Source organism: Taudactylus pleione, unplaced genomic scaffold (assembly GCF_031769625.1).
Source record: "Taudactylus pleione unplaced genomic scaffold, aTauple2 ptg000523l, whole genome shotgun sequence".
Classification (NCBI taxonomy): domain Eukaryota; kingdom Metazoa; phylum Chordata; class Amphibia; order Anura; family Myobatrachidae; genus Taudactylus; species Taudactylus pleione.
This window is the reverse complement of record NW_028284925.1, coordinates 289607-361695: the sequence shown is the minus strand read 5'-3', so window position 1 is coordinate 361695 and position 72089 is coordinate 289607. Positions and strand designations below refer to the sequence as shown.

At 48.3% G+C, this 72089-nt stretch overlaps 1 protein-coding gene across 1 annotated transcript; it reads left to right on the top strand.

Moving 5' to 3' along the window:
- The first annotated feature begins 40898 nt into the window (after positions 1 to 40898).
- Positions 40899 to 60677, top strand: LOC148501240 (cystatin-B-like). The gene is made up of 3 exons (XM_088450745.1): positions 40899 to 41089; positions 46795 to 46896; positions 59773 to 60677. Exons 1-3 carry the CDS (start codon positions 40949 to 40951, stop codon positions 59911 to 59913), a joined length of 384 nt encoding a protein of 127 aa, XP_088306871.1. The 5' UTR covers positions 40899 to 40948; the 3' UTR covers positions 59914 to 60677.
- The last annotated feature ends 11412 nt before the right edge of the window (positions 60678 to 72089 follow it).

Here is a 72089-nt window from a genome sequence, read left to right as displayed (position 1 = left end):
TACGGGGAGGGTCCCGGAGGCACCTTCTACCGGAAATGATAGTGACATTTAGCCCATAGGTTACAGCAGCTGGTGCCATCTTCTGAGCACACATACAGCAGCCATGTTTATGGAGGGAGCGTTGCAAACATCACTCGCCCGGGATAGGAATAATTACGGGGCCAAACTTTGTAATATATTAGCGTAAGGACAGGGAAAGGAACATTTAACACACGAGTCATGAAACGATGTGTACCACTAGTGTTCAGGGATTGGTTTAAGGGAAGGCTGAATAGCCTGCAGCCTGGGGACCCCCACAATCACCATAGCAACACTGTCAGTGGGAGAGAGGAAATATATAGATGTGCAATAAATCTGCGCTACCTATTTCCACATGTAAACCAGTAACCCAGTAGGTAAATCAATACACTAAGGCCCTCATTCAGAGCCGTTCGCTCTGAGCAGAGCGCACGCTCTGAATGAGGGCCGCCCTCCATGAAAATGGAGCGTCCTCCTGGACGCTCGTATAGCTGTGGGTCACCACCCACAGGCTATACGAGCGTGCAGTTTGATGGCCGCGATGGTCTTGACCATCGCGACCATCGAAACTGCGAGCCGGAGCCTGCGGTTGAGGTTTTCAACCGCAAGCTCCGGAGTGATTTTGGCTCTATCACTATAATGTCCTTCAGCGTGGACATTATAGTGATTTTTTATGGCCATCAAGTGTTAATGGGCTCTGTTAAAGAGACTGGTCTCTGTATAACAAACTTACTGCGCGTTTAAACCGCAAAATTGCATCAATGTCAGCGCATGCCCAGTGGTCGAGTTTCAATCACAATGGAATGTGTGCCGCATGTAGCGGGTCATGATTCACACACAGTGAAACACTGACTGTGTAATAATAATATTAAAAATAAAAAGTGTAACCTTGACTGTTTAATAATAATTTAAAAAAATAAGTTTAACCTTCCAGGTATCGAACCCTGAACCGGGTTGTACAGACGTCTGCAATGTAGAAGTTCGATTTTTTACCTCTACGCTACAGACACATGAGTACTTCATCGTATGGTACTGTAGATGTCACATAAAGTACTGTAGAGGGCAGATGCAATTCTTACTAGGAGAGACTTGTGAGCAAGGGGTTAGGTGATCCGTCTTGCTTACACTTCTCTCCTTATGTTCGAGACCTTGATAATTTAATTTATTTTTTTAATGTTCACTATAGTACTGTAGTTCCGTATTGTTATCCAACCCTTACAAAAATCAATATATTATACTGTATGTACTGTAGATGTGCCCAGCTACAGTACTGTAGTTTGTTGCTCCATACGGTACGCCATATACCGCATTGCTAGTTGCGCGCTACACTGTGGCGTATTGAGTCTCATAGCACTGCGCATGCCCAGTTGTCTGTATTATACTAAGTACAATACGGTAGACATTGTAGTGATTCCATGACTCTAGGAACTACAGTACAGTAGATGCAGTAGTCTAGGGGGGCTAATGCCTAACCCTACTGCATCTACCATTTTCTTGGCCCGCTGGTTCGAGATCTTTAAAATATATACTGTACACGGTAATTTTATTTTGTTTTAAATCTTCACTAATACATTATCCAGAAATTCTGGTATTTCTATGCCACAGTACTTTATGACAAAAAAGTGTAACCTTGACTATGTAATAATAATAAAAAATAAAAAGTGTAACCTTTCAAGTTTCAAATCCGCAAAAGGGTTGTACAGGCAGCGTAATGTATTGGTTTGATTATTTACCATTACACTACAGCCGCCTGCAATACCAAGGCTGCACCTGGCTTGAGTATTTCCTACAATACTGTACGTCATCGTATCTCAGGCGCATGCCGGATCTACAGTATACCCATGTAGCGCTCTTTTTATTTTTTATTTTTTTTTAAGTCTTCGCTACTTTTGTTCAGTATTGTTATCCAACCCTTACTAAACTCAGTACATTTTATACAGTATATTAGGTAAATTTACTAAGATGGGAGTTCTATTAAGAAGGGATGTTGCCCATAGCAACCAGATTCCAGGTATTATCTTCTAGAAGGTGCTACTGTAGATAAATGAGAAGTAGAATCTGATTGGTTGCTATGGGCAACATACAGTACAGTAACTTCTTAAATAGAACTCCCATCTTAGTAAATTTACCCCTACATGTTTAACTTTTTCCCCCCTAATTTTTTTTCTTCCGCCCCCAAAATGAAAGTGAATTTTTGGTGTGTTTTTTTTTTTTTTTAAAGTTACGCAGTTTACAGTACCTTTAGGGGATTGTCTTAAGGCTGCACGTTGAAGGATTCCCGCAACGTTGCACCCCAGTTCACCAAATTTTTTCTGCCTGCTATTCATACAGTAGGCAAAACTTTTTCACATACTGTCTTACTGTACATTGCATTGACTTCCCGCCTACGGTAGGCGGAAAAGCTTTCAATTTGAATACAGCGATAATTTTACGCCTGGCGAAATGACGTAATCTGCGGAACTTTTTTTAGCCAATCACGTCTTTTTGCTCCAATGGGTGAAAAAGTGCCAATCAATGTTCTCCCAACTGTCATCTCACAGGCTGTGTTTGAAAAATGACAGTTGGGAGCTGATTGACTGACACCTTATAACTTTTTTATCACTTTTCACTCTGTCTCCTAACACTGCTTAGTACAGTAAATACACCCCTTGGAGTGAAAATACCAGACCGGCTAAAAAAAGTAAATAGACCACCCCTAAATTGAAAACGTCCCTCAGTGTATACAGTACTGTATGTCTACTGTACTGTATTCTACTGTAAGTGCCGGGCAGCTGTGAAATCACTGTGATGGGCAACAGGGATACTGTACAGTATATGACTGTGGATGGCAACCCCCATCGGCCGGCGCGCCCCTGGTGAGTGAAATCCTGGCCAATAGGACGATACACCCCTGCATCTGTGTGTTATTTTCTTTTTGTACCTTTTTAATGACAGATGCACGTGTTGGGTCTCAGGCGCACTGAAAGACTGAATTACATACAGTACAAACACCAATTGTATAAATTAATGACAATTTTTATTTAACCTACAGTAACATGCTGTACAGAGGGGGGGAACTTCTTTAGCTTTCCACCCCCGTAGTCCTCTACTGTCACACGCTTCTTTCTTCTACCGCTGGCATGTCCTGGAATTCCAAGCTGGACACAGACATGACTACTGTACAGAACCTAGGAGGAAAGAGATGACGTGAGAACAGTCCTTCCTCAATGCCGACCGATACGCCCTACTGGACCGAGGACTACAGTACACAAAAAGATTAGGCTTTTAAGTTAAAATCATCACTGGCACTTTTGGCCTCAGATCCACAGTTTCACCTATACCAGGTGCAGACTCTACCTTGCATCGGAGTGCAAGGTCCACTGTACGCCCTGAAGAAAGGAGGCAGAGATGAACAGACAGTAAAAGACAGACACACAGGTTCTCACCGGAGATGCTCTTGTTCTTCATCCTGCTCGATCCCACACACCCTGTACTGTAGGAGAGAGAATCCGCTGTGCAGGGCCCTTCCCTGCTCTAACAGTGTCACACTAATCCACTTCTCCACATTAATATACTGTATATGCCCTAACTAACCAGCCTAACAAATTTATTAATAACTAATTTGTATTATAATTAAGCCTGGTGGTGAAATACTGTAAGCAGTGCCCCTAGGCCCACAGCCCATATAACGATAAAAAAAAAAAAAATACATGAAACAAGACAGTATTTGGGTGCCCCAGATGGAGGTGAACACCAGCTGTCATTTTGAGGTCAAAAGTTAAAATAACTCCAAAACCCCCCTACTGTAGCAGCAGGTGGCCCTGGGTTTCCCAAAGAACAAACTGGCAGGGAGATAGAAGTATCAGAAGATTCGTCTGAATGCGATAACAGAGCACTAACATTAGCAAAAATGCTTTTCTCACCTGATCCTGATGTCGAAGGGACCGCCGCTCCAACCATACAGTAGATGTACAGTAGAAGCCTGTCTCTCAATGCACGGTGCACCCACTACTGTACAGTACTGTATGTCTGCAACTATGGATGTGGATGTTGAAGCAGCCACTACTACTGTACTGTATATGAACCAAAGGAACCTGAAAACTTGAAACATCTGCATTACAAACGGCAACATCAAGTGCAGTAGCAGAAACTGGCAGCTGCAGCACAATCTGTGACGATGCCAATGTGTGCCTAGGAACAGGGGGTAATGTACAGTAAAAGTAGGTGTAAGGAAAAGAGCAAAAGTATAAAGTACAGTACATAAGGTACAGTAAGGGAAAGGTATTGTAAATAAATAGCTTATAAAATAAATTTGGAGAATACTGTATACTGTATAATGTAGGGACAGAAAGCACAACCACAATACTGTACATACAGTATGGACACAGTGTACAGTACTTAGCAGTCCGGATCACAAACTGAAAAGAGGAAGTTAAACCCCTCCTCTACATTACTAATTATATACAGTACAGTATAAGCTACATGGCAGTTGCTTGACCATTTCTTTCGATGACAACTGGTAAGACTCTATGGAGATGATCAATATAATTGTTACACTGGGCACGTGTCAATACTGTTCTCCAAAACTTCATTATCCCATCCAAAAGTTCCTGTTTAGTTGTTGGTTTCACATCAGACCTGATGAACCTCTTCAACTGGGCCCAGACCAATTCAATGGGATTCATGTCCGGTGACCTTCAGGAAAGTAAAAAAAATCAAATATTCAGTCACAGTACTGTACTTTAGTAAAAAGTGTACTAGAATAATTACTGCTCGGTATGTACATACTTTTCTGTACAATAAACAGTTAATACAGTACTATAGGACAATGCTCACTCTGGTGGTGTGCGTTCCCAATTTATCCCTCTCTCTTCCATGAATTTTGCTGAAGCCGAATGTTTTGGATCATTATCCTGGAATAATCGATGTCCTGATGGAAAGCATTTTCTCACAAATGGCACCATACAGCAATCTACTATTTTTTCTTGGAAGAAGGTCTTATCCATGATGTCTAAAGAGATGAGAAATTATTGTCAGTTACAAGTGTACACTGTACAGGACTGTAAATAAATTTTACAACAAACATTACTGTACTGCACCTTCAAAAATATAGATCGGTCCTGCACCCCAACAAGATATACCTCCCATACATGGACCTTTAAAGGGATGCTTTGGACGTGGTTTAAGTGAGAGATGTGCACGGTGTCGGAAGGACAGTCTTGAGAACCTCTCGAGAGAAACCGAAGTTTCATCTGTGAAAATTACGTCATTAAAATTCTCTCCACTGTCTATCCACCGTCGTGCTTGTTCAACTCTCTTTACTTTATTAACATCCCTTATCATGGGATTTATCCTGTGAAATAAAAACAAGTTTTAGTTTACTGTCATGTAAAATCAGTGCATTATTAATATATATATATATATATATATATTTTATGTACAGTACCTTGTAGGGCCAAAAGTCCATCCCAGTTCCTTATGCATCCGTTTGATGCTGGAACAGGAGATGTCCAGGTCACATTCTGCTTTTAGAATACGTTGGATTTGTAAAGCTGTATGCTCATCATCTTCACAAGTCAATTTGTGCACAATCTTTTTGACGCTCCTACGGTAGAACACATACAGAGCATATACTGTAGCAATTATTGGACAGTTAGTGTTGAAATTGGAACACAATACAGTAGCAATCTAGCAACATACAGTATAATAAAAAAAGGTTGCTGTAAAGTACCTACCATGTGCATTTAGAAGGAAATCTATATCTGGTCCGCGTTCTCTCAAATGCATGATAGCGCACAGTCTGTAAACTAACAAGAACACCACACTCTTTCAGCCAGGCCTGGATCTGTCGTGTTGTTTTGTGTTCTTTTTTCATGCTTGCAATTATCTTGCTGATGGCTTTGCTGATTTTTGCCATGTTTGACGACAAAATCTGTGGAGAGAACAAGAGAAATACGGTACAGTACTGTTACTGAGTATACAGACTGAGTACAGTATACAGTACATAATTTAATGTTCAGTATCTTAAAAAACACAGGGGTATTACATTCTTACTGTAGATCAGCCGTAACATGTGTACACCGGTATATACTGTACAGTATAACCAGCTAGTAAATTTCATTTTGCAGGCTGTGTTCAATAAATGATAGTTTTGAGCTAATTAGTGATATATATTTCCCAATTTAATCTCACATCAAGCTTTCATACAGTACATACAGTATGCCCCTTAATTTGCAAATATTTATCTACCGTATGAAGGAGACAAACGGGACAAGAAACACAGCAATATTGCGACTGAAACTAAGATGGCCGCCGAGCAAAACAAGATGGCGGTGGGGACAGAACGGTCACTCACGGGAGACTATATGGGACAATGAGCGACTAGGAATCGATCAATGGTATACGGTGTGTTTAATTGAAGCTCGATACGCAAATAAGCGACTACGGGGACGGAGCATACCGAGGCAGCAGGACGTTAAACACAGCAATATTGCGACTGAAACTAAAATGGCCACCGAGCAAAACAAGATGGCGGCGGGGACAGGACGGTCACACACGGGAAACTATGAGGGGCAGCGGGAGGCTAATAAACGATCGGTTTGTGTGATAGTTACTCCATACACAAATAAATGTCTACGGGGATGGGTGAAGGATGGAGCATACCGAGGCAGCGGGACGTTAAACACAGCAATATTGCGACTGAAACTAAAATGGCCGCCGAGCAAAACAAGATGGCGGCGGGGACAGGACGGTCACTCATGGGAGACTATGAGGGGCAGCGGGAGGCTAGGAAATGATCGGTATGTGTGATAGTTACTCGATACACAAATCAGCGTCTACGGGGATGGGTGAAGGACGGAGCATACCGAGGCAGCGGGACGTTAAACACAGCAATATTGCGACTGAAACTAAAATGGCCACCGAGCAAAACAAGATGGCGGAGGGGACAGGACAGTCACACACAGGAGACTATGAGGGGCAGCGGGAGGCTAGGGAACAATCGTTGTGTGTGTGATAGTTACTCCATACACAAATAAACATCTACGGGGATGGGTGAAGGACGGAGCATACCTAGGCAGCGGGACGTTAAACACAGCAATATTGCGACTGAAACTAAAATGGCCGCCGAGCAAAACAAGATTGCGGCGGGGACAGGACGGTCACTCACGGGAGACTATGAGGGACAGCGGGAGGCTAGGAAACGATCGGTGTGTGTTATAGTTACTCGATACACAAATCAGCGTCTACGGGGATGGGTGAAGGACGGAGCATACCGAGGCAGTGGGATGTTAAACACAGCAATATTGCAACTGAAACTAAAATGGCCGCCGAGCAAAAGAAGATGGCAGCGGGGAGAGTACGGTCACTCACGGGAGACTATATGGGACAATGAGCGACTAGGAACCGATCAATGGTATACGGTGTGTTTAATTGAAGCTCGATATGCAAAAAGCGACTACGGGGACGGAGCCTACCGAGGCAGCAGGACGTTAAACACAGCAATATTGTGACTGAAACTAAAATGGCCACCGAGCAAAAGAAGATGGAGGCGGGGACAGGATGGTCACTCACGGGAGACTATGAGGGGCAGCGGGAGGCTAGGAAACGATCGGTGTGTGATAGTCACATGGTGGGTGGAGGAGGCTGAATGATGTGCATGTCACATGGTGGGGTGGTGGCTGAATGATGTGCATGTCACATGGTGGGCAGGAGGAGGCTGAATGATGTGTATGTCACATGGTGGGTGGAGGAGGCAGAATGATATGGATGTCACATGGTGGGGTGGAGGAGGCAGAATGATGTGCATGTCACATGGTGGGTGGAGGAGGCAGAATGATGTGCATGTCACATGGTGGGGGGAGGAGGCTGAATGATGTGTATGTCACATGGTGCGGGGAGGAGGCAGAATGATGTGTATGTCACATGGTGGGGGGAGGAGGCAGAATGATATGCATGTCACATGGTGGGGTGGAGGAGGCAGAATGATGTGCATGTCACATGGTGGGTGGAGGCTGAATGATGTGCATGTCACATGGTGGGAGGCAGAATGATGTGCATGTCACATGGTGGGGGGAGGAGACTGAATGATGTGTATGTCACATGGTGGGGGGAGGAGGCTGAATGATGTGCATGTCACATGGTGGGAGGCAGAATGATGTGCATGTCACATGGTGGGGGAGGAGGCAGAATGATGTGTATGTCACATGGTGGGGTGGAGGAGGATGAATGATGTGTGTGACACATGGTGGGGGGAGGAGGCTGAATGATGTGCATGTCACATGGTGGGGGGAGGAGGCTGAATGATGTGCATGTCACATGGTGGGGTGGAGGAGGCTGAATGATGTGCATGTCACATGGTGGGCAGGAGGAGGCTGAATGATGTGCATGTCACATGGTGTGGTGGAGGAGGATGAATGATGTGCATGTCACATGGTGGGGGGAGGAGGCAGAATGATGTGCATGTCACATGGTGGGGTGGAGGAGGCTGAATGATGTGTATGTCACATGGTGGGGTGGAAGAGGATGAATGATGTGTATGTCATATGGTGGGGGGGAGGAGGATGAATGATGTGCATGTCACATGGTGGGGGGAGGAGGCAGAATGATGTGCATGTCACATGGTGGGGGGAGGAGGCTGAATGATGTGCATGTCACATGGTGGGGTGGAGGCAGAATGATGTGCATGTCACATGGTGGGCAGGAGGAGGCTGAATGATGTGTATGTCACATGGTGGGGGGAGAAGACTGAATGATGTGTATGTCACATGGTGGGGGGAGGAGGCTGACTGATGTGCATGTCACATGGTGGGGTGGAGGAGGCTGAATGATGTGTATGTCACATGGTGGGGTGGAGGAGGCAGAATGATGTGCGTGTCACATGATGGGTGGAGGAGGCAGAATGATGTGTGTGTCACATGGTGGGTGGAGGAGGCTGAATGATGTGCGTGTCACATGGTGGGTGGAGGAGGCAGAATGATGTGCGTGTCACATGGTGGGGGGAGGAGGCAGAATGATGTGCATGTCACATGGTGGGTGGAGGAGGCTGAATGATGTGCGTGTCACATGGTGGGTGGAGGAGGCAGAATGATGTGCATGTCACATGGTGGGGGGAGGAGGCTGAATGATGTGCATGTCACATGGTGGGGTGGAGGAGGCAGAATGATGTGCATGTCACATGGTGGCCAGGAGGAGGCTGAATGATGTGTATGTCACATGGTGGGGGGAGAAGACTGAATGATGTGTATGTCACATGGTGGGGGGAGGAGGCTGACTGATGTGCGTGTCACATGGTGGGGGGAGGAGGCAGAATGATGTGTATGTCACATGGTGGGGGGGAGGAGGCAGAATGATGTGTATGTCACATGGTGGGTTTAGGAGGCTGAATGATGTGTGTGTCACATGGTGGGTGGAGGAGGCAGAATGATGTGTATGTCACATGGTGGGTGGAGGAGGCTGAATGATGTGCATGTCACATGGTGGGGGGAGGAGGCAGAATGATGTGTATGTCACATGGTGGGTGGAGGAGGCTGAATGATGTGTATGTCGCATGGTGGGGGGAGGAGGCAGAATGATGTGCATGTCGCATGGTGGGGGGGAGGAGGCTGAATGATGTGTATGTCACATGGTGGGGGGAGGAGGCTGAATGATATGCATGTCACATGGTGGGGGGAGGAGGCAGAATGATGTGCATGTCACATGGTGAGTGGAGGAGGCAGAATGATGTGCATGTCACATGGTGGGTGGAGGAGGCAGAATGATGTGCATGTCACATGGTGGGGTGGAGGCTGAATGATGTGCATGTCACATGGTGGGGGGAGGAGGCAGAATGATGTGCATGTCACATGGTGGGAGGAGGAGGCTGAATGATGTGCATGTCACATGGTGGGGGGAGGAGGCAGAATGATGTGCATGTCACATGGTGGGGGGAGGAGGCAGAATGATGTGCATGTCACATGGTGGGGGAGGAGGCAGAATGATGTGCATGTCACATGGTGGGGGGAGGAGGCAGAATGATGTGCATGTCACATGGTGGGGGAGGAGGCAGAATGATGTGCATGTCACATGGTGGGTGGAGGAGGCAGAATGATGTGCATGTCATGTAAAAATGACAAAATATAAAAATACAGAGGTAAAGGCAGAGAGAACCAGGAACAAATACATTATTTATATACAGTCATTTATATAGTACACACATATTCCGCAGCGCTGTACAGAGAGTATGTTTAATGAATGTACATTATAACCTGTTGCGTGTTATATGGTCCTGATTCAGAGGCGCTCGCAATTTGTGAGCCCTTGCTCTGAATCAGGGCAGGCCATCTTTCTTTTGTTTTGGCCTCCAGGCCGCTCGCTAAGCTGTGGATGAACATCCACAGCTTTATCGGGCGGCCTGGTGATGATCGCGATTATCGTGACCATCGGGTTTGTGATGAGACCCTTGTGGTAGGGTCTTGTCCACCGCAAGCCCCAGTGAATTTCCTGCTCTAATAGAGCCAGAAGTTCACTACTGACATCACTGGTAATGTCAGTAGGGCCACCCACAAACGGCAGGCGTTCCTTCAGGAATGCCTCCGTTTGTCCAGCCACCCCCCCAGCACGCCTACGAAACGGGGCGAGCTGTCAATCACAATCGACAACCGCCCCGTCTTGTAGTGAGTCCGCAGCTAAATTTCACTCGCTACGCGGCTCGTGTACGCGCAGTGCGCACGCACTGCCCGGCCATCAACCCACTTGCAAGCGCTATGCGCTCGCGAGCGGGTCTGAATCAGGCCCTATGTGAATAACAGTTGTGTAAAACGTGTTACATGTATCTCACATATATATTGTTCTTCTTGTGAATCTGGAGTTGCGTCCTATAAGGCAGGAGATGGGTCTGGAGCGACCGGTACGCATATTTTTGATTTAGACAAGAAATCGCAGTGATATATTCGTTAAATAAGCCCCATATCATAGAGCCTGTGTATTGGTTGGCGGTTAGTCACGGTTTGGTGTTTCCTACAAGGTGTATCTTTAGCGCACGATAATATATTCTCACACAATGACACTATTGTGCACTTTTTATTGTATACAATCCATGGGACAAGAAAGCAGCGTACACACTATGCGACTGTGTACCCCGCCAAAGGGACGACGATATGGAACATTACATCGCGCCGTCCATACACATTGCATAGAGTGGTGTAAGGCAGGGCGATGTGTCGTTCCATGCAGCATGGCGTCATTCATCGCAACGTCCGCTAGGCAGCATAGCGGAGGGAGCGGTGCCATGGCCGACTCGTGGGCATTCGTGATCAGGCGTACACACTATGCGATCCGCACAATATATCCAAGTCAGAACGATATATACTGTAAAGATGGAATGCATAGTGTGTACACAGCTTGGGACGAGTAAGAGGAGACCAACCTTTAGACACAGATAAGCCATTTATATATCTAAGGCCCTCATTCAGAGCCGGACGCTCTGAGCAGACCGCACGCTCTGAATGAGGGCCGCCCTCCATAATTATGGAGCGTCCTCCTGGATGCTCGTATAGCTGTGGGTCACCACCCACAGCCTATACGAGCGTGCAGTTTGATGGCCGCGATGGTCTTGACCATCGTGACCATCGCCACTGCGAGCCGGAGCCTGCGGTTGAGTTTTTCAACCGCAAGGCCCGGAGTGATTTTGGCTCTAGCAGAGCCAAAATCACTCCCACTGACATCACTAGTGATGTCAGTGGGCCGGCTTCTGACGGTAGGCGTTCCCTTGGGAACGCCCCCGTCAGGGAGGCACGCCCCCGGCACGCCCACCAAAGGGGGCGTGCTGTCAATCAACATCGACAGCACGCCCCCTTTGATCAGACACAAGCGAAGGAAAGTCCTTCGCTCGTCGCGTCTGGCGCATGCGCACGACGGAGCTCCCGCCGTCGTGCGCATGCGCAGTGCACAACATCAACCCACTTGCGAGCGGACAGCCGCTTGCGAGTGGGTCTGAATCAGGCCCTAAGTCTGGATGTTTGGTTGGACTTTCCCAAGTATATAGATTCACTACACCAGATGGCGCTATTCTCTCTCATTTCCTAGATCACAGGTTCTCAAACTCAGTCCTCAGGATTCCACACAGTGCATGTTTTGCAGGTCTCCTCACATAATTACTAGTGAAATAGTCAGCTGCACCTGTAGACCTGCTGGGTGACCTGCAAAAAGTGAACTGTGTGGGGTCCTGAGGACAGAGTTTGAGAACCACTGTCCTAGATAATCTCATTGAGAACAAGTCATCTTGGAGAATAAGCAGCTTCCTGTAACAAGGGGGAGTGTATAGATAAAAGACGTTGGGTGTATATGTGTATATATATATATATATATATATATATATATATATTAGGGGTGAGCGGGTCCGGATTTCTGATATCCGAACCCCCCCGAGCCCCCCCAATCCGAGTCCGATCCGAGTCAGGCTCGACTTTTCCCGCCTGACTCGGATCTGAAATCGAGGCAAAACGTCATCATCCCGCCTTCCGAGTCTCGCGGGTTTTGGATCCTATATAAGGTACCCGCATCGGCGCCATTTTCTCACTCGGCTGTGGACAGTGAAGAGGGAGGGTGGGAGTTAGGGCTGTGTAGTGTAGTGTAGTGCTGCTGTTGTCCACTACTTCAAAGTCCATAGGGGCTGGCTGTGTTGTGCTGCTGTTGTTAATAGGGGCTGTGTCCACTACTTCAAAGTCCATAGGGGCTGGCTGGACTGTGTTGTGCAGTCAGTTCTCCATAGTGTCCACTCCAAAGTCCTGTGCAGTGTCCCAGTCCTAAAGGGGTGCTGTAGTGTTGTCCAGGGGGTGCACTGTCCATCAGGGGTGCTCCCCCCAAGTGCTAAAAAAATAATATATTTTCTGTGTTTGTGAATTGTGTGCGCAGTAGCCGCACGTGCATCAACAAAGTAGTGACAAGCGTGCGCCTGTGTCATAAGTAAAGGGCCGGCTGGCTTGACCGTTAAAGGGTGCTGTAACCCCCAAAGTACACTCCAGTCCAAACCAAAAAAAAAATTATTTTCTGTGTTTGTGAATTGTGTGCGCAGTAGCCGCACGTGCATCAACAAAGTAGTGCCAAGCGTGCGCCTGTGTCATAAGTAAAGGGCCGGCTGGCTTGACCGTTAAAGGGTGCTGTAACCCCCAAAGTACACTCCAGTCCAAACCAAAAAAAAATTTATTTTCTGTGTTTGTGAATTGTGTGCGCAGTAGCCGCACGTGCATCAACAAAGTAGTGCCAAGCGTGCGCCTGTGTCATAAGTAAAGGGCCGGCTGGCTTGACCGTTAAGGGTGCTGTAACCCCAGAAAGTACACTCCAGTCCAAACCAAAAAAAAAATTATTTTCTGTGTTTGTGAATTGTGTGCGCAGTAGCCGCACGTGCATTAACCAAGTAGTGCCAAGCGTGCGCCTGTGTCATAAGTAAAGGGTCGGCTGGCTTGACCGTTAAAGGGTGCTGTAACCCCCAAAGTACACTCCAGTCCAAACCAAAAAAAAAATTATTTTCTGTGTTTGTGAATTGTGTGCGCAGTAGCCGCACGTGCATCAACAAAGTAGTGCCAAGCGTGCGCCTGTGTCATAAGTAAAGGGCCGGCTGGCTTGACCGTTAAGGGTGCTGTAACCACCGAAAGTACACTCCAGTCCAAACCAAAAAAAAAATTATTTTCTGTGTTTGTGAATTGTGTGCGCAGTAGCCGCACGTGCATCAACAAAGTAGTGCCAAGCGTGCGCCTGTGTCATAAGTAAAGGGCCGGCTGGCTTGACCGTTAAGGTTCCTGTAACCCCCGAAAGTACACTCCAGTCCAAACCAAAAAAAAAATTATTTTCTGTGTTTGTGAATTGTGTGCGCAGTAGCCGCACGTGCATCAACAAAGTAGTGCCAAGCGTGCGCCTGTGTCATAAGTAAAGGGCCGGCTGGCTTGACCGTTAAGGGTGCTGTAAACCCCGAAAGTACACTCCAGTCCAAACCAAAAAAAAATTATTTTCTGTGTTTGTGAATTGTGTGCGCAGTAGCCGCACGTGCATCAACAAAGTAGTGCCAAGCGTGCGCCTGTGTCATAAGTAAAGGGCCGGCTGGCTTGACCGTTAAGGGTGCTGTAACCCCCGAAAGTACACTCCAGTCCAAACCAAAAAAAAAAATATTTTCTGTGTTTGTGAATTGTGTGCGCAGTAGCCGCACGTGCATCAACAAAGTAGTGCCAAGCGTGCGCCTGTGTCATAAGTAAAGGGCCGGCTGGCTTGACCGTTAAAGGGTGCTGTAACCCCCAAAGTACACTCCAGTCCAAGCCAAAAAAAAAAATATTTTCTGTGTTTGTGAATTGTGTGCGCAGTAGCCGCACGTGCATCAACAAAGTAGTGCCAAGCGTGCGCCTGTGTCATAAGTAAAGGGCCGGCTGGCTTGACCGTTAAAGGGTGCTGTAACCCCCGAAAGTACACTCCAGTCCAAACCAAAAAAAAAATTATTTTCTGTGTTTGTGAATTGTGTGCGCAGTAGCCGCACGTGCATCAACAAAGTAGTGCCAAGCGTGCGCCTGTGTCATAAGTAAAGGGCCGGCTGGCTTGACCGTTAAGGGTGCTGTAAACCCCGAAAGTACACTCCAGTCCAAACCAAAAAAAAAATAATTTTCTGTGTTTAGCCGCACGTATATATCAAATTGATATAACATAAATGGAGGACCAAACTTTCTCCGATAAAAATAAAATAGAGAAAGATCAAGAACCACTTCCTCCTAGTGCTGAAGCTGCTGCCACTAGTCATGACATAGACAATAACATGCCATCAACGTCGTCTGCCAAGGCCGATGCCCAATGTCATAGTAGAGGGCACATACAATCCCAAATGGCAAAGTTCAGGAAAATGACCTTGAAAAAGACATTTAAATCAGCTGAAGAGAAACGTAAACTTGCCAATATGCCATTTACGACACGGAGTGGCAAGGAACAGCTAAGGTCGATCCCTAGTATGTTCATGACTAGTGGTTCAGCTTCACATGACGATGGAAGCCCTCCTCCCACTAAAAAAATCAAAAGAGTTAAGCTGGCAAAAGCACAGCGAAGAACTGTGCTTTCTAAGAAGATATCACAAATCCCCAAGGAGAGTCCAAGTGTGGTGGTGGTTGCGATGCCTGACCTTCCCAGCACTGGACGGGAAGAGGTGGCTCTTTCCACCATTTGCACGCCCCCTGCAAGTGCTGAAAGGAGCACCCACAGTCCACTTGCTGATATGCAAATTGAAGATGTCACTGTTGAAGTACAACAGGATGAGGATACTGGTTTAGCTGGCGCTGAGGAGGAAGTTGGCGAGGAGGATTCTGATGGTGATGTGGTTTGTTTAAATCAGGCTCCGGGGGAGACAGTTGTTGTCCGTGGGATGAAAAAGCCCATCACGGTCATGCCTGGGCAGAAGACCAAACATTCCACCTCTTTGGTCTGGCAATATTTCTATCCAAATCCGGACAACAACTGTCTTGCCATATGTACCATATGTAAAGGTGAAATAAGTAGGGGTAGGGACGTCAACCACCTAGGAACATCCTCCCTTATACGGCACCTGCAGCGCGTTCATAAAAAGTTACTGTCAAGTTCAGAAACTTTGGCTAAGACCGTAAGCAGTCCAGGGACACCTAAATCCCGTTGTCCTGTTGTATCCAAGCGCCTGCAAACCACACCGTCAACTCCCTCCTCGTCAATTTCCTCCTTAGTCAGGATCGGAAGTAGTCCTGCAGGCCATGTCACTGGCATGACTGACTCTCCTATCCGGGATTCCTCCGGAGGATCCTGCATTGCTACGCCTACTGCTGCCGCTGCTGCTGTTGCTGCTGCTGGGAGTCGTTCATCATCCCAGAGAGGAAGTAGGAACACCACTACTTTTACTAAACAATTGACCCTCCAACAGTCCTTAGCAAGGAGGATGAAGTACGACAGCAGTCATCCTGAAGCAAAACGTATAACTGAGGCCTTGACTGCTATGTTGGTGTTAGACGTGCGTCCGGTATCCGCCATTAGTGCAGTGGGATTTAGACAATTGATGGAGGTAGTGTGTCCCTGGTTCCAAATCCCGTCTAGATTCCACTTCACTAGGCAGGCGATACCGAGACTGTACAGAAACGTCAGAAAAAGTGTCCTCAGTGTCCTGAAAAATGCCGTTGTACACAATGTCCACTTAACCACGGACATGTGGACAAGTGGAACAGGGCAGACTAAGGACTATATGACTGTGACAGCCCACTGGGTAGATGTATCACCTTACGCAGCAACAGCAGCAGCGTCACCAGTAGCAGCATCTCAGAAACGCCAGCTCGTTACAAGGCAGGCTACGCTGTGTATCACCGGTTTCAGTAAGAGGCACACCGCCGACAACCTCTTAGAGAAACTGAGGGAAATCATCGCCCAGTGGCTTACCCCACTTAGACTCTCCTGGGGATTTGTGATATCTGACAACGCCACCAATATTGTGCGGGCATTACATCTGGGCAAATTCCAGCACGTCCCATGTTTTGCTCACACAATAAACTTGGTGGTGCAGAATTTTCTGAAAAGCGACAGGGGCGTGCAGAAGACGCTTTGGGTGGCCCGAAAAATTTCTGGCCACTTTCGCCATTCAGCGACTGCGTGCCGAAGACTGGAGCGCCAGCAAACACTCTTGAACCTGCCCCGCCATCACCTGAAGCAAGAGTTTGTGACGCGGTGGAACTCAACCCTCTATATGCTTCAGAGGATGGAGGAGCAGCAAAAGGCCATTCAAGCCTATACATCCACCTATGACATAGGCAAAGGAGGGGGTATGCACCTGACTCAAGCTCAGTGGAGAATGATTTCCGTGTTGTGCAAGGTTCTCCAGCCCTTCGAACTTGCCACACGTGAAGTCAGTTCAGACACTGCCAGCTTGAGTCAGGTCATTCCCCTCATCAGGCTTTTGCAGAAGCAGCTGGAGAAAGTGAAGGAGGAGCTAAGACGGAGCGATTCCGCTCAGCATGTGGGACTTGTGGATGAAGCCCTTCATTCGCTTTGCCAGGATTCCAGGGTGGTCAATCTGTTGAAATCAGACCACTACATTTTGGCCACCGTGCTCGATCCTAGGTTTAAAGCCTATGTGGTGTCTCTCTTTCCGGCCGACACAAGCCTGCAGAGGTGCAAAGACCTGCTGGTGAACACACTGTCAGCTGAAGCGGAACGTGACACGTCAACGGCTCCTTCTTCATTTTCTCCCGCAACTGGGGCTGCCAGGAAAAAACTTAGGTATCCTAAGCAACCCGCTGGCGGTGATGCAGGGCAGGCAGGACCAAGTTTGAACATCTGGTCCGGACTGAAGGACCTGCAACAATTTCTGACATGTCTACTGTCACTGCATATGATACTGTCACCATTGACAGAATGGTGGAGGATTACATCGGTGACAGCATCCAAGTAGGCATGTCAGACAGTCCATACCTGTACTGGCAGGAAAAAGAGGCAATTTGGAGGCCCCTGTACAAACTGGCTCTATTTTACCTGAGTTGCCCCCCCTCCAGTGTGTACTCCGAAAGAGTGTTTAGTGCAGCCGGGAACCTTGTCAGCGAAAAAGGCGTAGGAGGTTGCTTCCACAGAATGTGGAGAAGATGATGTTCATCAAAATGAATTATCAGCTCTTCCAGGGAGACCAGCCTCCAGAAGGTACAGAGGGACCTGTGGTGGTGGATTCAAGTGGGGACGAGTTAATACTTTGTGAGGATGAGGATGTACACACTGAAGAGGGTGAGGAATCGGTGGATGAGGAGGATGAGGATGACATCTTGCCTCCGTAGAGCCAGTTTGTGCAGGGACACATTAATTGCCAGCTTGTTTTGTGGGGGCCCAAACGAACCAATAATTTCAGCCACAGTTGTGTGGCAGACCCTGGCGCTGAAATGATTGATTTCTTAAAGTGTGCATGTCCTGTTTATACAACATAAGGGTGGGTGGGAGGGCCCAAGGACAATTCCATCTTGCACCTCTTTTTTTTCTTTGCATTATGTACAGTTTGGGGCCTAGTTTTTCTAACTGCCATCCTGTCTGCCACTGCAGTGTCACTCCTAGATGGGTCACGTGTTTGTGCCGCCCACTCGTGTCGCTTAGCATAGTCATCCAGCTACCTCGGTGCAACCTTTTGGACATAAAAACACTATTGTGAGGTGTGAGGTGTTCAGAATAGACTGGAAATGAGTGGAAATTAAGGTTATTGAGGTTAATAATAGCATAGGAGCAGAAAAACCTACAAATTCTGTGATTTTAGCTGTTTTTATGCTTTTTTTCAAAAAAATACAGATCCAAAACACAAAACCCAGAACCCAAAACACGGAAGGGTGGTTTTGGCAAAACCAATCCAGATCCAAAACACGAAGAAAGATCCAGATCCAAAACCAAAACACAAAAAGTGGCCGGTGCACACCCCTAATATATATATATATATATATATATATATATATATATATATATATATATTAGGGATGTGCAGGCTCGGATAGGTTCGAGTTTGCACGTGGAGTTCGGATTTTTCCCTCCAAAAAAACGGAACTCAGAACGAGGCAAAACGTCATCTTACATGGACGAACATCATCATTCCTGGACAAAAGACCAGGAATGATGATGTTCGTCCATGTAAGATGACGTTTTGCCTCGTTCTGAGTTCCGTTTTTTTGGAGGGAAAAATCCGAACTCCACGTGCAAACTCGAACCTATCCGAGCCTGCACATCCCTAATATATATATATATACACAGTCAGGTGCATAAATATTGGGACATTGACAGAATTTTCATATTTTGGCCTCTATTCACCACCACAATGGCTTTGAAATGAAACAAACAAGATGTGCTTTAACTGCAGACTTTCAGATTTAATTTGAGGGTAATTACATCCAAATCAGGTGAACGGTGTAGGAATTACAATGGCTTCTATATGTGCCTCCCACTTTTTAAGGGGCCAAAAGTAATGGGACAAACTAACAATCCTAAATCTAACTTTCACTTTTTAATACTTTGTTGCAAATCCTTTGCAGGCAATTACAGCCTGAAGTCTGGAACACATAGACATCACCAGATGCTGGGTTTCATCCCTGGTGATGCTCTGCCAGGCCTCTACTGCAAATGTCTTCTGTTCCTGCTTGTTCTTGGGGCATTTTCCCTTAAGTTTTGTCTTCATCGAGTGAAATGCATGCTCAATCAGATTCAGGTCAGGGGATTGACTTGGCCATTGCATAACATTCCACTTTATAACCTTAAAAAACTCTTTGGTTGCTTTTGCAGTATGCTTCGGGTCATTGTCCATCTGCACTGTGAAGCGCCGTCCAATGAGTTCTGAAGCATTTGACTGAATACGAGCAAATAATATTGCCCGAAACACTTCAGAATTCATTATGCTGCTTTTGTCAGCAGTCACATCATCAATACAAGAGAACCAGTTCCATTGGCAGCCATACATGCCCATGCTATGACACTACCACCACCATGCTTCACTGATGAGGTGGTATGTTTTGGATCATGAGCAGTTCCTTTCCTTCTCCATACTCTTCTCTTCCCATCACTCTGGTACAAGTTGATCTTTGTCTCATCTGTCCATAGGATGTTGTTCCAGAACTGTAATGGCTTTTTTAGATGTTGTTTGGCAAACTCTAATCTGGTCTTCCTGTTTTTGTGGGTCACCGATGGTTTACATCTTGTGGTGAACCCTCTATATTCACTCTTGTGAAGTCTTCTCTTGATTGTTGACTTTGATACATACCTCCTGGAGAGTGTTCTTGATTTGGGCAACTGTTGTGAAGGGGTTTTTCTTCACCAGGGAAATAATTCTTCTGTCATCCACCACAGTTGTTTTCCGTGGTCTTCCGGGTCTTTTGGTGTTGCTGAGCTTTCCGGTGCGTTCTTTCTTTTTAAGAATGTTCCAAACAGTTGATTTGGCCACACCTAATGCTTTTGCTATCTCTCTGATGGGTTTGTTTTGATTTTTCAGCCTAATGATGGCTTCACTGATAGTGACAGCTCTTTGGATCTCATATTGAGAGTAGACAGCAACTGATTCCAAATGCAAATGTCACACCTAGAATCAACTCCAGACCTTTTACCTGCTTCATTGATAATGAAATAATGAGGGAATAGCCCACACCTGTCCATGAAATAGCTTTTGAGTTGATGCTCCCATTACTTTTGGCCCCTTAAAAAGTGGGAGGCACATATAGAAACCGTTGTAATTCCTACACCGTTCACCTGATTTGGATGTAATTACCCTCAAATTAAATCTGAAAGTCTGCATTTAAAGCACATCTTGTTTGTTTCAAAGCCATTGTGTTGGTGAATATTTATTTATTACCAGTTATTTATATAGCGCACACATATTCCGCAGCGCTTTACAGAGATCATTTGGCCATTCACATCAGTCTCTGCCCCAGTGGAGCTTACAATCTATATTCCCTATCACATGCTCACACACATACACACTATGGTCAATTTTGTAGGGAGCCAATTAACCTACCAGTATATTTTTGGAGTGTGGGAGGAAACCGGAGTACCTGGAGGAAACCCACGCAAGCACAGGGAGAATATACAAACTCCACACAGGTAGGGCCATGGTGGGATTCGAACCCATGACCTCAGTGCTGTGAGGCAGTAACACTAATCATTACACTGTCTGTGCTGGCCAAAATATGAAAATTCTGTCAATGTCCCAATATTTATGCACCTGACTGTGTATATATATATATATATATATATATATATATATATTAGGGGTGTGCACCGGCCACTTTTCGTGTTTTGTGTTTTGGATCTGGATCTTTCTTCGTGTTTTGGATCTGGATTGGTTTTGCCAAAACCACCCTTCCGTGTTTTGGGTTCTGGGTTTTGTGTTTTGGATCTGTATTTTTTTTTTTTTTTAAAAAGCATAAAAACAGCTAAAATCACAGAATGTGTTGGTTTTTCTGCTCCTATGCTATTATTAACCTCAATAACCTTAATTTCCACTCATTTCCAGTCTATTCTGAACACCTCACAATAGTGTTTTTATGTCCAAAAGGTTGCACCGAGGTAGCTGGATGACTATGCTAAGCGACACGAGTGGGCGGCACAAACACGTGACCCATCTAGGAGTGACACTGCAGTGGCAGACAGGATGGCAGTTAGAAAAACTAGGCCCCAAACTGTACATAATGCAAAGAAAAAAAAGAGGTGCAAGATGGAATTGTCCTTGGGCCCTCCCACCCACCCTTATGTTGTTTAAACAGGACATGCACAATTTAACAAAGCAATCATTTCAGCGCCAGGGTCTGCCACACAACTGTGGCTGAAATGATTGGTTCGTTTGGGCCCCCACAAAACAAGCTGGCAATTAATCTGTCCCTGCACAAACTGGCTCTACGGAGGCAAGATGTCGTCCTCATCCTCCTCATCCACCGATTCCTCACCCTCTTCAGTGTTGTGTACATCCTCATCCTCACAGAGTATTAACTCGTCTCCACTGGAATCCACCACCACAGGTCCCTCTGTACGTTCTGGAGGCTGGTCTCCCTGGAAGAGTTGATAGTTCATTTTTATGAACATCATCTTCTCCACATTTTGTGGAAGCAACCTCCTACGCCCTTCGCTGACAAGGTTCCCGGCTGCACTAAACACTCTTTCGGAGTACACACTGGAGGGGGGGCAACTCAGGTAAAATAGAGCCAGTTTGTACAGGGGCCTCCAAATTGCCTCTTTTTCCTGCCAGTACAGGTATGGACTGTCTGACATGCCTACTTGGATGCTGTCACCGATGTAATCCTCCACCATTCTGTCAATGGTGACAGTATCATATGTAGTGACAGTAGACATGTCAGAAATTGTTGCCAGGTCCTTCAGTCCGGACCAGATGTCCAAACTTGGTCCTGCCTGCCCTGCATCACCACCAGCGGGTTGCTTAGGATAGCTACATTTTTTCCTGGCAGCCCCAGTTGCGGGAGAAAATGAAGAAGGAGCTGTTGACGTGTCACGTTCCGCTTCAGCTGACAGTGTGTTCACCAGCAGGACTTTGCACCTCTGCAGGCTTGTGTCGGCCGGAAAGAGAGACACCACATAGGCTTTAAACCTAGGATCGAGCACGGTGGCCAAAATGTTGTGGTCTGATTTCAACAGATTGACCACCCTGGAATCCTGGCAAAGCGAATGAAGGGCTTCATCCACAAGTCCCACATGCCAAGCGGAATCGCTCTGTCTTGCTCCTCCTTCACTTTCTCCAGCTGCTTCTGCAAAAGCCTGATGAGGGGAATGACCTAACTCAAGTTGGCAGTGTCTGAACTGACTTCATGTGTGGCAAGTTCGAAGGGCTGGAGAACCTTGCACAACACGGAAATCATTCTCCACTGCGCTAGAGTCAGGTGCATACCCCCTCCTTTGCCTATGTCATAGGTGGATGTATAGGCTTGAATGGCCTTTTGCTGCTCCTCCATCCTCTGAAGCATATAGAGGGTTGAGTTCCACCACGTCACAACCTCTTGCTTCAGGTGATGGCGGGGCAGGTTCAAGAGTGTTTGCTGGTGCTCCAGTCTTCGGCACGCAGTCGCTGAATGGCGAAAGTGGCCAGAAATTTTTCGGGTCACCCAAAGCGTCTCCTGCACGCCCCTGTCGCTTTTCAGAAAATTCTGCACCACCAAGTTTATTGTGTGAGCAAAACATAGGACGTGCTGGAATTTGCCCAGATGTAATGCCCGCACAATATTGCTGGCGTTGTCAGATATCACAAATCCCCAGGAGAGTCTAAGTGGGGTAAGCCACTGGGCGATTATTTCCCTCAGTTTCTCTAAGAGGTTGTCGGCGGTGTGCCTCTTACTGAAACCGGTGATACACAGCGTAGCCTGCCTTGGAACGAGCTGGCGTTTCTGAGATGCTGCTACTGGTGACGCTGCTGCTGTTGCTGCGTAAGGTGATACATCTACCTAGTGGGCTGTCACAGTCATATAGTCCTTAGTCTGCCCTGTTCCACTTGTCCACATGTCTGTGGTTAAGTGGACATTTGGTACAACGGCATTTTTCAGGACACGGAGGACACTTTTTCTGACGTTTCTGTACAGTCTCGGTATTGCCTGCCTAGTGAAGTGGAATCTAGACGGGATTTGGAACCGGGGACACACTACCTCCATCAATTGTCTAAATCCCACTGCACTAATGGCGGATACCGGACGCACGTCTAACACCAACATAGCAGTCAAGGCCTCAGTTATACGTTTTGCTTCAGGATGACTGCTGTCGTACTTCATCCTCCTCGCTAAGGACTGTTGGAGGGTCAATTGTTTAGTAAAAGTAGTGGTGTTCCTACTTCCTCTCTGGGATGATGAATGACTCCCAGCAGCAGCAACAGCAGCAGCGGCAGCAGTAGGCGTAGCAATGCAGGATCCTCCAGAGGAATCCCGGATAGGAGAGTCAGTCATGCCAGTGACATGGCCTGCAGGACTACTTCCGATCCTGACTAAGGAGGAAATTGACGAGGAGGGAGTTGACGGTGTGGTTTGCAGGCGCTTGGATACAACAGGACAACGGGATTTAGGTGTCCCTGGACTGCTTACGGTCTTAGCCAAAGTTTCTGAACTTGACAGTAACTTATTATGAACGCGCTGCAGGTGCCATATAAGGGAGGATGTTCCTAGGTGGTTAACGTTCCTACCCCTACTTATTCCACCTTTACATATGGTACATATGGCAAGACAGTTGTTGTCCGGATTTGGATAGAAATATTGCCAGACCAAAGAGGTGGAATGTTTGGTCTTCTGCCCAGGCATGACCGTGATGGGCTTTTTCATCCCACGGACAACTGTCTCCCCCGGACCCTGATTTAAACAAACCACATCACCATCAGAATCCTCCTCGCCAACTTCCTCCTCAGCGCCAGCTACACCAGTATCCTCATCCTGTTGTACTTCAACAGTGACATCTTCAATTTGCATATCAGCAAGTGGACTGTGGGTGCTCCTTTCAGCACTTGCAGGGGGCGTGCAAATGGTGGAAAGAGCCACCTCTTCCCGTCCAGTGCTGGGAAGGTCAGGCATCGCAACCGCCACCACACTTGGACTCTCCTTGGGGATTTGTGATATCTTCTTAGAACGCACAGTTCTTCGCTGTGCTTTTGCCAGCTTAACTCGTTGATTTTTTTAGTGGGAGGAGGGCTTCCATCGTCATGTGAAGCTGAACCACTAGTCACGAACATAGGGAAAGACCTTTGCCGTTCCTTGCCACTCCGTGTCATAAATGGCATATTGGCAAGTTTACGTTTCTCTTCAGATGATTTAAATGTTTTTTTTAAGGTCATTTTCCTGAACTTTGTCATTTGGGATTGTATGTGGCTTCTACTATGACATTGGGCATCGGCCTTGGCAGACGATGAGGATGGCATGTTATCGTCTATGTCATGACTAGTGGCAGCAGCTTCAGCACTAGGAGGAAGTGGTTCTTGATCTTTCTCTATTTTATTTTTATCGGAGAAAGTTTGGTCCTCCATTTATGTTATATCGATTTGATATATACGTGCGGCTAAGGCGCACACAAACACAGAAAATATTTATTTATTTTTGCTGGAGAGTAGTGCACTTTGTGGGTTACACCACCCTCTAAGAAATGAGCCAGCCGGACGCTTGGCACTGCTCCTTTGTTGATGCACGTGCGGCTACTGCGCTCACAATTCACAAACACAGAAAATATTTTTTTATTTGGTTTGGAGTGTACTTTGGGGGTTACAGCACCCTTTAACGGTCAAGCCAGCCAGCCCTTTACTTATGACACAGGCGCACGCTTGGCACTACTTTGTTGATGCACGTGCGGCTACTGCGCACACAATTCACAAATACAGAAAAAATATTTTTTTTTTAGCACTTGGGGGAAGCACCCCTGACGGACAGAGCACCCCCTGGACAACACTACAGCACCCCTTTAGGACTGGGACACTGCACAGGACTTTGGAGTGGACACAGCCCCTATGGACAACTGACTGCACAACACAGTCCAGCCAGTCCCTATGGACTTTGAAGTAGTGGACAACAGCAGCACAGCGCAGCACAGCACAACACTACTCTGCACTGCACTACACTACACTACACTACACAGCCCAGCCAGCCCTAACTCCCACCCTCCCTCTTCACTGTCCACAGCCGAGTGAGAAAATGGCGCCGACGCGGGTACCTTATATAGGATCCAAAACCCGCGAGACCCAGAAGGCGGGATGATGACGTTTTGCCTCGATTTCAGATCCGAGTCAGGCGGGAAAAGTCGAGCCTGACTCGGATCGGCCTCGGATCGGGGGGGGCTCGGGGGGGTTCGGATTTCAGAAATCCGAACCCGCTCACCCTTAGTATATATATATATATATTTGTAGAACTGTAAGACAGATTTGATGGCAATTTCTTTAGAAACCACAAAGGATTTTCACTGTTTTATAATTACTTTACAAGGAAAATGTTTTACTAGGAATAACCATATAGAAGCACAAACTCTCCCCCATACACCCTGTACTGCAATTAGAGAAGCTGGAGGTTAGAAGGTGAGAACGAGGGAAGTGAGGGGGGGACTGTCTTTATAGTACACTAGCTGACGTACCCAGCGTTGCCCAGCTTTAAATCTTCACATTATTATGTTAGGCATCCCAGACCAATTACCGCCCCTCTGTGAAGTTTTCATGCAAATCCATCCAGTGGAAGGCCCAGAGCAGGCTCCCCGGGTCAAATCTCTGCCCAGAGGTCCAGACGGGACCACAACCCTAGCGGCGGATTGGGTCTAAAAACCAGGCCGGGAAATTTCTGAAAGCAGCCCTAATGGGGGTGGGGCCTGCTGAGGGGCGGGGTCTGGTGACTGGGTAGGATGCTCTCTTCTCAGGAAGGCTTTGTCAGAAGTTAAACTGCCATTGTTAAATGTATAATATATTTAAATGTGTATATATATTCGTTATATATATATATATGTATATATATATAATTTATTCACTATTTATACATATATATTCTATATATATATATATATATATATATATATATATATATATAATCTTCTTTCCACTGGAGCTAGCCAACAGATGCCTATGATAACAATTCAGGCAGGTGGCAGATATTATCACATAAATAATACAGTGAGTATTAGACTTACTTTACTTAATATACTGTAAGTATATATATCTTTCTGGTGGGCCAGTTTATATTTTGCAGGCTGCCACCGCCTCCTGTGTTTTGAGCCTTGTGTGTGGTGTGACACTGCATGAGGCTGGAGGCGGGCCGCGGAGGAGTTGAAGGCGGAGCTGTCAGTCGTGACTGATGGCCCCGGACCCCGCAAAGGCTTATGGGAGGAGCTGCTGCAGCTCTATCCGTCAGCCGTTTTTTTTACTTCACTAAGCTTCGGCACATGCCGGAAGGTGGAGCGGATTTCCAGGATTAGATGACCGTGAGTCGCGGCCCTGCACTACCGCCTAGTATGTCTTCTGGGATCCAATGTTACCACTCTGTGAAGTTTTCATCCAAATGATGTGATGTCGTCCAAATCCATCCAGCGGAAGGCCCAGAACAGGCTCCCTGGGTCACAGTTCTTCCCGACGCACTCCGCCGTGAGGTCTCACCTACTTCACTTTAGGGATGGCCATTTGTACCCTCCCCATTGATGGTTGCCATCGATGGTAATTCTAGATGGAATCATTGATGGTCAGATACTATGCTTCCGACTACTATCTATGGTTTCCTCCATTGAACACTCGCTCATGCACAGAAAAGGATTTGCAGCGCTGAACACTGAGGACCTCATTCAGAGTCTCTCGCTAGATGCGATCGCTCGCACCCAGCGTATGCAAATTTGTCAAAGTGACGCCACGGGAAGCGATCGCTTGCCACGGCATAAGCACGCCTACCATGTCTTAGCGAGCGGCCAGCGTACGCCCAATCGCACAGGCAGAGCTGCCCAGCAGCGCATGTCATCTCCAGGAACTGTATTAAAACATTGGTACATCGAGGACAATCGGAAGCGATCGCAGCGTTTGTGGTTGCCTTACCTTGCTGCAAGCACTGCGAGGACTTCAGTTTAAAAAACAGGCATGTAATGTGTACTATGACGCTGCGTGTTAATTATGCACGCCTCTAAAACGGCATTGACACACTCAGGCACGCCTGGGTTCGCACCTCCACTCCCCCGTTATTAGTGTCCTGCCCCTGTTACCACCCACAAACAGCCTTTCCTGTCACTCATTACACTGGGCTGTCTTTGCTGGGCGAGCGAGTGGCCTGCGATCGCACAGAGTAGTTCACGCACGCGCAGAACGAAGCGCGCACATGCGCGTACGCAAACCATAGGGCCGCTTGCGAGCGCACAGCGCCAGCGAGAGACTCTGAATGAGGTCCTAAGTCCCAACACTCAGAAAATCACTCTGTGTTTACTGATAAATTATACAGAACATCCATTTGCAGATGATGGTAATTAAAAATCTGTAAATTAATTTTGCAGACTGAAAGTGGCATTGGTATGGTTGGAGAGAATGAGATGATGATATTAGGTAGGGAGGTATTTAAATTAGAGAAGAACAATTCAACTTTATCCTGGAGGCACGCGGTGCCACTTGGTGGCGCCACAATTAGCAATTTTTTATATTTTTTTTGTAGGGGCGTGGCAACGCCCTGCCTGAATAGGCCACACCCCTACAGTACAGAGGCCCGGCACCACTATGTACAGCTCTGGTTATGTGAATAGTGTACAGTAAAGGAGTACAGAAACTAAGGTGTTGAATTAATAGGTCACAATAAATAGGGTGTTCAGTAATTAGGGTGTAACGTAAATAATGTACATTAAATAGGGTGTACATTATTTAGGGTGTTATGGTGTACAGTAACTAGGTGTTACATGAATAGTGTACATTAGTTAGGGTGTTATGGTGTACAGTAACTAGGTGTTACATGAATAGTGTACATTAGTTAGGGTGTTATGGTGTACAGTAATTAGGTGTCATGTGAATAGTGTACATCAAATAGGGTGTTATGCTGTACAGTAAATAAGGTGTACAGTAACTAGGTGTTATGTGAATAGTGTACATTATTTAGGGTGTTATGGTGTACAGTAACTAGGTGTTATGTGAAGTGTACATTAAATAGGGTGTTATGCTGTACAGTAAATAAGGTGTACAGTAAATAGATGTTACGTGAATAGTGTACATTAAATAGGGTGTTATGGTGTACAGTAACTAGGTGTTATGTGAAGTGTACATTAAATAGGGTGTTATGGTGTACAGTAAATAGATATTATGTGAATAGTGTACATTAAATTAGGGATGTGCAGGCTCGGTTCTACTCGGTTCCGTTCGGTTCTTTTTACCGGATCTTATTGGGTTTCAGCTGTCACGAGTTTTGGATAGCCAATAAGATTCGGTAAAAAGAACCGAACGGAACCGAGTAGAACCGAGCCTGCACATCCCTACATTAAATAGGGTGTTATGGTGTACAGTAAATAGATGTTATGTGAATAGTGTACATTAAATAGGGTGTTCAGTAATTAGGGTATTACAGGATTAGTGCACAGTCCATAGGATTTAAAGTAATTAGGTTGTTACATAAGCAGTGTACAGTTATTAGAGTGTTACATGAATAGAAAACAGTGCAGTGGTTCCCAAACTTTTTGGAATCACGGCGCCCTAGTGTATCGGCATTGTTTTCACGGCACCCCTAAGCCAAACGTTTGTTATTGAGAACTTCAGAAAAAAATGTAGTGAAGTAGTAAAGTGAAGTAAATTCTGATTACTTGTCATCCTTAGGTTGTTATGTGGTGAGGACCAGGTTTGTGCACATATTTACATTACATTGATTATAAATAATTTGATTTGGTGCTGGACCACCAACCTGAGGCCCCCTACAAGTGTCCCAAGGCACCTCAGGGCACCCCAGCGCACAGTTTGGGAACCACTGGAATACAGTAAATAGGGTGTGCATTAGTTAAGGTGTTATGTGAGTAGTGTACAGTGAATAGGGTGTACAGTAATTTGGGTGCGGCATGAGAAGTGTATATTAAATAGGGTGTACACTAATTAGGGTATTATGTGAGTAGTATACAGTAAACAGGGTATACAGTAATCAGTATTACATGAATAGTGTACAGTAAATATGGTGTACACTAATTAGGGTGTACAGTAATCAGTGTTACATGAATAGTGTACAGTAAACATGGTGTACATTAATTAGGGTGTACGGTAATCAGTGTTACATGAATGGTGTACAGTAATCAGTGTTACATGAATAGTGTACAGTAAACATGGTGTACACTAATTAGGGTGTACAGTAATCAGTGTTACATGAATAGTGTACAGTAAACATGGTGTACATTAATTAGGGTGTACGGTAATCAGTGTTACATGAATGGTGTACAGTAATCAGTGTTACATGAATAGTGTACAGTAAACATGGTGTACATTAATTAGGGTGTACGGTAATCAGTGTTACATGAATGGTGTACAGCAATCAGTGTTACATGAATAGTGTACACTAATTAGGGTGTACGGTAATCAGTGTGTTACATGAATGGTGTACAGTAATCAGTGTTACATGAATAGTGTACAGTAAATATGGTGTACATTAGGGTGTACAGTAATCAGTGTTACATGAATGGTGTACAGTATATATGGTGTACATTAATTAGGGTGTACGGTAATCAGTGTATTACATGAATGGTGTACAGTAATCAGTGTTACATGAATAGTGTACACTAATTAGGGTGTACGGTAATCAGTGTGTTACATGAATGGTGTACAGTAATCAGTGTTACATGAATAGTGTACAGTAAATATGGTGTACATTAATTAGGGTGTACGGTAATCAGTGTGTTACATGAATGGTGTACAGCAATCAGTGTTACATGAATAGTGTACAGTAAATATGGTGTACATTAATTAGGGTGTACGGTAATCAGTGTATTACATGAATGGTGTACAGTAATCAGTGTTACATGAATAGTGTACACTAATTAGGGTGTACGGTAATCAGTGTGTTACATGAATGGTGTACAGTAATCAGTGTTACATGAATAGTGTACACTAATTAGGGTGTACGGGAATCAGTGTGTTACATGAATGGTGTACAGTAATCAGTGTTACATGAATAGTGTACAGTAAATATGGTGTACATTAATTAGGGTGTACGGTAATCAGTGTATTACATGAATGGTGTACAGTAATCAGTGTTACATGAATAGTGTACACTAATTAGGGTGTACGGTAATCAGTGTGTTACATGAATGGTGTACAGTAATCAGTGTTACATGAATAGTGTACACTAATTAGGGTGTACGGGAATCAGTGTGTTACATGAATGGTGTACAGTAATCAGAGTTACATGAATAGTGTACAGTAAATATGGTGTACCTTAATTAGGGTGTACGGTAATCAGTGTATTACATGAATGGTGTACAGTAATCAGTGTTACATGAATAGTGTACACTAATTAGGGTGTACGGTAATCAGTGTGTTACATGAATGGTGTACAGTAATCAGTGTTACATGAATAGTGTACACTAATTAGGGTGTACGGGAATCAGTGTGTTACATGAATGGTGTACAGTAATCAGTGTTACATGAATAGTGTACAGTAAATATGGTGTACATTAATTAGGGTGTACGGTAATCAGTGTGTTACATGAATGGTGTACAGTAATCAGTGTTACATGAATAGTGTACACTAAATATGGTGTACCTTAATTAGGGTGTACGGTAATCAGTGTATTACATGAATGGTGCACAGTAATCAGTGTTACATGAATAGTGTACAGTAAATAAGGTGTACATTAATTAGGGTGTACAGTAATCAGTGTGTTACATGAAATGGTGTACAGTAATCAGTGTTACATGAATAGTGTACAGTAAATAAGGTGTACATTAGGGTGTACAGTAATAAGTGTTACATGAATAGTGTACAGTAAATAAGGTGTACATTAATGTTTACAGTAATCAGTGTTACATAAATAGTGTACAGTAAATAAGGTGTACATTAGGGTGTACAGTAATCAGTGTTACATGAATAGTGTACAGTAAATAAGGTGTACATTAATTAGGGTGTACAGTAATCAGTGTTACAGTAAATAAGGTGTACATTAGGGTACATTAGGGTACATTAGGTGTACATTAGGGTGTACAATAATAAGTGTTACATGAATAGTGTACAGTAAATAAGGTGTACATTAATGTTTACAGTAATCAGTGTTACATAAATAGTGTACAGTAAATAAGGTGTACATTAGGGTGTACAGTAATCAGTGTTACATGACTAGTGTACAGTAAATAAGGTGTACATTAATTAGGGTGTACAGTAATCAGTGTGTTACATGAAATGGTGTACAGTAAATATGGTGTACATTAATTAGGATGTAACATGAATAGTGTACAGTAAATAGGGTGTACATTAATTAGGATGTAACATGAATAGTGTACAGTAAATAGGGTGTACAGTAATTACGGTGTTATATGAGTGATGTACAGTAAATAGGGTGTACAGTAGGTAGCGTTTTATGAGAGTAGTGCTAAATATATAGGTTGCACAGTAACAAGGGTGTTAGTGAATAGTATAAGTGGATCTGGAATTGGGCTATAAAGCAAAAAATTATATATAAATCACTGTTCGGGATGTAGTCAAGAGGTCTCTATGCCGACACTGAAATCCCGACAAGGTAGTTAAGATAGGCGTCAAAATACAGACGCCTATCTTAGTCCCGACGCCGGAATTCAGGAGGACGCGTGCCCGAACGAGGTAAGTCCAGGTTGCCGGAGGGAGGGTTAGAGTTAGGGCAGTTAGCGGGGATAGCGTTAGGTTTTGGAGGGGGGAGGTTAGGGTTAGGCACGCCTAGGGGGGAGGGTTAGGGTCAGGCACCACTTTTAGGTTTAGGCACTACGGGGGAGGGTTAGGTTTAGGCATGAAGGAAGGGGATTTAGATTCAGGAACTAACGGGGAGGGCTAGGCTGTGGGGTAGGGAGGGTTAGGATTAGACTACAAGAAGGGAGGGTTGGGGGGGAGGGTATGTATACTTACCTGACCCCTGTCGGGATACCAACCATTGGGATGCTGCTGTCGGTATTGTGGCAGGAGGCATCCTAATAGCCGCAATTACATACAGATTCCCACTCTTCTATATATAAAATTCAGTAAACCAAAGTAGATATATATGTATATGTGCCCCTCTTCAGCTAAGTAAAAAAAAAGTTGTGAGGTATGGGTTAGTTAGTGTACTGTAAATGATGGTGTTACCTGACTAGTCTCTACAGCAAATGAGGGCTTGGCTTGACTAGTCTGTACAGTAAGGCGAGGTAGTGTACAGTAAATGAGGGTGCTTCCTGACTAGTCTGTACAGTAAGGTGAGTCGGTGTACAGTAAATGAGGGCGTTGCCTGACTAGTCTGTACAGTAAGGTGAGTCGGTGTACAGTAAATGAGGGCGTTGCCTGACTAGTCTGTACAGTAAGGTGAGTCGGTGTACAGTAAATGAGGGCGTTGCCTGACTAGTCTGTACAGTAAGGTGAGTCGGTGTACAGAAAATGAGGGCGTTGCCTGACTAGTCTGTACAGTAAGGTGAGTTAGTGTACAGTAAATTAAGGTGTGGCTTGACTAGTCTGTACAGTAAGATGAGTTAGTGTACAGTAAATGAGGGCGTGGCGTGACTAGTCTGTACTGTAAGGTGAGTTGGTGTACTGTAAATGAGGGCGTGGCCTGACTAGTCTGCACTGTAAGGTGAGTTGGTGTACTGTAAATGAGGGTGTGGCCTGACTAGGCTGCACTGTATGGTGAGTCTGTGTACTGTAAGGTGAGTTGGTGTACTGTAAATGAGGGTGTGGCCTGACTAGGCTGCACTGTATGGTGAGTGTGTACTGTGAATTGAGGGCGTGGCCTGACTAGTCTGTACTGTAAGGTGAGTTGGTGTATTGTAAATGAGGGCGTGCCCTGACTAGGCTGTACTGTAAGGTGAGTTGGTGTACTGTAAATGAAGGCGTGGCCTGACTAGGTTGTACTGTAAGGTGAGTTGGTGTACTGTAAATGAGGGCGTGGCCTGACTAGGCTGCATTGTATGGTGAGTTGGTGTACTGTAAATGAGGGCGTGACCTGACTAGGCTGCACTGTAAGGTGAGTTGGTGTACTGTAAATGAGGGCGTGGCCTGACTAGTCTGCACTGTAAGGTGAGTTGGTGTACTGTAAATGAGGGCGTGGCCTGACTAGGCTGCACTGTAAGGTGAGTTGGTGTACTGTAAATGAGGGTGTGGCCTGACTAGGCTGCACTGTATGGTGAGTCTGTGTACTGTAAGGTGAGTTGGTGTACTGTAAATGAGGGCGTGGCCTGACTAGTCTGTACTGTAAGGTGAGTCGGTGTACTGTAAATGAGGGCGTGGCCTGACTAGGTTGTACTGTAAGGTGAGTCGGTGTACTGTAAATGAGGGCGTGGCCTGACTAGGCTGCACTGTATGGTGAGTCGGTGTACTGTAAACGAGGGCGTGGCCTGACTAGGCTGCACTGTAAAGTGAGTTGGTGTACTGTAAATGAGGGCGTGGCCTGACTAGTCTGCACTGTAAGGTGAGTTGGTGTACTGTAAATGAGGGCGTGGCCTGACTAGGCTGCACTGTAAGGTGAGTCGGTGTACTGTAAATGAGGGCGTGGCCTGACTAGTCTGCACTGTAAGGTGAGTCGGTGTACTGTAAATGAGGGCGTGGCCTGACTAGTCTGTACTGTAAGGTGAGTCGGTGTACTGTAAATGAGGGCATGGCCTGACTAGTCTGCACTGTAAGGTAAGTTGTGTACTGTAAATGAGGGCGTGGCCTGACTCGGCTGCACTGTAAGGCGAGTTGGTGTATTGTAAATGAGGGCGTGGCCTGACTCGGCTGCACTGTAAGGTGAGTTGGTGTACTGTAAATGAGGGCGTGGCCTGACTAGGATGCACTGTAAGGTGAGTTGTGTACTGTAAATGAGGGCGTGGCCTGACTAGGATGCACTGTAAGGTGAGTTGGTGTACTATAAATGAGGGCATGGCCTGACTAGGTTGCACTGTATGGTGCGTCGTGTACTGTAAATGAGGGCGTGGCCTGACTAGGCTGTACTGTAAGGTGAGTTGGTGTACTGTAAATGAGGGCGTGGCCTGACTAGTCTGCACTGTAAGGTGAGTTGGTGTACAGTAAATGAGGGCGTGGCCTGACTAGGATGCACTGTAAGGTGAGTTGGTGTACTGTAAATGAGGGCGTGGCCTGACTAGGCTGTACTGTTAGGTGAGTTGTGTACTGTAAATGAGGGCGTGGCCTGACTAGGCTGCACTGTAAGGTGAGTTGGTGTACTGTAAATGAGGGCATGGCCTGACTAGGATGCACTGTAAGGTGAGTCGGTGTACTGTAAATGAGGGCGTGGCCTGACTAGGATGCACTGTAAGGTGCGTCGGTGTACTGTAAATGAGGGCGTGGCCTGACTAGGATGCACTGTAAGGTGCGTTGGTGTACTGTAAATGAGGGCGTGGCCTGACTAGTCTGCACTGTAAGGTGAGTTGGTGTACTGTAAATGAGGGCGTGGCCTGACTAGGATGCACTGTAAGGTGAGTTGGTGTACTGTAAATGAGGGCGTGGCCTGACTAGTCTGCACTGAAAGGTGAGTTTGTGTACTGTAAATGAGGGCGTGGCCTGACTAGGATGCACTGTAAGGTGCGTTGGTGTACTGTAAATGAGGGCGTGGCCTGACTAGGATGCACTGTAAGGTGCGTTGGTGTACTGTAAATGAGGGCGTGGCCTGACTAGTCTGCACTGTAAGGTGAGTTGGTGTACTGTAAATGAGGGCGTGGCAAGACTAGGATGCACTGTAAGGTGAGTTGGTGTACTGTAAATGAGGGCGTGGCCTGACTAGTCTGCACTGTAAGGTGAGTTGGTGTACTGTAAATGAGGGCGTGGCCTGACTAGTCTGCACTGAAAGGTGAGTTGGTGTACTGTAAATGAGGGCGTGGCCTGACTAGTCTGCACTGTAAGGTGAGTTGGTGTACTGTAAATGAGGGCGTGGCCTGACTAGTCTGCACTGTAAGGTGAGTTGGTGTACTGTAAATGAGGGCGTGGCCTGACTAGGATGCACTGTAAGGTGAGTTGGTGTACTGTAAATGAGGGCGTGGCCTGACTAGGATGCACTGTAAGGTGCGTTGGTGTACTGTAAATGAGGGCGTGGCCTGTCTAGGCTGCACTGTAAGGTGAGTTGGTGTACTGTAAATGAGGGCGTGGCCTGACTAGTCTGTACTGTATGGTGAGTCGGTGTACTTTAAATGAGGGCGTGGCCTGACTAGGTTGTACTGTAAGGTGAGTCGGTGTACTGTAAATGAGGGCGTGGCCTGACTAGGCTGCACTGTATGGTGAGTCGGTGTACTGTAAATGAGGGCGTGGCCTGACTAGGCTGCACTGTATGGTGAGTCGGTGTACTGTAAACGAGGGCGTGGCCTGACTAGGCTGCACTGTAAGGTGAGTTGGTGTACTGTAAATGAGGGCGTGGCCTGACTAGGCTGCACTGTAAGGTGAGTCTGTGTACTGTAAATGAGGGCGTGGCCTGACTAGTCTGCACTGTAAGGTGAGTCGGTGTACTGTAAATGAGGGCGTGGCCTGACTAGTCTGTACTGTAAGGTGAGTCGGTGTACTGTAAATGAGGGCATGGCCTGACTAGTCTGCACTGTAAGGTGAGTTGTGTACTGTAAATGAGGGCGTGGCCTGACTCGGCTGCAGTGTAAGGCGAGTTGGTGTATTGTAAATGAGGGCGTGGCCTGACTCGGCTGCACTGTAAGGTGAGTTGGTGTACTGTAAATGAGGGCGTGGCCTGACTAGGATGCACTGTAAGGTGAGTTGTGTACTGTAAATGAGGGCGTGGCCTGACTAGGATGCACTGTAAGGTGAGTTGGTGTACTATAAATGAGGGCATGGCCTGACTAGGTTGCACTGTATGGTGCGTCGTGTACTGTAAATGAGGGCGTGGCCTGACTAGGCTGTACTGTAAGGTGAGTTGGTGTACTGTAAATGAGGGCGTGGCCTGACTAGGATGCACTGTAAGGTGAGTTGGTGTACTGTAAATGAGGGCGTGGCCTGACTAGTCTGCACTGAAAGGTGAGTTTGTGTACTGTAAATGAGGGCGTGGCCTGACTAGGATGCACTGTAAGGTGCGTTGGTGTACTGTAAATGAGGGCGTGGCCTGACTAGGATGCACTGTAAGGTGCGTTGGTGTACTGTAAATGAAGGCGTGGCCTGACTAGTCTGCACTGTAAGGTGAGTTGGTGTACTGTAAATGAGGGCGTGGCCTGACTAGGATGCACTGTAAGGTGAGTTGGTGTACTGTAAATGAGGGCGTGGCCTGACTAGTCTGCACTGTAAGGTGAGTTGGTGTACTGTAAATGAGGGCGTGGCCTGACTAGTCTGCACTGAAAGGTGAGTTGGTGTACTGTAAATGAGGGCGTGGCCTGACTAGTCTGCACTGTAAGGTGAGTTGGTGTACTGTAAATGAGGGCGTGGCCTGACTAGTCTGCACTGTAAGGTGAGTTGGTGTACTGTAAATGAGGGCGTGGCCTGACTAGGATGCACTGTAAGGTGAGTTGGTGTACTGTAAATGAGGGCGTGGCCTGACTAGGATGCACTGTAAGGTGCGTTGGTGTACTGTAAATGAGGGCGTGGTCTGACTAGGCTGCACTGTAAGGTGAGTTGGTGTACTGTAAATGAGGGCGTGGCCTGACTAGTCTGTACTGTAAGGTGAGTCGGTGTACTGTAAATGAGGGCGTGGCCTGACTAGGTTGTACTGTAAGGTGAGTCGGTGTACTGTAAATGAGGGCGTGGCCTGACTAGGCTGCACTGTATGGTGAGTCGGTGTACTGTAAATGAGGGCGTGGCCTGACTAGGCTGCACTGTATGGTGAGTCGGTGTACTGTAAACGAGGGCGTGGCCTGACTAGGCTGCACTGTAAGGTGAGTTGGTGTACTGTAAATGAGGGCGTGGCCTGACTAGTCTGCACTGTAAGGTGAGTTGGTGTACTGTAAATGAGGGCGTGGACTGACTAGGCTGCACTGTAAGGTGAGTCTGTGTACTGTAAATGAGGGCGTGGCCTGACTAGTCTGCACTGTAAGGTGAGTCGGTGTACTGTAAATGAGGGCGTGGCCTGACTAGTCTGTACTGTAAGGTGAGTCGGTGTACTGTAAATGAGGGCATGGCCTGACTAGTCTGCACTGTAAGGTGAGTTGTGTACTGTAAATGAGGGCGTGGCCTGACTCGGCTGCAGTGTAAGGCGAGTTGGTGTATTGTAAATGAGGGCGTGGCCTGACTCGGCTGCACTGTAAGGTGAGTTGTGTACTGTAAATGAGGGCGTGGCCTGACTAGGATGCACTGTAAGGTGAGTTGTGTACTGTAAATGAGGGCGTGGCCTGACTAGGATGCACTGTAAGGTGAGTTGGTGTACTATAAATGAGGGCATGGCCTGACTAGGTTGCACTGTATGGTGCGTCGTGTACTGTAAATGAGGGCGTGGCCTGACTAGGCTGTACTGTAAGGTGAGTTGGTGTACTGTAAATGAGGGCGTGGCCTGACTAGTCTGCACTGTAAGGTGAGTTGGTGTACAGTAAATGAGGGCGTGGCCTGACTAGGATGCACTGTAAGGTGAGTTGGTGTACTGTAAATGAGGGCGTGGCCTGACTAGGCTGTACTGTTAGGTGAGTTGTGTACTGTAAATGAGGGCGTGGCCTGACTAGGCTGCACTGTAAGGTGAGTTGGTGTACTGTAAATGAGGGCGTGGCCTGACTAGGATGCACTGTAAGGTGAGTTGGTGTACTGTAAATGAGGGCGTGGCCTGACTAGTCTGTACTGTAAGGTGAGTTGTGTACTGTAAATGAGGGCGTGGCCTGACTAATCTGCACTGAAAGGTGAGTTGGTGTACTGTAAATGAGGGCGTGGCCTGACTAGTCTGCACTGTAAGGTGAGTTGGTGTACTGTAAATGAGGGCGTGGCCTGACTAGTCTGCACTGAAAGGTGAGTTGGTGTACTGTAAATGAGGGCGTGGCCTGACTAGTCTGCACTGTAAGGTGAGTTGGTGTACTGTAAATGAGGGCGTGGCCTGACTAGGATGCACTGTAAGGTGAGTCGGTGTACTGTAAATGAGGGCGTGGCCTGACTAGGATGCACTGTAAGGTGCGTCGGTGTACTGTAAATGAGGGCGTGGCCTGACTAGGATGCACTGTAAGGTGCGTCGGTGTACTGTAAATGAGGGCGTGGCCTGACTAGTCTGCACTGTAAGGTGAGTCGGTGTACTGTAAATGAGGGCGTGGCCTGACTAGGATGCACTGTAAGGTGAGTTGGTGTACTGTAAATGAGGGCGTGGCCTGACTAGTCTGCACTGAAAGGTGAGTTGGTGTACTGTAAATGAGGTCGTGGCCTGACTAGTCTGCACTGTAAGGTGAGTTGGTGTACTGTAAATGAGGGCGTGGCCTGACTAGGATGCACTGTAAGGTGCGTTGGTGTACTGTAAATGAGGGCGTGGCCTGACTAGGATGCACTGTAAGGTGCGTTGGTGTACTGTAAATGAGGGCGTGGCCTGACTAGGATGCACTGTAAGGTGCGTTGGTGTACTGTAAATGAGGGCGTGGCCTGACTAGTCTGCACTGTAAGGTGCGTTGGTGTACTGTAAATGAGGGCGTGGCCTGACTAGGATGCACTGTAAGGTGAGTTGGTGTACTGTAAATGAGGGCGTGGCCTGACTAGTCTGCACTGTAAGGTGAGTTGGTGTACTGTAAATGAGGGCGTGGCCTGACTAGTCTGCACTGAAAGGTGAGTTGGTGTACTGTAAATGAGGGCGTGGCCTGACTAGGATGCACTGTAAGGTGAGTTGGTGTACTGTAAATGAGGGCGTGGCCTGACTAGTCTGCACTGTAAGGTGAGTTGGTGTACTGTAAATGAGGGCGTGGCCTGACTAGTCTGCACTGTAAGGTGAGTTGGTGTACTGTAAATGAGGGCGTGGCCTGACTAGTCTGCACTGAAAGGTGAGTTGGTGTACTGTAAATGAGGGCGTGGCCTGACTAGTCTGCACTGTAAGGTGAGTTGGTGTACAGTAAATGAGGGCGTGGCCTGACTAGTCTGCACTGTAAGGTGAGTCGGTGTACTGTAAATGAGGGCGTGGCCTGACTAGTCTGTACTGTAAGGTGAGTCGGTGTACTGTAAATGAGGGCATGGCCTGACTAGTCTGCACTGTAAGGTGAGTTGTGTACTGTAAATGAGGGCGTGGCCTGACTCGGCTGCAGTGTAAGGCGAGTTGGTGTATTGTAAATGAGGGCGTGGCCTGACTCGGCTGCACTGTAAGGTGAGTTGGTGTACTGTAAATGAGGGCGTGGCCTGACTAGGATGCACTGTAAGGTGAGTTGTGTACTGTAAATGAGGGCGTGGCCTGACTAGGATGCACTGTAAGGTGAGTTGGTGTACTATAAATGAGGGCATGGCCTGACTAGGTTGCACTGTATGGTGCGTCGTGTACTGTAAATGAGGGCGTGGCCTGACTAGGCTGTACTGTAAGGTGAGTTGGTGTACTGTAAATGAGGGCGTGGCCTGACTAGTCTGCACTGTAAGGTGAGTTGGTGTACAGTAAATGAGGGCGTGGCCTGACTAGTCTGCACTGTAAGGTGAGTTGGTGTACTGTAAATGAGGGCGTGGCCTGACTAGGCTGTACTGTTAGGTGAGTTGTGTACTGTAAATGAGGGCGTGGCCTGACTAGGCTGCACTGTAAGGTGAGTTGGTGTACTGTAAATGAGGGCGTGGCCTGACTAGGATGCACTGTAAGGTGAGTTGGTGTACTGTAAATGAGGGCGTGGCCTGACTAGTCTGTACTGTAAGGTGAGTTGTGTACTGTAAATGAGGGCGTGGCCTGACTAATCTGCACTGAAAGGTGAGTTGGTGTACTGTAAATGAGGGCGTGGCCTGACTAGTCTGCACTGTAAGGTGAGTTGGTGTACTGTAAATGAGGGCGTGGCCTGACTAGTCTGCACTGAAAGGTGAGTTGGTGTACTGTAAATGAGGGCGTGGCCTGACTAGTCTGCACTGTAAGGTGAGTTGGTGTACTGTAAATGAGGGCGTGGCCTGACTAGGATGCACTGTAAGGTGAGTCAGTGTACTGTAAATGAGGGCGTGGCCTGACTAGGATGCACTGTAAGGTGCGTCGGTGTACTGTAAATGAGGGCGTGGCCTGACTAGGATGCACTGTAAGGTGCGTCGGTGTACTGTAAATGAGGGCGTGGCCTGACTAGTCTGCACTGTAAGGTGAGTCGGTGTACTGTAAATGAGGGCGTGGCCTGACTAGGATGCACTGTAAGGTGAGTCGGTGTACTGTAAATGAGGGCGTGGCCTGACTAGTCTGCACTGTAAGGTGAGTTGGTGTACTGTAAATGAGGGCGTGGCCTGACTAGGATGCACTGTAAGGTGCGTTGGTGTACTGTAAATGAGGGCGTGGCCTGACTAGGATGCACTGTAAGGTGCGTTGGTGTACTGTAAATGAGGGCGTGGCCTGACTAGTCTGCACTGTAAGGTGAGTTGGTGTACTGTAAATGAGGGCGTGGCCTGACTAGGATGCACTGTAAGGTGAGTTGTGTACTGTAAATGAGGGCGTGGCCTGACTAAACAGGTCACAGGTGAGAAAGTGTACAGTAACCTACCCTCCAACATGACCCCTTCCATTATGTACAGAGTGCTCTGCTCCTGGACTTCCCACCTAATTAATGATTGCAGCCACCTGTGCTGAGCTCGTTATTTCATGAGACAGGTGTCACCACAGGTGGCTGCAATCAGCAATTAAGAAGGAAGTCCAGGAGCAGAGCATTTTGTACCTAATGGACGGGTCATGTGCAGTAATTGGGCGTACTGTACCCCACATGTGTTATTAGTCACGTAGGAGGAGTATTTGTCACACGAGGATTCCTGCAGAGGCTGCACCCACCTGCCGCAGGAGATGGTCCTGTCCGGGCGTCCCCCCTCCCGGAATGGTATGGTCCGCACTATATGTATACAGAGCACTGCAGGGGGCGGGAGCACGGACTGAGTCAAGCATGGAGCAGCGGCGCTGTGGGGGAACCGGGCCTGTACAACCTGCCGACGCTGAAGTGCAAGCTATATGTGACCAAGTGAGTGGCCGTCAGGGGGCGCTGTGTAATACCTGCCCTGCCTGATCACGTGTGTGCGCGCAATGATCACAGAGGGTCCTCTATGCGAAGGGGATCTAGACACTACCCTCCCCTATAGGGTGTTCTATGCAGACACCATCACTTCCTCTCCCCTATAGGGTGTTATATACCGATACCATCACTTCCTCTCCTCTATAGGGTGTTATATACCGATACCATCACTTCCTCTCCTCTATAGGGTGTTCTATACAGACACTATCACTTCCTCTCCCCTATAGGGTGTTATATACAGACACCATCACTTCCTCTCCCCTATAGAGTGTTCTATACAGACACCATCACTTACTCTCCTCTATAGGGTGTTCTATACAGACACCATCACTTCCTCTCCTCTATAGAGTGTTATATACAGATACCATCACTTCCTCTCCCCTATAGGGTGTTATATACAGACACCATCACTTCCTCTCCTCTATAGAGTGTTATATACCGATACCATCACTTCCTCTCCTCTATAGGGTGTTATATACAGATACCATCACTTCCTCTCCTCTATAGGGTGTTATATACTGACACCATCACTTCCTCTCCTCTATAGAGTGTTATATACAGATACCATCACTTCCTCTCCTCTATAGAGTGTTATATACCGATACCATCACTTCCTCTCCTCTATAGGGTGTTATATACCGATACCATCACTTCCTCTCCTCTATAGGGTGTTATATACCGATAACATCACTTCCTCTCCTCTATAGAGTGTTATATACTGACACCATCACTTCCTCTCCTCTATAGGGTGTTCTATACAGATACCATCACTTCCTCTCCTCTATAGAGTGTTATATACCGATAACATCACTTCCTCTCCTCTATAGAGTGTTATATACTGACACCATCACTTCCTCTCCTCTATAGGGTGTTCTATACAGACACCATCACTTCCTCTCCTCTATAGAGTGTTATATACCGATAACATCACTTCCTCTCCTCTATAGGGTGTTATATACTGACACCATCACTTCCTCTCCTCTATAGGGTGTTCTATACAGACACCATCACTTCCTCTCCCCTATAGGGTGTTATATACAGATACCATCACTTCCTCTCCTCCTATAGGGCGTTATATACCGATACCATCACTTCCTCTCCTCGTATAGGGCGTTATATACCGATACCATCACTTCCTCTCCTCTATAGAGTGTTATATACCATCACTTCCTCTCCTCCTATAGGGTGTTATATACCGATACCATCACTTCCTCTCCTCTATAGGGTGTTATATACTGACACCATCACTTCCTCTCCTCTATAGGGTGTTATATACCGACACCATCACTTACACTCCTCTGTAGTGTACAGCCATGGCCAAAAGTTTTAACCATTACACAAGTGTTGGTTTTCACAAAGTTTGCTGCTTCAGTGTATTTAAATCTATTTGTCAGATGTAACTGAGGTAACATTACAGCATTACATAAGTATCAGATGTTACTATGGTATACTGAGGTAACATTACAGCATTACATAAGTGTCAGATGTTACTATGGTATACTGAGGTAACATTACAGTATTACATAAGTGTCAGGTGTTACTATGGTATACTGAGGTAACATTACAGCATGACATAAGTGTCAGATGTTACTATGGTATGCTGAGGTAACATTACAGCATGACATAAGTGTCAGATGTTACTATGGTATACTGAGGTAACATTACAGCATGACATAAGTGTCAGATGTTACTATGGTATACTGAGGTAACATTACAGCATTACATAAGTGTCAGATGTTACTATGGTATACTGAGGTAACATTACAGCATTTTATAAATGTCAAATGCTTTTATTGACAATTACATTAAGTTTATGTAAAGAGTGAATATTTGCAGTGTTGACCCTTCTTTTTCAAGACCTCTGCAATTCGCCTTAGCATGCTGTCACTCACCTTCTGGGCCACATACTGACTGATGGCCGCCCATTCTTGCCTAATCAATGCTTCGAGTTTGTCAGAATTTGTGGGGTTTTGTTTGTGCACCCGCCTCTTGAGGATTGACCACAAGTTCTCAATGGGATTAAGGTCTGGGGAGTTTCCTGGCCATGGACCCAAAATTTCGATGTTTTGTTCCCCAAGCCACTTGGATATCATTTATGCCTTATGTTAAGGTGCTCCATCATGCTGGAAAAGGCACTGTTCCTCACAAAACTGTTCTTGGATGGTTGGGAGAAGTTGCTGTTGGAGGATGTTTTGGTACCATTCTTTATTCATGGCTGTGATCTTATGCAAAATTGTGAGTGAGCCCATTCCCTTGGCTGAGAAGAAATCCCATACATGAATGGTCTAATCATGTTTCACTGTTTGCATGACACAGGACTGATGGTAGCGATCACCTTTCCTTCTTGAGACAAGCTTTTTTCCAGATGCCCCAAACAATCTGAAAGGGGATTCATCAGAGAAAATAACTTTACCTCAGTCCTCCGCAGTCCAATCCCTGTACCTATTGCAGAATATCAGTCTGTCCCTGATTTTTGTTCCTGGAGAAAAGTAGCTTCTCTGCTGCCCTTCTTGACACCAGGCCATCCTTCAAAAGTCTTTGTCTCACTGTGCGTGAAGATGCACTCACACCTGCCTGCTGCCATTCCTGAGCAAGCTCTGCACTGGTGGTGCCCCGATCCCGCAGCTGAATCAACTTTAGGAGACGGTCCTGGCGCTTGCTGGACATTCTTGGGCGCCTTGAAGCCATCTTCACAAATATTGAACCTCTCTCTTTGAAGTTCTTGATGATCTGATAAATGGTTGATTTAGGTGTAATCTTACTACCAGCCCCATGGTGGGTGCAGGAGATCTGTCATCCTTAGTATTAGTACCAGCCCCACGCTGGGTGCAGGAGATCAGTCATCCTTAGTATTAGCACTAGTACCAGCCCCACGCTGGGTGCAGGAGATCCGTCATCATTAGTATTAGCACTAGTACCAGCCCCACGCTGGGTGCAGGAGATCAGTCATCCTTAGTATTGGCACTAGTAGCAGCCCCACGCTGGGTGCAGGAGATCCGTCATCCTTAGTATTAGCACTAGTACCAGCCCCACGCTAGGTGCAGGAGATCCGTCATCCTTAGTATTAGCACTAGTACCAGCCCCACGCTGGGTGCAGGAGATCCGTCATCCTTAGTATTAGCACTAGTACCAGCCCCACGCTGGGTGCAGGAGATCAGTCATCCTTAGTATTAGCACTAGTACCAGCCCCACGCTGGGTGCAGGAGATCCGTCATCCTTAGTATTAGCACTAGTAGCAGCCCCACGCTGGGTGCAGGAGATCCGTCATCCTTAGTATTAGCACTAGTACCAGCCCCACGCTGGGTGCAGGAGATCCGTCATCCTTAGTATTAGCACTAGTACCAACCCCACGCTGGGTGCAGGAGATCCGTCATCCTTAGTATTAGCACTAGTACCAGCCCCACGCTGGGTGCAGGAGATCAGTCATCCTTAGTATTAGCACTAGTACCAGCCCCACGCTGGGTGCAGGAGATCCGTCATCCTTAGTATTAACACTGGTACCAGCCCCACGCTGGGTGCAGGAGATCGGCCCCTTCTCCGTACGCACAACTCAGCAGGAATCTCCAGCTACACTCCCACAAGCGTTGCGCTATTGCTGCACAGCTCCTGCTCCGAAATACGCAGATTTTACGCCAAGAACCATCTGACTCAGGACACAGATACACAAAATTGGGCACATTCACGTGTGGGGGGGGGGCTCCACAAATAATAACATGACGGTAAATAAATGTGTGGCGCAGTTGTACGTTCTCCATACTGTATCGTACACTATACCACACCCCCCCCATCCAGCACAGGCTAAAGCCTTTCTTGCACTGACTGATCCCAAAGCACCGTACAGCGGTATAGATGAGGAATGAGGTATATAATGGGACATTGGGTATTAGGGTGGGTATGGAATACTGACACCAGAATGTCAGCCTGGACACTATGTGGACCTGTCACAATGTCTAAATTATAATGACTGCCGACATGGCATTTTCAGCGTATTTTAGTCCTAGCTTAAACAGCCTAACCCTGCAATGGCCTGTCGGCATTCTATACCTGCCGACATTGTTTGCATAATGGCCGTTAGGACTATGTAATAGGTGTTACGACCACTAAACATGTATAATAATGTGTGTGTGTGTGTGTGTGTTCCCCCATTCTGTACCATTATATTTAAAATTTCATCTGTAAGGCCGTGGTTCCCAAACTCTGTCCTCAAGGCACCATAACAGTCCAGGTTTTCCGGATATCCATACTTAAGCACAGGTGACTAAAATTAGTGCCTCAGTCCGTTTGATTACACCATCTATACACAAACCTGCATATCCTTAAAACCTGGACTGTCAGGGTGGTGTCTGTCTAAATGACGCCTATTCACTAACGCTGCTTCTTCTGGTCAGATGAGTTGGTTTCTTGGCTATTCATTTGGAGATCTCTATATTCTGATCTGCTGTTTTGCCTGATTCTTACGCTCTAACACTATGCGGGGTATAGGGGCGGGGAAGCCTTGCGTCAGTATCCTCACGTCCTATAGACGTCCAAGCAAAAATAAGCTCTGCTGATGGTCACCTCAATACGCTATAAATGGTTCCATGTATTGCCCATTATGGGATAGGTACGAGATGCCAACACTCAGGATCCGGGCAGTGAAAATCCCGATTTATGGCATCCCGACAGGGTTAGGATACTGACAGTTGTCGGTAGGTATCCTTCCCCCTAAGCCTCCCTCCCCGCTACCTAAACCTAACCCTCCCCATAACCCCAGTACTAATCTTTGGCATGCTGGTGCCAGGATTCTGCCAGGTGTTGGCCTTCTGGCGCCAGTATTCTCAGCGCCAGGATCCCACTTCCTGCGACCTTGACTGGATCCCCCTATTATAAATGGTTTCTAAAATCAACTTTGCAGCCTGGAGGTGTCCTCAGACAGCCACTGTCCTTGTGTATCCTGGCAGTGCCCCCAACACCAGGGACCCAGTAGGTGAGATAATACCTAATGGAACCCCCCCAAAAAAACTAATGAAAAGCCATATACTGTGGATCACGTATACGGGCAGAGAATTACAGGGCCCGGGGGTGCAGACGTTGCATAAAGCTCTTCATTTTCTGTAGAGCACCCAGTACCCTGTATGTGATGTTTGAATCAACGCTGGTCAGATCATGACTGGCACATTACATCTCTACTTTCACCTATATATATCGCCCTACACATGCAGCAGTGACGGCCGTGCTGTGGGCTGCCTGTCCCCTCCTCAGAAACCGGTAACATCACTGAGCTGTGTCCCTGGCGGTGCTGCCTGTCCCCTCCCCAGGAACCGGTAACATCACTGAGCCGTGTCCTCGGCGGTGCGGCCTGTCCCCTCCCCAGGAACCGGTAACATCACTGAGCCGTGTCCCTGGCGGTGCTGCCTGTCCCCTCCCCAGGAACGGTAACATCACTGAGCCGTGTCCCTGGCGGTGCTGCCTGTCCCCTCCCCAGGAACCGGTAACATCACTGAGCCGTGTCCCTGGTGGTGCTGCCTGTCCCCTCCCCAGGAACCGGTAACATCACTGAGCCGTGTCCCCGGCGGTGCTGCCTGTCCCCTCCCCAGGAACCGGTAACATCACTGAGCCGTGACGCGTGTGTGTGACCATGGTCCCATGACCGTATTGTCTTCTGTCCTCCTCAGATGAGAGAGCCGGTGGAGCTGAAGGTGGGGAAGCCCTTCAGCACATTCCAAGCTCTTCAATACAAGACGCAAGTCGTTGCTGGAAAAAATTACTTTGTTAAGGTAATAAGCAGCCGATCCATGAAGTACTAGGATTACTTTTATCTCAGTTATCACCCACCAGTATAATAGTATCTTGTTTTCAAGTAATCTCTTTGGTGTAATTTTATAAATATGAACAGGAGCTCCGAGAGGGGGGCGAGTACTACTTACCCGGGCAGGGTGCAGTGGCCATGCAGGTTAGCGATTGCTCCTACCCACAACTGCCGACCCGCCTGTATGGCACCGCAGCGGCATATCGGGCAGAGAGAGGGCAGAGACTGCTGCAGCAGTATCATCTCTATAACTGATGTGCAGCTGCACCGCTATACAGGTGCGGGCAGAGAGAAGTGTCACCGGTGGGTGGAATCACACTGATCGCCCCCCACCCCCCCCGTGTGCTGAGTTTGTGGCTATGCACAGTAGTTTATTATGTCTTCTTTGGCAGGGTACATGGCCACGCCTCCCAGACTTGGCCACGCCTCCCCTCAGTACCTGGGCTCGTCAGAACTGTCGATGACCCTGAATATGAGCTCAGCACATTGAACATATAATACTGTGCAAAAGGTTTAGGCAAATGTGGAAAAAATGCTGCAAAGTAAGAAGCCTTCAAGAATAGAAGTGTTCATAGATAATTGATAAAAATAAACAAAAATGCAAAGTGAATGAACAGAAGAGAAATCTAAATCAAAGCAATATTTGGTGTGACCAGTCCTTTGCCCTCAGAACAGCATCAATTCTTCTATGTACACTTGCACAAACGGCCGTATTCAATTGCCGGCAAAAAGTCCCGGACTTTTCGCATGCCGGAGATTTTGCCGTCATCGCTAGTTTTGCCTCCGGAAAAGTATCGCGCTCGTCCCCGCTTTTTGCCCTATTCAATTGTAAAGGACGCGAGAACGCATCCCGGCGAAACTCAAATTGTACTTTTTTGGGATGATCTAATGTATTTTTTTAAACTTTTTTTTATTTATTTTTTTTGTTTTATGCAGTTTAGCTTTGGGGGACTGTCCGAAGGCTGCAGGGGTGTTCCCGCAACTTTGCACCCCAAACCCCCAATTCTGCACTCCTCCTTTCAGAGGCGAATCTTGTCTGCTGGTTCCAAGGCGCAGACTTTTCGTACTGTGAAATCTCTTTGGAGTTGAATACGGGGAAAAGTTATCGCCTGGCGAAATGACATCACCGACAAGAACTTTTCGCAGAGAATGACTTTTCGCCGGCAATTGAAAGAGGCCCAAAGTCAGGGATTTTGTAGTTATCCACCATTCGTACCAAATAGGTGATAATGATCATCATTTTCATATGTAGGTTGAAAGACAGTCATTCACTGAAACAGAAAGAAGCTTTAAAACTGGGTGAGGAACAGCCAAACTCTGCTACAAAGGTGAGGTTGTGGAAGATCGTTTTATGTCACAGGTCATCAGTGGTAGTGGAGCCCAGGGCAAGTTGTCAAATGGTGCCCCCCCACAAACACACATAAATAAAAATTAATGCTTCAAAAAATTGGGCGTGGTCCCTGAAAATGGGATGTGCCAACATGACACGCCACCCATTTGTCGTCACTTTGGGAACATTCTTTTCCATTCCATATGCACCTTACCTATACGGTGGTTTCTCACAATGTGGAATCACTGAAGAGATACATCCTCCCTGGGATGATGGCGTGTTCAGTCACTATCACTATTTATGTAGGTCACATTGTCCAGAAGATGCCTGTTTGTGTAGGAATATGAACAAGGTCATCATCTTACAACAGCGGTTCAACCAGACTTGTTCTCTCTGTGTAACTTCCTTCCCCCCTGCATCTCTCAGCCACACAATCTCCCCCTGCGTAGTCTCTCAGCCATACCATCACCGCCCTCTCCCTGCATCGTCTCTCAGCACACCATCACTGCTCCCCGCGTCGTCTCTAAGCCATACCATTGCCTCTCCCCCCCCCTTACATCGTCTCTCAGCACTCCATTGCCTTCCCCCAGTGCTGTCTCCCAGTCACACCACCACATACCCCCCCCCCGCATCGTGTCTCAGCATGTCATCTCCCTCCCTGTATCATCTCTCAGCCACACCATCGCCCCCACCCCCCAGTTGACTCTCAGCCACACCATTGCCTCACCCACTGCATCTCTCGGCCACACCATCCCCTCCCCCCATGTCGTCTCTCAGCACACCATCACAGACACAAACTGACAAAGTAAAAATATTGCTGACATCAATTGAAAGTCACGTCCCTTCCCCTCAGGAAAAAAAAATACTTACCAGGCTGGTCCGGAGCAGAGCGTGCCGGGGAAGGAGAATCGCCCTGTCAGTCACACCATCGCCTCCGGCGGCAGCTCTCAGTCTGAGAAGACTGCCTGGGAGGGGCTGCGCGCTTCTGCTACAGCTCCCCTTACAGTCATCCCCAGCACTGCAGCACCAGCAGTCACGCTTGCCTGCTCGTTCAGTCTTCAGTCCGGGTGCATTGCGGGCGGTGCGAGTACGATGTCCTGGCCGGCGGCGCCCTCCCCTCTGCTGGGCCTGCCATGGCGCCCAGGGCACGTGCTCCGTTCTCCCTGCCCTAGTCACACACCTTGGCAAGACTGAGCACAACAAGACACAAGTAGACTCCGTGGTCGGCCAAGGAAACTTAGATGAAACTCAGATGAAAGACACCTCATGCTTGCTTTCGAAAATTGCAAACTATCTAGCAGTGCCATCAGCACAGAACTGGCAGAAACCAGTGGGACCCATGTACACCAACCTACTGTTTAGAGAAGTCTGGCCAGAAGTGGTCTTCATGGAAGAATTGTGACCAAAAAGCCATACCTTCTACGTGGAAACAAGGCCAAGAGACAACTATGGGCCTGATTCAGAGCCGCTTGTAAGCGGCCGCTCGTTCGTTCCGAGCGATGTTTGCCCAACTGCACATGCGTACGGATTTTAATACGCATGCGCAAACCAGTCAGTGCGGCCGAAAATCGTTTGTTCGCTAAATAGCGAATGCCTGCTATTTTGAGTGACAGGAGGAGGCGTATGTGGGTGGTAACAGGGGAAGGTGCTTGAAAACGGGGAGTGGAGATCCGAACGCAGGCGTGCTTAAAGGTCAAAACGGGCGTTTTATGGGTGTGCATAATTAATACAGCAGCGTCATTGACCACGTCACTGGGTTATTTTATAGTCAGAACTGCTCGCAAGATTGTGGTAGGAAAAACCAACCACAAAAATAGCGAGCAGTTCATACGCTGGTCGATGTACTCGATTAATCTAATAAATAGCGGACATGACGTAGGATGCGAGCGGCCAGGGGGCGTAGTTATCCAAAAAACGGCCGCATGTTTTGTTCGCTCGTTCAGACATGGAGGCGTCAACAGACCGCAAAGAGCGAACGGTTCATTTGAATAGCCACCCCTTTTCCTGAACGACCGTCCGCAAATAGCGTCAGGCTCTGAATCAGGCCCTATGTACGAAAACATAGGACCTGGGTGCAGAAAAATGGCAGCAGGTGCTCTGGACTGATGAGTCACAATGTGAGATATTTGGCAGAATGCAGTTTGTTCGTCGAGGCGCTGGAGAGTGGTACAATAATGAGTGTCTGCAGGCAACAGAGACGCATGGTGAAGGTTCCCTGCAAGTTTGGGGCTGCATTTCAGCAAATGGAGTTGGGGATTCAGGGGGTCATTCAGACACGCTCGCGAGCGCAGGACGCGCACGACGGAGGGAGCTCCGGCGTGCGCGAGACCCGGACAGCGACAGCCAAGCTGTCGCTCTGGGTCTCGCACCAAAGGGGGCGTGCTGTCGATGGTGAGTGACAGTACGCCCCCTTTGGTGGGCGTGCCGGGGGCGTGGCTGCCAGACAGAGGCGTTCCCATGGGAACGCCTACCGTCTGGGTCCGGCCCCACTGACATCACTAGTGATGTCAGTGGGAGTGATTTTGGCTCTGATAGAACCAAAATCACTCCAGGGCTTGCGGTCACCGAGACCCTACCGCAGGGTCTCGTCGCCTGCCCGATGGTCTTGACCATCGCGACCATCTTTTTAGCCGCTCGCATATGCTGTGGGTGGTCACCCACAGCTATGCGAGCGGCCAGAAGGCCGCTCCATTTTCAGGTAGGAGGGCACTGATTCAGAGCGAGCGCTCTGGTCAGAGCGTCCGGCTCTGGATCAGGCCCTCAATCCGGATTAATGGTGTCCTCAATGCTGAGAAATACAGTCAGGTACTTATCTATCATACAATACCATCAGGGAGGCGTCCAATTGGCTCCAAATTTATTCTGCAGCAGGACAACGACCCCAAATATACAGCCGGTGTCATAAAGTACTATGGGCCTGATTCAGACCCACTCGCGAGCGGCTGTCCGCTCGCAAGTGGGTCGATGTTATGGACTGAGCATGCGCACGATGGAGGGAGCTCCGTCGTGCGCATGCGCCAGACGCGACGAGCGAAGGAAAGTCCTTCGCTCGTTGTGTCCGATCAAAGGGGGCGTGCTGTCAATGTTGATTGACAGCACACCCCCTTTGGTGGGCCTGACGGGGGCGTTCCCACGGGAACGCCTCCCGTCAGAAGCCGGCCCACTGACATCACTAGTGATGTCAGTGGGAGTGATTTTGGCTCTGATAGAGCCAAAATCACTCCGGAGCTTGCGGTTGAAAACCTCAACCGCAGGCTCCGGCTCGCAAATTCGATGGTCGCGATGGTCTCGACCATTGCGACCATCACAATGCACGCTCGTATAGCCTGTGGGTGGTGACCTACAGCTATACGAGTGTCCAGGAGGACGCTCCATGAAAATGGAGCCCGGCCCTCATTCAGAGCGTGCGCTCTGCTCAGAGCGTACGGCTCTGAATGAGGGCCTATATTCAGCGTAAAGAAGAACAAGGAGTCCTGGAAGTGATGTTATGGCCCCTACAGAGCCCTGATCTCAGCATCACCGAGTCTGTCTGGTATTACATGAAGAGACAGAAGGATGTGAGCAATCCTACATCCACAGGAGATCTGTGCTTAGTTCTCCAAGATGTCTGGAATGACCTCCCTGTCGAGTACCTTCAAAAACTATGTGCAAGTGTACCTAGAAGCATTGATGCGGTTTTGAAGGCAAAGGGTGGTCACACCAAATATTGATTTGATTTAGATTTCTCTTCTGTTCATTCACTTTGCATTTGATTAGTTTATTTTTATTAAATTAACACTTTTGATCGCATTATTACTTTTCAGTATTGTACATAAAGAAAAATTGAATAAATACCTGATATTGATTGGGACGACAGAACATAAAGGCAGTAACTCTGTGCCTGAACATGCCATGCTGCAATGCAAGGGGGGCAAATAAATGTATTTTGCATGCAGGAATAATACTGGCTGCTACCCACACAATCCGGTCAGCTTTAATCTTACACCGCAGTGTAGATGTGCGCCAGGACACGCCCCTCCGGGATGTAGGTCTCTCTGTACATCTTACATTGTACGAGTTTGCAGAAGTGAGTGTATCTCATACATTGCACAGATGTGCTCACCTAAGACATGTGAGATCCAATGAGAATTTGCGGGACAGTAGCGGGTATTCTGCACCCCCTGCACTCCTTCCTTCCTCTGGACTGAGGGGAAGTGTTATCGCTAAAGATGACTAGATTGGCATGTAGGGGAGTTGGGTGGATATGTAGCGGTTGCAGTGCTTGGGGAGGGGGGGGGCATTATGTGATGGGATTATAGAGCATGGGGGGTTGGAGACTGAGGTGACTTTGGGAAGTCACATTAATATGTAGTAAATCTTATGCTCATGCTGTGTATATATGTGACAGAGCCGTAGCTAGGGTAGTGTGGCCGGTGCCATGGGGCACTGTTTGGACCTGTCAATCATTCTCGCTTATAGCTTCCTCTTATTGCATCTCCTGGCCTCCCCTATCTCTTCCCTGGCCCTTCCCCATGAGGCCATGGCCCTCTCTCAGGTGCACTATATTGTGTCCCTATTTATCCCCAGCATCTCCTGGCCTCCCCTATCTCTTCCCTGGCCCTTCCCCATGAGGCCATGGCCCTCTCTCAGGTGCACTATATTATGTCCCTATTTATCCCCAGCATCTCCTGGCCTCCTCTATCTCTTCCCTGGCCCTTCCCCATGAGGCCATGGCCCTCTCTCAGGTGCACTATATTGTGTCCCTATTTATCCCCAGCATCTCCTGGCCTCCCCTATCTCTTCCCTGGCCCTTCCCCATGAGGCCATGGCCCTCTCTCAGGTGCTCTATATTGTGTCCCTATTTATCCTCAGCATCTCCTGGCCTCTCCTATCTCTTCCCTGGCCCTTCCCCATGAGGCCATGGCCCTCTCTCAGGTGCACTATATTGTGTCCCTATTTATCCCCAGCATCTCCTGGCCTCCCCTATCTCTTCCCTGGCCCTTCCCCATGAGGCCATGGCCCTCTCTCAGGTGCACTATATTATGTCCCTATTTATCCCCAGCATCTCCTGGTCTCTCCCATCTCTTCCCTGGCCCTTCCCCATGAGCCCATTGCCCTCTCTCAGGTGCACTATTATGTCCCTATTTCTACTTCAGGGTCCATAGGGGGTCCACAGGGTTGACCTTGGGGTATAGCTGGATCTGGATCCATGGGCACCACGCAGTTAAAGCTTTGCTGCTCCCAGGATGCACTTGGGTCCGTCCTCCTCTATACCCCGCCCCGGCCACAGGCACCTCAGTTTTAGTTGGTGCCCGGCCGGAGTCGGGTCACCCTGCGCAGTGGGGCTGCATAAGCAGCCCCTAAGCTTTATTTATTTAAAAAAAAGAAAAAGAAGAAGATTTTATTATTTTATTTTTACTGTCTTCAGAGCGGCAGCATCAGACTGTCCATCTGGACGTCTACGCTGCCGCTCCAACAGCCCCGCTGGCGCTGCGACGCCGGTACTGATCCGGGGATCAGTCAGTACTAGCGTGGCTCCTGGACCTCCCAAGGACTGCTGCCGGACTGAAGGGGCCAGGTAAGCCGCGTGCAGCGCTGTCAGCGCTGCATGCGGGGAAAATGCATTCTTCATGCCGCCGGTCTCTGGGGACAGACCGGCGGCGCTAGTAGCGGCGGCGGGCTCCCCATCTTCAGGCATACCCCGCGTGTCCACTTGCCCCCGGGGGTTTAGTACTAGCAGGGGAGGCAGCCATCCCTGCTTCAGCGCTCCTCCCCTCAGCCCAGCGCGCCTTCTCTCATGTGTGCTGGCGTCGCTGGGCTGTTATCTTCTGGCCACTCCTCCTCAGTGCTCTCCGGCGGCCATCTTCCAGGCAGCATCGCAGAGCTCCCAGGCGGCATACAGTGGACCAGTCCCCCTGCGTACCTCTCCCCCTGCAAAGGACAGTGTTCGCAGCGCTATAGCCCTCCCAGACACTGAATCTGGGAGGTTGATTGTAGCTGAAGGTGCAGTGAGTATAACTTCTCTGCATGGTATGTGACTTTTGCTAGTGCTGCTGTCTGTGCTAATTTTCTACTTACTGTCAGCTTTTTACCTATCCCTTTCCTTCTCCTACGGCCCGCAGGTGCGTGGGGGAGGGGTGTTCTTTCTGTGTACCTCACTTATATAAATCTACGTATTTGTGAGGTCCGTCACATACTGCGGTGTGCTCCTCAGTACCATATTGTGGGCTGTTTGGGTTGCATACTTGGGAGTGCGTGGGTGTTATACGCCTTACCTGTTTCGGTGAGACACTTTTTTTGCAAAAAAGTTTGTGTCATGTCTGATGAGGGGAATGAGCGCTCCGAGGCTCCTGTGTTGTTTTCCTGCCGACGCTGTTCGGCAGGGGTTGACGGGGCAGATTTGTCTCAGGACGGTCTGTGCGGGCGGTGCCAGTTGGTACCTGGACCCTCTAAACCCCCGGTGGCGCAGGATCCTCCGTGGGCAATGTTTATGCAAGTGCTGGCGTCAATCGCGGACCGACTTGCGGTCCCGACTGCGGCCCCTTCTAGGGCGTTGCCCCAGCCTACCATGCCCCGTTCCCCGGGTGTGACTCGTCTGGTGCAGTCTCCTCCCGGGTCTCAGACTGTGGGTCCTTATGCGGGTTTGCCGGTATACGTGCAAACCCCCACGGTGCCGCAGCAGTCGATGGTACCTTTTCAAGGGTATCCTCAGGCAGTACCCCCGCCTTGGGTGGACGTCCTCTCCAGCTCTGTTCAGAGTCTGGCGGCTTCGTCATCGGCTTTTCAACATATGTTGCACAGTGATTTGCCCCCACGGGCGTCCAAGCGTTCCGTTCCGGCTTCACTGGCGGCTCAGTTCACGGATACGGACGTGTCTTCGGATGACGGGGAGATCCATGAAGACTCTGACTCGGATGCCGGGGCCCAGGAGATGGAGGCTAAGTCTTCCATTAATGTGCCGGCATTGGTTAGGGCGGTGCGGGCCATCCTTCACATTGAGGAGGATGTGCCCGCCCCCAGGTCAAAATACCCAAATTTTAAAAAGGCCAAGGTAGCTTCGACGGTTTTTCCCCTGTCCGATCAATTGACGGATCATATGGCAGGGGCCTGGCAGTTGCCCAGCAAGAGGTTCCAACCGCAGAAGCGGTTGGCTTCGAACTATCCGTTTCCGGAGGCTCATTGCAGGAAGTGGGAAACTCCTCCAGCGGTGGATTCCCACGTTACCCGCTTAATTAAAAGCGCTACGCTGCCTTTGCCGTCGATCTCCTCCCTGAAGGATCCCACGGACAGGAAGGTGGAGACTTGTTTGAAGTCTATCTACTCTCTCTCGGGGGCGGTGGCCCGTCCGTCCATGGCCATCTCTTGGGTGGCTAAGGCCATCGAGAGCTGGGCCAATGCTTTGGAGGATACCTTTCCGGAAGATGCTCCGGAGATCCAGAGAGCGTTGATAGGTCAAATGAGGGATGCGGCTTCCTACATTGGGGAAGCATCGTTAGACACAAGCCTGCTAACCTCTCGGGTGTCGGCTGCAGCTGTGTCGGCGCGTCGGTCCTTGTGGCTGAGGTCTTGGAGAGCTGACGCTGACTCCAAAAAGGGACTGGAGGCCTTACCTTTTAATGGGGAGTTGTTTTTTGGTCCAGACTTGGACAAAATTGTGGACACTCTGGCTAAGTCTAAATCAGCCTTCCTCCCTTCGGCTTCTGCTCCTACCAAGGAACGGAGCTCTGCTTTTCGGTCCTTTCGGGTTCAGGGCAAGGCAAAAGGTCAGTCCTTCCCGAGGCAGTCGACGACCAAGGCCGCTTCTAAGCCCAAGAAGCAGCCCTGGACTGCCAGGCGCCCTTCTTCCAAGCAGGAAGATAAACCTTCTGCCTGATGGGACGGGCCTCCCTCTGGGGGACCCCAGAGTGGGAGGCCGACTTCTTCTATTTGCCCAGTGCTGGCACAATACCACCACGGATGCCTGGGTTCGAGAAGTGGTCTCCCAGGGGTACGCCCTGTCTTTTCGGCACAGACCACCCCACCAGTTTTTCTGCACGAGTCCTTCTCAGGATACGACCAAGTCTTTACAGATTCAGGAAGCTATAGAGTCCTTGCTGACAGCAGGGGTCATTGTTCCCGTTCCTCAATTACAACGAGGGACGGGGTTCTATTCTTCTCTGTTTCTGGTGCGGAAACCCAATGGTTCTCATCGCCCTATCCTCAACTTGAAGTCTCTGAACAAATTCCTCAGAGTTCCCAAGTTCAGGATGGAAACGTTACGTTCCATCATTCTGGCGATGGAACCGGGGGATTACATGGTGTCCCTGGATATCCAGGACGCCTACCTCCATGTTCCGATAGCACCTTCGCACCAGCGGTATCTTAGGTTCGCTATCCTTCAACACCATTACCAGTTCCGGGCGCTACCCTTTGGTCTCTCCATGGCACCGAGGGTGTTCACGAAGATTATGGCAGTCATGGCCGCACATCTTCGGAACCAGAATGTTCGGCTACTACCGTATCTGGACGACCTCCTGTTGCTGGCGAGTTCCCCGGAGGTACTGCTTCATCATCTCCACTTGACGGTCGCTTGCCTGCAAGCGCACGGGTGGCTGATAAATTGGAAAAAGTCCTCCCTGATTCCATCTCAGCGGATGGTTCATTTGGGAGCCCTGCTGGATTCTCGGCAGCAAAGGATCTTCCTGACCCCGGAGAAGGTCTCCTCCCTGCAGCTGAGGATACACAGTTGCCTGAGCAGTTGCCGCCTGTCGGTCCATTCGGCTATGAGGGTTTTGGGCTCCATGGTGTCAACATTCGACATGGTGGAATTTGCCCAGTTCCATTCCCGGCCTCTGCAGGGGCTGATTCTATCGGAATGGAACGGGTTACCTCACCGGATCCGCTCTCAGTTGCTGGTGTTGTCCCCGGAGGTTCGGCAGTCTTTGGCTTGGTGGCTTCAGACAGCTCATCTGGTCGAGGGGCGTCCCTTTTGGATCCCGGACTGGGTCCTGCTCACGACGGATGCCAGTCTTCGGGGTTGGGGGGCAGTGACCGGCTCGTTGTCAGGGTCGTTGGTCTGCGGAAGAAGCTCTTCTTCCCATCAACATTCTGGAACTGCGGGCGGTTTATCGGGCCCTGCAGTCGTCCGGTCCCGCTCTTTACGGACGGGCGGTTCAGGTGCAGTCCGACAACGCCACCACGGTGGCGTATATCAACCACCAAGGAGGAACTCGAAGTCGGGCAGCAATGTCGGAGGTGTCTCGCATCCTTGCTTGGGCGGAGTGTCACATTCCAGCGATCTCGGCAGTCTTCATTCCCGGAGTCCTCAATTGGGAGGCGGACTTCCTCAGCCGTCACGACGTGCATCCCGGGGAATGGTCGCTTCACCCAGAGGTGTTTCAGCTACTCGTGGACAGGTGGGGGCTGCCGGAGCTGGACTTGATGGCCTCCCATCACAATCACAAGTTGCCTGTTTATGGGTCAAGGACAAGAGACGCAGGCGCCAGTCTGGTAGACGCGCTGTCGGTGAAATGGACGTTTCACCTGGCGTATCTGTTTCCTCCGATATCCTTACTTCCTCGGGTTCTGCGGAAATTCAAGCAGGACGGCGGCACGCTCGTGCTGGTTGCTCCGGCGTGGCCCAGACGTCCTTGGTACTCCGATCTGAGGTGTCTCTCCATTGACGCTCCGTACCTTCTTCCTCAGCGTCGGGACCTGTTGTCTCAAGGGTCCTGCCTTTACCCGGATCTGGGTCGGCTGTCTTTGACGGCGTGGCTCTTGAGACAGCCGTCTTGAGGTCTAGGGGTTTCTCCAGTTCAGTCATTGGTACCATGCTTAGGGCACGCAAGCCTGCCACGGATTTACCACAGGGTGTGGCGCACTTACTTTCAGTGGTGTGAATCCAGAAACTATGATCCTCAGGTGTTCCGGGTTTCCAGAATCTTGGAGTTCCTTCAATCAGGTTTGGACCTCGGCTTACGCCTGGCCTCTCTGAAGGTTCATGTGTCTGCATTGTCCGTGTGGTTTCAGCGACGGATTGCTACACTACCGGATGTTCACACCTTTTTCCAGGGTGTTCTCAGGATACAGCCTCCCTTCGTGCCTCCTGTGGCTCCTTGGGACTTGGCGGTGGTGCTACGGGTCTTGCAGGGTCATCCTTTTGAGCCTCTTGAGGTGGTGGACCTCAAGTGGCTGACGTTCAAGACCGTTTTTATCCTAGCAATTGCTTCTGCCAGGAGGGTGTCAGAGTTGGGGGCGCTTTCCTGTCGCCCTCCTTTTCTGATTTTTCATCAGGACAGAGTGGTGCTCCGCACTCGTCCTGAGTTTTTGCCCAAAGTGGTCTCGAAGTTCCACATTAATCAGGAACTTGTTGTGCCAGCTTTTCAGTCGCCTGATCTTTCAGCTGGTGAGGCTTCCTTAGATGTAGTCCGGGCACTTAGAATCTATGTGGATCGGACTGCTTCGGTTAGGAAGTCGGATTCTTTGTTTGTCCTCTTCGGTTTTCACAAGAGGGGTTGGCCTGCCAACAAGCAAACGTTAGCCCGTTGGCTTCGTTACGTTATTTGTGAGGCTTATGCACAGGAGGGTTTACCTGTGCCAGCCTCTGTTAAGGCTCATTCCACTCGTTCTGTGGGTCCCTCTTGGGCTGCTAGACGTGGCGCCTCCGCTGTTCAGCTGTGTAAGGCGGCCACTTGGTCTTCAATTCAAACGTTTTTGAGGTTCTATGCGTTTGACACCTTCACCTCTCAGGATGCATCCTTCGGGCGCCGGGTACTCCTTTCAGCACAGGAGCGTCCCCGCCCTTAGTTGAACTGCTTTGGGACATCCCCAAGGTCAACCCTGTGGACCCCCTATGGACCCTGAAGTAGAAAACAAGAGATATGGTAAGAACTTACCTTTGTTATCTCTGTTTCTACGAAGTCCATAGGGTCCACAGGGCGCCCGCCCTGACGCACCTGGCTTCAAATGGGCTGTGTGGCTGGTCACCGGTTTTCCGTCTCCCATTTCTGTGAGTATGGTTTCTTGTGTGTTCCAGTCTTCCTTCTCTCTGTTTAGTCTCCTCCTCCGGCCTTAGCTGCTTACCAACTGAGGTGCCTGTGGCCGGGGCGGGGTATAGAGGAGGACGGACCCAAGTGCATCCTGGGAGCAGCAAAGCTTTAACTGCGTGGTGCCCGTGGATCCAGATCCAGCTATACCCCAAGGTCAACCCTGTGGACCCTATGGACTTCGTAGAAACAGAGATAACAAAGGTAAGTTCTTACCATATCTCTTGTTTTATCCCCAGCATCTCCTGGCCTCCCCTATCTCTTCCCTGACCCTTCCCCATGAGGCCATGGCCCTCTCTCAGGTGCACTATATTATGTCCCTATTTATCCCCAGCATCTCCTGGCCTCCCCTATCTCTTCCCTGGCCCTTCCCCATGAGTACATTCCCCTTTTTTGGGTTCATTATGTCCCTTTGAAAAATGAGGAGGGCGCCAATGCTCTTTCTGGCACAGGGCACCAAAAAGTCTAGTTACGGCTCTGATATGTGACCTGTTTCTGTTTCATCGCTCAGGTGCAGGTGGGACACGATGAATACATCCATTTGCGCATCTACTGGCCGCTGCCCTGTATGAATGCAGAAATGAGCCTCACCGCCTTCCAGCTGGGCAAAACCAGAGACGAGGAGATCGTACACTTTGAGCCCAGTGACTGAACCGGCCGCTCCCCTGCAGGACCTCACTAACTATACTACGAGACCATGGATTTTACATATTACTATTTTTTTGTATTCTTATTAACTGAATCTTATATAGACTATTTATGTTACTTACTAAGGAATGTTATCTCTTACATGGCATGTAAAGCCACTACCTTGTCGCTGAGCTGAATGATCTACATGAAACAACAACTTTTAGGGTCTTCACTAAGTCATTTCTGCTCACTTCTCTGCAGTAGGCCACCAGATTAGGAGGAAGGGGCTTCTGTAACTGAGCAGGCAGGGTTTGACTGACTGCTTGTCAGACTTGCTTTTCAGAAATCCACAGGGGCAGAGCTGGTGATGTCACAGATCTTTCTGGCATATAACAAGTCCAATTGTGACTGTCTACCGATAAGAGAGGAGACATTCAGATCACACTTCTCAGCACAGCTGTAGTGGATTTTCAGAATAACATTAAGCAAATGACTATTTCCTTCATACCGGAGACTTACTGGGTATAATGGCCCTTTTATGTTTCACATCAGTAACTGAGCCTACGCACCAGGCGTTTCTCTCTCTTCTATATGTGTAGCATTAGGCTGTCTATAATGTATTTGTCCTATTATTTTCTCAAAAGCTTGTGATCCTGTTGAGCGGCTGTTACTACATGCTGTCCCTGAGGCGGGCAATCCCGCATGAATATAGGTCTGAGCATCGAACTCCGCTGAGTGGAACACATTGATGTACCTGATCCGATAGAGAGCGATTTTTGCATTGATGCCGGGAGTTTGATATATATTGATGGTATCGGTAGGGTTGGGCTGGCACACAGGTACGGGGGAAGCCCCTGGTGGGCCACACTCCCTCTAGGGGTTCCAGACTGTGCACTTGAATGATACATTGTTACTCTGTTAGAGGGTCAGTTACAGGACCTGGTGGAGCAGGACCAAGGCTGTACATGGGTGCTTGCTTTACGCCTATAGAAACCACACCAAGATTCTCCCTGTTGCTAATAAGTGGGACGGTCACAACACAAATCTTTCCCCTTCTCTTGTTGGCTGTGGGATGTTACATAATGGAATGGCATTATATAATATAGATCTGCAGTCTCTCTGTATAGATAGAATCATTACGGGCAGTACAGATGGTGTAATGGTTAGCATTACTGCCTCACAGGTTGTGGGTTAGATTCACATGACGGCCCTAACTGTGCAGAGTTTGTATGTTCTCCCTGTGCTTGCGTGGGTTTGCTCCGGTTTCCTCCCATACTCCAAAAATATACTGGTAGGTTAATTGGGTCCCAATAAAATGAACCCTAGAGTGTATTTGTGTGGATGTGGTAGGGAATATAGGGCCTGATTCAGACCCGGTCGCTATGAGCGTACGCTCACACGATGCGTATGCAAATATTTGAAAGTGACGCGGCGGAGATCGATCGCACGCCAAGGCATAAGCACGCCCATCTGACCTGTACGAGCGTTCGCTTTGTGTATGCAGAGACGCCCACTGCCCCACGTCATCTGGAAGTTTCTGAAAACATTGGTACATCGGCCACTATCGGATTTGATCGCAGTGCTTGTGGTAGCTTTTTTTTTTACAGCAATCATTGCGAGGAAAACAGGAAAAAAAAAATGGCTGGTGCCGTGTACTATGACGCTGCCTGTTAATTATGCACGCCTCTAAAATGGCGTTGAAACACTCGGGCACGCCTGCGTTCGCATCTCCACTCCCCCAATTTTACTGGACTGCCCCTGTTACCACCCACAAACGGCCTCTCCTGTCACTCACTCTGCTGGGCTGGCTTTGCTGGGCGAGCGAGGGATCTGCGATCACACTGTGTAGTTCACGCATGCGCAGATTAGCGACCATCGGCAATTGCGAACAGACTGCAGATACCGTCCAGGTCTGAATCAGGCCCATAGAGTGTAAGCTCCCCGGCGGTAGGGACGGATGTGAGTGGCCAAATGTTCTCTGTACAGCGCTGCGGAATATGTGTGCGCGATATAATTAACTGGTAATAAATAATAGTAATCCTATATATCTAGTACATATTTCTCTCTCCCTCTTTTCTCGCCCCTACACCTACCGTCTCCCCTTATTACAATGGTTTCTGTGCTTTTTTATGTGATTATTGGTTTCCTCCGCCTCCCTCTTCTGTCTTGTTCGGCCTCCTCTCTCCTGTGTCTCTTTTTCTTCCTGCGGCTCTTGAGCGTAGTGAGTGCGCGCCAGAATTTTTGTTTGTTCCCTTTCTCTGTACCCTCCTTTCCATGTTTCCTTTTACCTCCTCTGTGTGCCTCTCTCCTCCTGTCCTTCTCCCCCACCCCCATTCCAAATATCTGTCTCTCCCTCTTTACCTGTGTTCCTCCATCTCTTCCCCCCCCCCCTCTCCCACTTGCCTCATCTCTATTTTGCCCCACCGCCATTCCCTCCTTTATGTCCGTCTCTTTTCTCTCTTCCCTGCTGACCTTTGTCTGTGATAGCCCGATATATCTGTGCAGCACTGTTACTGATCTCAGGCCCTGATTCAGACCCGCTCGCGAGCACTAAGGGCTCGCAAGTGGGTTGATGGTGGCCCAGTGCGCACGCGCGAGACCCGGATAGTGACGGGCACTCCGTCGCTCCGGGTCTTGTACCAAAGGGGACGTGCTGTCGATGATGAGTGACAGCACGTCCCCTTTGGTGGGCGGGCTGGGGGCGTGGCTGCCCAGACGGCGTCTGGAGCCGGACCCACTGACATCACAAGTGATGTCAGTGGGAGTGCTTTCGGCTCTGTTAGAGCCAAAGCACTCTGGGGCTTGCGGCAACGAGACCCTACCACAATGGTCTACATGGTGTATGGAGGCCTTTAGTCTCTGAATCTGGCCCTCAGTTCTCAAGGCACCCTAACAGTCCAGGTTTTAAGGATATCCATTCCATGCTTAAACACATGCGTCTTAATTAGCACCTCAGTTAGTTTGATGTGACCATCTGTGATAATGCATGGACTTCCTTAAAACCTGGCCGGTTAGGGTGGCACTGGCAGTGAGTTTGGAAAGCACTGTATTAGGGTAAGTGGAGGTGAGTTTGGGAAGCACTGTATTAGGGTAACTGGCAGTGAGTTTGGGAAGCACTGTATTAGGGTAAGTGGCAGTGAGTTTGAGAAGCACTGTATTAGGGTAACTAGCAGTGAGTTTGGGAAGCACTGTATTAGGGTAAGTAGCCATGAGTTTGGGAAGCACTGGATTAGGGTAAGTAGTGGTGAGTTTGGGAAGCACTGTATTAGGGTAAGTAGCGGTGAGTTTGGGAAGCACTGTATTAGGGTAAGTAGCGGTGAGTTTGGGAAGCACTGTATTAGGGTAAGTAGCGGTGAGTTTGGGGAGCACTGTATTAGGGTACGTAGTGGTGAGTTTGGGGAGCACTGTATTAGGGTAACTAGCGGTGAGTTTGGGAAGCACTGTATTAGGGTGAGCAGCAGTGAGTTTGGGATGCACTGTATTAGGGTACGTAGCGGTGAGTTTGGGAAGCACTGTATTAGGGTAAGTAGCGGTGAGTTTGGGGAGCACTGTATTAGGGTATGTGGCGGTGAGTTTGGGAAGCACTGTATTAGGGTGAGTAGCGGTGAGTTTGGGAAGCACTGTATTAGGGTAACTGGCAGTGAGCTTGGGAAGCACTGTATTAGGGTAAGTAGCGGTGGAGTTTGGGAAGCACTGTATTAGGGTAAGTAGCGGTGAGTTTGGGAAGCACTGTATTAGGGTAAGTAGCGGTGAGTTTGGGAAGCACTGTATTAGGGTGAGTAGCGGTGAGTTTGGGAAGCACTGTATTAGGGTGAGTAGCGGTGAGTTTGGGAAGCACTGTATTAGGGTAACTGGCAGTGAGTTTGGGAAGCACTGTATTAGGGTAACTGGCAGTGAGCTTGGGAAGCACTGTATTAGGGTAACTGGCAGTGAGTTTGGGAAGCACTGTATTAGGGTGAGCAGCAGTGAGTTTCGGAAGCACTGTATTAGGGTAAGTAGCAGGGAGTTTTCAGGAGCACTGTATTAGGGTATGTAGCAGTGAGTTTGGGGACCACTGTGTTAGGGTAAGTAGCGGTGAGTTTGGGAAGCACTGTAATAGGGTAACTGGCAGTGAGTTTGGGAAGCACTGTATTAGGGTAAGTAGCAGTGAGTTTGGGCAGCACTGTATTGGGTGAGCAGCTGTGAGTTTGGGAAGCACTGTATTAGGGTACGTAGCGGTGAGTTTGGGAAGCATTGTATTAGGGTGAGTAGCGGTGAGTTTGGGAAGCACTGTATTAGGGTAACTGGCAGTGAGTTTGGGAAGCACTGTATTAGGGTAAGTAGCAGTGAGTTTGGGAAGCACTGTATTGGGTGAGCAGCTGTGAGTTTGGGAAGCACTGTATTAGGGTACGTAGCGGTGAGTTTGGGAAGCACTGTATTAGGGTAAGTAGCGGTGAGTTTGGGAAGCACTGTATTAGGGTAAGTAGCGGTGAGTTTGGGAAGCACTGTATTAGGGTAAGTAGCGGTGAGTTTGGGAAGCACTGTATTAGGGTAAGTAGCGGTGAGTTTGGGAAGCACTGTATTAGGGTGAGTAGCGGTGAGTTTGGGAAGCACTGTATTAGGGTGAGCAGCAGTGAGTTTGGGATGCACTGTATTAGGGTACGTAGCGGTGAGTTTGGGAAGCACTGTATTAGGGTAAGTAGCGGTGAGTTTGGGGAGCACTGTATTAGGGTATGTGGCGGTGAGTTTGGGAAGCACTGTATTAGGGTGAGTAGCGGTGAGTTTGGGAAGCACTGTATTAGGGTAACTGGCAGTGAGCTTGGGAAGCACTGTATTAGGGTAAGTAGCGGTGGAGTTTGGGAAGCACTGTATTAGGGTAAGTAGCGGTGAGTTTGGGAAGCACTGTATTAGGGTAAGTAGCGGTGAGTTTGGGAAGCACTGTATTAGGGTGAGTAGCGGTGAGTTTGGGAAGCACTGTATTAGGGTGAGTAGCGGTGAGTTTGGGAAGCACTGTATTAGGGTAACTGGCAGTGAGTTTGGGAAGCACTGTATTAGGGTAACTGGCAGTGAGCTTGGGAAGCACTGTATTAGGGTAACTGGCAGTGAGTTTGGGAAGCACTGTATTAGGGTGAGCAGCAGTGAGTTTCGGAAGCACTGTATTAGGGTAAGTAGCAGGGAGTTTTCAGGAGCACTGTATTAGGGTATGTAGCAGTGAGTTTGGGGACCACTGTGTTAGGGTAAGTAGCGGTGAGTTTGGGAAGCACTGTAATAGGGTAACTGGCAGTGAGTTTGGGAAGCACTGTATTAGGGTAAGTAGCAGTGAGTTTGGGCAGCACTGTATTGGGTGAGCAGCTGTGAGTTTGGGAAGCACTGTATTAGGGTACGTAGCGGTGAGTTTGGGAAGCATTGTATTAGGGTGAGTAGCGGTGAGTTTGGGAAGCACTGTATTAGGGTAACTGGCAGTGAGTTTGGGAAGCACTGTATTAGGGTAAGTAGCAGTGAGTTTGGGAAGCACTGTATTGGGTGAGCAGCTGTGAGTTTGGGAAGCACTGTATTAGGGTACGTAGCGGTGAGTTTGGGAAGCACTGTATTAGGGTAAGTAGCGGTGAGTTTGGGAAGCACTGTATTAGGGTAAGTAGCGGTGAGTTTGGGAAGCACTGTATTAGGGTAAGTAGCGGTGAGTTTGGGAAGCACTGTATTAGGGTAAGTAGCGGTGAGTTTGGGAAGCACTGTATTAGGGTAAGTAGCGGTGAGTTTGGGAAGCACTGTATTAGGGTGAGTAGCGGTGAGTTTGGGAAGCACTGTATTAGGGTACGTAGCGGTGAATTTGGGAAGCACTGTATTAGGGTAAGTAGCGGTGAGTTTGGGAAGCACTGTATTAGGGTAAGTAGCGGTGAGTTTGGGAAGCACTGTATTAGGGTAAGTAGCGGTGAGTTTGGGAAGCACTGTATTAGGGTAAGTAGCGGTGAGTTTGGGAAGCACTGTATTAGGGTAAGTAGCGGTGAGTTTGGGAAGCACTGTATTAGGGTGAGTAGCGGTGAGTTTGGGAAGCACTGTATAAGGGTGAGTTTGGGGAGCACTGTATTAGGGTAAGTAGCGGTGAGTTTGGGGAGCACTGTATTAGGGTAAGTAGCGGTGAGTTTGGGAAGCACTGTATTAGAGTAACTGGTGGTGTTTGGGGAGCACTGTATTAGGGTAAGTAGCGGTGAGTTTGGGAAGCACTGTATTAGGGTATGTAGCGGTGAGTTTGGGAAGCACTGTATTAGGGTATGTAGCGGTGAGTTTGGGAAGCACGGTATTAGGGTGAGTAGCGGTGAGTTTGGGAAGCACTGTATTAGGGTGAGTAGCGGTGAGTTTGGGAAGCACTGTATTAGGGTAACTGGCGGTGAGTTTGGGAAGCACTGTATTAGGGTAACTGGCGGTGAGTTTGGAAAGCACTGTAATAGGGTAAGTAGCAGTGAGTTTGGGAAGCACTGTATTAGGGTAAGTAGCGGTGAGTTTGGGAAGCACTGTATTAGGGTGAGTAGCGGTGAGTTTGGGAAGCACTGTATTAGGGTGACTAGCGGTGAGTTTGGGAAGCATTGTATTAGGGTGAGCAGCGGTGAGTTTGGGAAGCACTGTATTAGGGTACGTAGCGGTGAGTTTGGGGAGCACTGTATTAGGGTAACTAGCGGTGAGTTTGGGAAGCACTGTATTAGGGTGAGCAGCAGTGAGTTTGGGATGCACTGTATTAGGGTACGTAGCGGTGAGTTTGGGAAGCACTGTATTAGGGTAAGTAGCGGTGAGTTTGGGGAGCACTGTATTAGGGTATGTGGCGGTGAGTTTGGGAAGCACTGTATTAGGGTGAGTAGCGGTGAGTTTGCGAAGCACTGTATTAGGGTAACTGGCAGTGAGCTTGGGAAGCACTGTATTAGGGTAAGTAGCGGTGAGTTTGGGAAGCACTGTATTAGGGTAAGTAGCGGTGAGTTTGGGAAGCACTGTATTAGGGTGAGTAGCGGTGAGTTTGGGAAGCACTGTATTAGGGTGAGTAGCGGTGAGTTTGGGAAGCACTGTATTAGGGTAACTGGCAGTGAGTTTGGGAAGCACTGTATTAGGGTAACTGGCAGTGAGTTTGGGAAGCACTGTATTAGGGTGAGCAGCAGTGAGTTTCGGAAGCACTGTATTAGGGTAAGTAGCAGGGAGTTTGGGGACCACTGTGTTAGGGTAAGTAGCGGTGAGTTTGGGAAGCACTGTAATAGGGTAACTGGCAGTGAGTTTGGGAAGCACTGTATTAGGGTAATTAGCAGTGAGTTTGGGAAGCACTGTATTGGGTGAGCAGCTGTGAGTTTGGGAAGCACTGTATTAGGGTATGTAGCGGTGAGTTTGGGAAGCATTGTATTAGGGTGAGTAGCGGTGAGTTTGGGAAGCACTGTATTAGGGTAACTGGCAGTGAGTTTGGGAAGCACTGTATTAGGGTAAGTAGCAGTGAGTTTGGGAAGCACTGTATTGGGTGAGCAGCTGTGAGTTTGGGAAGCACTGTATTAGGGTACGTAGCGGTGAGTTTGGGAAGCACTGTATTAGGGTACGTAGCGGTGAGTTTGGGAAGCACTGTATTAGGGTAAGTAGCGGTGAGTTTGGGAAGCACTGTATTAGGGTAAGTAGCAGTGAGTTTGGGAAGCACTGTATTAGGGTGAGTAGCGGTGAGTTTGGGAAGCACTGTATTAGGGTGAGTAGCGGTGAGTTTGGGAAGCACTGTATTAGGGTGAGTAGCGGTGAGTTTGGGAAGCACTGTATTAGGGTAAGTAGCGGTGAGTTTGGGAAGCACTGTATTAGGGTAAGTAGCGGTGAGTTTGGGAAGCACTGTATTAGGGTAAGTAGCGGTGAGTTTAGGAAGCACTGTATTAGGGTGAGTAGCGGTGAGTTTGGGAAGCACTGTATTAGGGTAAGTAGCGGTGAGTTTGGGAAGCACTGTAAAAGGGTGAGTTTGGGGAGCACTGTATTAGGGTAAGTAGCGGTGAGTTTGGGGAGCACTGTATTAGGGTAAGTAGCGGTGAGTTTGGGAAGCACTGTATTAGAGTAACTGGTGGTGTTTGGGGAGCACTGTATTAGGGTAAGTAGCGGTGAGTTTGGGAAGCACTGTATTAGGGTATGTAGCAGTGAGTTTGGGAAGCACTGTATTAGGGTAAGTAGCGGTGAGTTTGGGAAGCACGGTATTAGGGTGAGTAGCGGTGAGTTTGGGAAGCACTGTATTAGGGTGAGTAGCGGTGAGTTTGGGAAGCACTGTATTAGGGTAACTGGCAGTGAGTTTGGGAAGCACTGTATTAGGGTAACTGGCAGTGAGTTTGGGAAGCACTGTATTAGGGTAACTGGCAGTGAGTTTGGGAAGCACTGTATTAGGGTGAGCAGCAGTGAGTTTCGGAAGCACTGTATTAGGGTAAGTAGCAGGGAGTTTTCAGGAGCACTGTATTAGGGTAAGTAGCAGTGAGTTTGGGGACCACTGTGTTAGGGTAAGTAGCGGTGAGTTTGGGAAGCACTGTAATAGGGTAACTGGCAGTGAGTTTGGGAAGCACTGTATTAGGGTAAGTAGCAGTGAGTTTGGGCAGCACTGTATTGGGTGAGCAGCTGTGAGTTTGGGAAGCACTGTATTAGGGTACGTAGCGGTGAGTTTGGGAAGCATTGTATTAGGGTGAGTAGCGGTGAGTTTGGGAAGCACTGTATTAGGGTAACTGGCAGTGAGTTTGGGAAGCACTGTATTAGGGTAAGTAGCAGTGAGTTTGGGAAGCACTGTATTGGGTGAGCAGCTGTGAGTTTGGGAAGCACTGTATTAGGGTACGTAGCGGTGAGTTTGGGAAGCACTGTATTAGGGTAAGTAGCTGTGAGTTTGGGAAGCACTGTATTAGGGTAAGTAGCGGTGAGTTTGGGAAGCACTGTATTAGGGTAAGTAGCGGTGAGTTTGGGAAGCACTGTATTAGGGTGAGTAGTGGTGAGTTTGGGAAGCACTGTATTAGGGTACGTAGCGGTGAGTTTGGGAAGCACTGTATTAGGGTAAGTAGCGGTGAGTTTGGGAAGCACTGTATTAGGGTAAGTAGCGGTGAGTTTGGGAAGCACTGTATTAGGGTGAGTAGCGGTGAGTTTGGGAAGCACTGTATTAGGGTAAGTAGCGGTGAGTTTGGGAAGCACTGTATAAGGGTGAGTTTGGGGAGCACTGTATTAGGGTAAGTAGCGGTGAGTTTGGGGAGCACTGTATTAGGGTAAGTAGCGGTGAGTTTGGGAAGCACTGTATTAGAGTAACTGGTGGTGTTTGGGGAGCACTGTATTAGGGTAAGTAGCGGTGAGTTTGGGAAGCACTGTATTAGGGTATGTAGCAGTGAGTTTGGGAAGCACTGTATTAGGGTAAGTAGCGGTGAGTTTGGGAAGCACGGTATTAGGGTGAGTAGCGGTGAGTTTGGGAAGCACTGTATTAGGGTGAGTAGCGGTGAGTTTGGGAAGCACTGTATTAGGGTAACTGGCAGTGAGTTTGGGAAGCACTGTATTAGGGTAACTGGCAGTGAGTTTGGGAAGCACTGTATTAGGGTAACTGGCAGTGAGTTTGGGAAGCACTGTATTAGGGTGAGCAGCAGTGAGTTTGGGAAGCACTGTATTAGGGTAAGTAGCAGTGAGTTTGGGGAGCACTGTATTAGGGTAAGTAGCAGGGAGTTTTCAGGAGCACTGTGTTAGGGTAAGTAGCAGTGAGTTTGGGAAGCACTGTATTAGGGTAACTAGCGGTGAGTTTGGGAAGCACTGTATTAGGGTAAGTAGCAGGGAGTTTTCAGGAGCACTGTATTAGGGTAAGTAGCAGTGAGTTTGGGAAGCACTGTATTAGGGTAAGTAGCGGTGAGTTTGGGAAGCACTGTATTAGGGTAAGTAGCGGTGAGTTTGGGAAGCACTGTATTAGGGTAAGTAGCGGTGAGTTTGGGAAGCACTGTATTAGGGTAAGTTGCGGTGAGTTTGGGGAGCACTGTATTAGGGTAAGTAGCGGTGAGTTTGGGAAGCACTGTATTAGGGTAAGTAGCGGTGAGTTTGGGAAGCACTGTATTAGGGTAAGTAGCGGTGAGTTTGGGAAGCACTGTATTAAGGTAAGTAGCGGTGAGTTTGGGGAGCACTGTATTAGGGTAAGTAGCGGTGAGTTTGGGGAGCACTGTATTAGGGTGAGCAGCGGTGAGTTTGGGAAGCACTGTATTAGGGTGAGCAGCGGTGAGTTTGGGAAGCACTGTATTAGGGTGAGCAGCGGTGAGTTTGGGAAGCACTGTATTAGGGTGAGTAGCGGTGAGTTTGGGAAGCACTGTATTAGGGTGAGTAGCGGTGAGTTTGGGAAGCACTGTATTAGGGTAACTGGCGGTGAGTTTGGGAAGCACTGTATTTGGGTGAGCAGCTGTGAGTTTGGGAAGCACTGTATTAGGGTATGTAGCGGTGAGTTTGGGAAGCACTGTATTAGGGTAAGTAGCAGTGAGTTTTGGGAGCACTGTATTAGGGTAGGTAGCAGGGAGTTTTCAGGAGCACTGTGTTAGGGTAAGTAGCAGGGAGTTTTCAGGAGCACTGTGTTAGGGTAAGTAGCAGTGAGTTTGGGGAGCACTGTATTAGGGTAAGTAGCGGTGAGTTTGGGAAGCACTGTATTAGGGTAAGTAGCGGTGAGTTTGGGAAGCACTGTATTAGGGTAAGTAGCGGTGAGTTTGGGGAGCACTGTATTAGGGTATCTGGCGGTGAGTTTGGGAAGCACTGTATTAGGGTGAGTAGCGGTGAGTTTGGGAAGCACTGTATTAGGATAACTGGCAGTGAGCTTGGGAAGCACTGTATTAGGGTAAGTAGCGGTGAGTTTGGGAAGCACTGTATTAGGGTAAGTAGCGGTGAGTTTGGGAAGCACTGTATTAGGGTAATTAGCGGTGAGTTTGGGAAGCACTGTATAAGGGTAAGTAGCGGTGAGTTTGGGGAGCACTGTATTAGGGTAAGTAGCGGTCAGTTTGGGGAGCACTGTATTAGGGTAAGTAGCGGTGAGTTTGGGAAGCACTGTATTAGAGTAACTGGTGGTGAGTTTGGGGAGCACTGTATTAGGGTGAGTAGCGGTGGAGTTTGGCGAGCACTGTATTAGGGTAAGTAGCGGTGAGTTTGGGAAGCACTGTATTAGGGTAAGTAGCGGTGAGTTTGGGAAGCACTGTATTAGGGTGAGTAGCGGTGAGTTTGGGAAGCACTGTATTAGGGTGAGTAGTGGTGAGTTTGGGAAGCACTGTATTAGGGTAACTGGCAGTGAGTTTGGGAAGCACTGTATTAGGGTAACTGGCAGTGAGTTTGGGAAGCACTGTATTAGGGTAACTGGCAGTGAATTTGGGAAGCACTGTATGAGGGTGAGCAGCAGTGAGTTTGGGAAGCACTGTATTAGGGTAAGTAGCAGTGAGTTTGGGGAGCACTGTATTAGGGTAAGTAGCAGGGAGTTTTCAGGAGCACTGTATTAGGGTAAGTAGCAGTGAGTTTGGGGAGCACTGTGTTAGGGTAAGTAGCGGTGAGTTTGGGAAGCACTGTAATAGGGTAACTGGCAGTGAGTTTGGGAAGCACTGTATTAGGGTAAGTAGCAGTGAGTTTGGGAAGTACTGTATTGGGTGAGCAGCTGTGAGTTTGGGAAGCACTGTATTAGGGTACGTAGCGGTGAGTTTGGGAAGCACTGTATTAAGGTGAGTAGCGGTGAGTTTGGGAAGCACTGTATTAGGGTGAGTAGCGGTGAGTTTGGGAAGCACTGTATTAGGGTAAGTAGCGGTGATTTTGGGAAGCACTGTATAAGGGTGAGTTTGGGGAGCACTGTATTAGGGTAAGTAGCGGTGAGTTTGGGGAGCACTGTATTAGGGTAAGTAGCGGTGAGTTTGGGAAGCACTGTATTAGAGTAACTGGTGGTGAGTTTGGGGAGCACTGTATTAGGGTAAGTAGCGGTGAGTTTGGGAAGCACTGTATTAGGGTATGTAGCGGTGAGTTTGGGAAGCACTGTATTAGGGTAACTGGCGGTGAGTTTGGGAAGCACTGTATTAGGGTAACTGGCAGTGAGTTTGGGAAGCACTGTATTAGGGTAACTGGCAGTGAGTTTGGGAAGCACTGTATTAGGGTGAGCAGCAGTGAGTTTGGGGAGCACTGTATTAGGGTGAGCAGCGGTGAGTTTGGGGAGCACTGTATTAGGGTGAGCAGCGGTGAGTTTGGGAAGCACTGTATTAGGGTGAGTAG

Bases quoted from the DNA above. Each gene is read 5' to 3' on its own strand.
- LOC148501240 (XM_088450745.1), top strand. From the start codon at position 40,949: ATGGTATGGTCCGCACTATATGTATACAGAGCACTGCAGGGGGCGGGA. The intron at 41,090-46,794 runs GTGAGTGGCCGT...TGTCCTCCTCAG, and splicing joins TGCAAGCTATATGTGACCAA to ATGAGAGAGCCGGTGGAGCT. The intron at 46,897-59,772 runs GTAATAAGCAGC...TTCATCGCTCAG, and splicing joins GAAAAAATTACTTTGTTAAG to GTGCAGGTGGGACACGATGA.